Source organism: Parasteatoda tepidariorum, chromosome 2, assembly GCF_982258835.1.
Source record: "Parasteatoda tepidariorum strain Cologne lab strain chromosome 2, Ptep-v5.0, whole genome shotgun sequence".
NCBI lineage: Eukaryota > Metazoa > Arthropoda > Arachnida > Araneae > Theridiidae > Parasteatoda > Parasteatoda tepidariorum.
The window spans coordinates 101,777,709-101,828,551 of NC_141756.1; the positions used below are offsets into that span (position 1 = coordinate 101,777,709).

The following is a 50,843-nucleotide window of genomic DNA, read 5'->3' on the forward strand; positions in this document are numbered from 1 at the left end:
CTCCTGCGTCGAGTATAGGGAGAAATTTGTCTTCGTGGAGGACTTTTTGATGGAGCTGACGCACATTTGCGTTACACGGAGAGGAAGACCATGAGAACCTCCCATATTTAGCCTGACGGCAAGGGGACTCTAACCCATGATCCGTCTACCACTGAAGATATTTCGCGTCAGCACTGTGGTCGGTGCAAGCCGGATGCGGAATTCGTATCGACTGGGATTCGAACCCGGTTCGCCTCATTGGATGGCGAACGCTCTTGCTGCTGAGCCATTGTGGCTCACAAGAGTAAGGATTTATAACTTTCGTAGGATTCATATTAGCTCAAATTTTAATCTTTAACTTTATAAAAATCATGAACGCAAACCAAGGTCCATAAATGAGCCGACCATCTGCAAATAAGTCGATAATTAAACTCAGGGTCGAGTTTAATTTATCTTGGTTGTATAGGGTAACATGCCAATCCCTCATAAAAGCTAAGCCAGAGTAACCCTAACAAATTACTTCTTGTTGCCAATGACTAAAATGTTATTCTTTTCTTTTACTTGAGTTCCTGTTTTCTAGTTCATTTTTTCCCGAATTCCAATTCTGACTATGCATTTGTACAAAACTAGGCACCCGGAAGCGCTATATTGTTATTAGTTGAAAAGTTTGTTTTCGTTTGAAAAGTTATACTATATTAAGTAACAGTTGTGTATGAGAAAACAATTAAACAATTTTGCTTCTCTAGAACATAAAATGGCCTCTGTTTGGCAGCAAATATTAGCAGTGGATGCTAGATATAATGCCTACAGGGCGCCGAGTAATCCTCAGTTTCGTAAGTTTGTAATCAATTCTATATTATAAAGTGTTAAAAAGATATAAAGATAAAATTTTAGTATCAGTTACTGCGCCAAAATAATCGCTCAATCTTTGCTACGATCTATTCCGTTTTGCATTTCGAATCAGAATTGGTTAATGATGTCTTAATTGTTCCATAAAAAACTTACAACACACAAAATGATTTATTTTACACTTCTATTTACGTAAATATAAAAAATACTCGTTTCATCAATAAAATTTGAAACTCTCAAAAGTATGAAATAGCGTAAATATAAATATATTATCATATTAAAGCTAATAGAAAAATAAATATCAACTCAAATCATATTGTTTCTTCCACAATAAAGAATGAACAAGCTCAGAACAAACCGTTACCATAGCAACTTAATTATATGAACTAGATCAAAGTTTAAAATTGAACAGAGGATAATTCTCAACATCCTTCCACCTAAGTTAATTTCTAATTTAAATTACAGTCGAGTAATTTCTAAGTTAGCTTGCATTCGTGAATATAACAATTAAAGTAAGAATATTAGAAATAATAAAATAGATAATTATGAAATATACAGTGTTAATAAGTCCAGTCTCTGAGGTACTTTGATTATAAGACCCGTTTTAGTCTTTCAAATCTGAGGCTCAGTAACGTTCACTTCCACATTTACTCTATATATGATTTGTTAATTTAGGCTTTTGTGCAAAATGGAAAAGTTTCGGAACACCACTCTTTTGAGTGTCCTGAAGATATAAAGATGAACTTAATGATGTCAAAATGTATATCAAGGGACATGAGTTAATTACTGCTTACCAGTCGCAGAGAACTGTAATCATTTCTTCAGATGATAATGAACCTTTTCCTAGTAAATGTCTCAGCAATTTCTTGAGAATACCTATCAATCTTTCCCGCCAACCTCCCCATCAAAAATCAGTTGGGGACTTCCATTGGGCCAGAGTAACCCTAACAAATGATATCCAAACCCTAACATTGTAGAGTAACCCTAACATTGAATAGATATAGATGTGTCTTCAGTGATTTGTTCTGAATTTAGATCTTGTTATGCATTTAAAGTTCCTACCAAATTGGTTTGATTGTCACGGTATATGACTTTACTCTGTCCTCTGCGAGCTATAAATCTTTTAAGAGATAGTAAAACACTCACAGTAGACAGGGTTTCAACCAATTCTAAAAAGGCTGCTCTATAAACTGAATTGATAAATAAATAAATCCAAGATTTCTTGTTACCTCACAGGACCAGTCAAGTCTACTTCACAAATTTCAAACATTGCTGATTCTCAAAATTTGTCTTCTAGGGGCGGTATTGTAAGAGCTTCTAGGTTTTTAGCGGAAAATCTTCTGTGCACTTATTAATAACAGATCTCAATATTTTTCTAGCATTAAAAATCCAAAATATTTCTTGTAAAATATTTATCAAAATTTGAGTATCAGCATGCACATTTTTCTTGTTATAATATTGTATTGATCTCTTGACAACCTCATGATTGGATGGAAAAATAGGTGGCATTTTAATTTCCTCTTTATCTTGACGAAAAGTAAGTTTAGTTTTCCTCTTAAGGATTCCACTTTGATCCATGAATGCTCCTAAACTTTTTAAATTCTCAGCTCTCTCTCATTTTCAAAGCAGTCTCCTTCGAATGTTTCTAGCTTCTGTTTTGAAAATACCAGGGTTGGCAGGTTTTTGACATGTGAAAGTTTTTGACAGTTTAAACCATGGTTTAAACCGTCACGTCAAAAACCTGACTGTCAAAAATGTCGAAAATGTCAAAAACCTATATTCATATGTGAAATTTAATTAATACATAAAATTTATATATTTTTTTATAAAGGATAGTGTTTCTAAATATGTTCTAGAAAAAATAAATTTTAAATTTTGAAGAAACACTTATATTTTGAAAAGTAACCAAAATCTTGTACTTTTGAAAGCTCACATCTTTTATAATATTATGTTTTCATTTTCATGTGTTATTGAAATTCTGCAGTGATATTATTAAGAAATTTATTTAAAACTAAATTTAGTGTATAATATAGATTATACTAAAAATTAGACATTTTTAAAGATAAGCATTAGCAGTTTTGTACATTAGACATCTTTTAAAGAAATATCTTTTAAACAGGTTGGGCACATGCAACATTCACAATCAGGGAATTTTTGTCTATTTTTAGCTCTTCTAAAGTAAACTGGGGGGAGGGGGATTATAGTGAACCGCTTTCAACATACTTTGTTTGGTGGTGGAAAAATGTTCAAAACTAGTTATGTGCTACAGTATGCTGCGAGGAGCAAATGAACTAGACTATTGAATTTTGAATTAAATTTCTACTTCCATCATTTTCATATCATTTTCATTTTGATTATGTAATGTGATGCATGTTCTAATTTAGGGTAATTAAAAAATTTCCATAATAATTTGTTTACATATTTCATGGATCAGTGACTGTAATGTTCTTCTGTTTCGTTTGACTTTTGTGATTGGTTGTTAGTTTTTCAGAAAAATCAGTAATTCTGAATTTTAAATCTTAAATTTTTTTTAATTCATAGTTAACATAAGACAATACAAATTTAAGTGCTTTCTGTTAAATACACAGAGTAGTTAGTGACGATTTACAGTATATTCAGCCTATTCATTTACTATGCTGAAAATTTAGTTTATCCAAATACTTGTGAATTTCATTTTGCTGAATACTATATAGTTTTGTTGAATATCTAAATATTCAGCTGTTGAATAATTACTTCTTACTTTCAAGATATACATTATTTGTATTCTTAATACAAGTGGAGAAAAAAAAATTAAGAGATGAAAATTGTTTTAAAATGATAAGTGTAATAATTATAAATAAATATAATAAACAATATGAATTATATTTATCATTATTCATAAATATAACTACTTTTAAATTCAAATTAACATACTGGATAATAAAGATATTCAGTCTAACATTAAAATTTTTTTTTATACACTTGTATCAAGTTTGTATTTATACAACATAACTTGTAAGTTCCTTATAAATATAAATATTAGTTTTTTGTTCCTTATATGTCAAAAATGCATGGTAATAAACTTTTAATTTTCTTAAATATCAAAAAAAAATTTTTTTTTTCAAAATATAAATATTTAAACAATTTTTGTGCTAAATTTTTCTGCACATGCATTTGAATATAAATTTCTGAGATTTTAAATCTGTTATTTTACCTTAATTTTAATAAAAAAATATTTTAAAACCTGCTGATTACCTATAGTATAATTAAATTTCCATATAATGCATGGCAACTGTTGGTAGTTTTGAAATTTATATATTTTCTTGGCAAACTTCAGTTTTTGATGGTTTAAACCAGTATTATACCCTTGTCATGTCAAAAACCACTTTTTGACGTCAAAAACCCAACCCTGGAAAATACATAAATATGCAGAGATCAATGTAAGTTTCTGACTCATCTATCTCTTTCTCTATTTCTATATTGGAAGTTTTCCCAGAACGCAACAATTGTTTAAATTTATTTTCTCAATTTATCATTAAAATTGCGCCCTCTTAAATAAGCTTTAATTTACTAATTTTATCAGCACAATTGAGTTTAATTTCTTCCTAATCAAAGGAATTACATGTTTGAGTAAATAATGACCTATATTGTTTACTATCTTTCAATACAGCTTCCATAATGAATAAAGAATTTAAAAAAATATACAAAATAGTTTTTACTCTTAAAAAGCCGCAGTGTCCTGTTCGCCCATGCCAGATATTCTGTTTTGCACTTCGAATCAGAATTAGTTAATGAGGACAGTATTCTTAATTATTCCATAAACAACTTAAACACACAAAGGGGTTTATTTTGCATCTCTATTTTCAAAAATGTTAAAAATACCTGCTTTTTCAATAAAACTCGAAATGCTGAAATATATAAAATGGCGCAAATATGAATATATTACAGCTGGAAAAAAAATATAATAAATATCAACTTAGAGCCATTTTGTTTCTTCTCCACAAAAGAAAAAAAAAAAAAACTTACCATAGCAACTTAATTTTTTGAACTAGATCAAAGGATTGCCCAGAGGATAATTCTCAACAATTGCATTTAAGATACTAAAAGCATTCAGTGGCATACTTAGACTTTAGTGCACTCCTGCAATATCTATAAATGCACCCTGCCTGAGGCTTCACACATTTGTTTTTAAGATTATAATATGAAACAATAATGCTATAGAGAAACATTCTGGTATTTGTAATCATTCATTTTATTTTACATATTTTTATTTCAAGTATTCTAATAATTATTAATAAGGAACTGATATTTTTGATGGAAAGGCGGTATTTAGAAAAAATTCTAATTTGGAACTTACCTTGCTGAAAAATCAGTTTTTGGGAAAAAAAAATTATTTTTGATAGGTTATGATGTACTAAATATTTTATAAAAAAAAAATTTTATGATTGAAAAATGTTTTTGGAGAAAGTTCTTCTAAGAAATTTATGTTAATTTTTTCTTCCAATACCATGGTATAAAAAATAAAATAAGCCCTTCATATACTTATTTTAACCCCTTCTGTTCACATCATATTTTGATACTCAAACATTTGCTTTTGTGTTTTGTAAATCTATGCTTTTTAATTTACTTTGTTAAATATTTACATTTAAGCATTTTCTAATCAGTTGTCATCTCTTTATCAGGTACTTTGTACATACGCCGTCGAAGTCAACTTCTGCGTGAAAATGCGAAACAAGAGGTATGAATCATAAACAGTATGGAATAATACTCATTTGTATCTATTAAATTGGCTTATTTAAATATTTATATTTTAATATACCAATACTTATTAATTAATATTTTTATTTTACTATAAATTTTTTGTGTGTAAGCAATCTATGGACTGTATTCTGCAGATGTTTATAGCAAGTTATTTTTTCAAATGTATTTTCATTTTAATACTGAAAACTCAAAATTAGGAAAAAACTATCCCTGCACTGATCTTAGATATAAATTTTTAGGAATGGAATTAATTCCCTGTATTATATTATTTCCATGTAATATTAAAAGGTGACAATTTTTGAGAAATTTTTTATTATATTGTACATTGAAAATTTATCAAAATCCTTTTCATTTATTTATAGTTCAGTCCTGTTGCTAGAAAACAGTATTTACGATTGAGGAATCAGTTGTTATCTCAGAGATATGGTGTATGTCTTGATCAAACGTAAGTAGCTAACTTTTAGTTCTCCAATTATTTAATACATACGTTTGAGTAAAAAGTTCAGTTTTTTTTAAAAAAGTTTTTCTGTTGAAGTGTGATGAATTTAACAAATTTTAATAGATTAGAAACATGTCTAAACTTTATTTTTTAGGGGTGGTTTTAATTAACATATTGTTTTATTTTTATTTGTAACAAATAAAATTTTTTTTGTTTTAAAAACGTCAATAATTTGAATGATTAAAGTGAATAATATCGAAATTGAAGTGATTAGTGTCAATTAAATTTAATGAACTCCTACTCAGTAGAATTAAAAAATAATGGTTGCATTATTGTTGATATAATAAGAGTTATTATTGATAAGAGTGAGTTTTTTCTATAACTTTTGAACTAAAGACCAGGGTGGCTAGAACAGGTAATTGGAAAGGAATTTCATTCTTGGGAAGGAAGAGGTCTTAATAGTTTGTGTTTGTTTTCTTAAATACGGATTTCTTTTTATAAAAAAGATGGAAAAAGAATTTTAATAATATCAAATATATATGTTACTAATTTAAAATAATTAAAGCGCTGTGTGCAAAAGAAAACTATATACAGTAGAGAACCGATTATCCGGAACGATCGGGACCACCACGATTCCGGATAACTGATTTTTCCAGTTTTCTGAATCACTACAAAATGCCGTTTTTGTAATGTTTATAAAACGAAACTAAAAAATTATTTTGAAATAGTTTTAGAAATAATAAAAAATGATTAATAATAATACACTTAAGTTTAAATAAGGAAAGAAATTATGAAATAAAAATTATATACCGGCTTATATATGTTATTAATGTTATTATTAACATTAATAACATATATAAGCTATTTGTGCTTATGTGAGATTCGTCTACAAACGGCTTTTGATCCGTTCTCTAAATCAGTTCTTTCCTCAACTCGATACGCCGTACGCTCTAAATAACAAAATGGGCTCAAAATCTTGCAGGAAAAAAAAATTTTTTTTTAATGGAAGAAAATTAATTTCCGGTTCCAAATTTCATTCCGATTATCTGGTTTTCCGATTTCGATTTCCGGATAAGAGGTTCTGCACTGTATATATTTTTAATTGAACATGTAATAATTTTTTATTTTAATATTATGGGTGATATTCTCGCATTTTGTTGGGGGGGGGGCGTTAACTTACAAATTATTTCCTCCCTTCATTTTGTAAATAATCAGCGCAATAAAAAAAAAATCAAAAATCATGAAATCTGTAGTAGTAACTGCAAAAAAAAAAAATATCAAGGACGAAATCACGGGAATGGGACTCCTCAAATGCGTTTTTCATTTTCATATTCGGTTGTTGTAATAAATAATATTGTTTTTAGAAAAAATGTATTTAAAAACAACGGAGGTATCAATAGCAATAACTGCCAAAAATTCGATAGAATTATTGCCTTAAAAGGTAAATACTCAAATGTACTATTTGAATTTTTAATATCGTTTGTAATATATTGGGATATTTAAAAACCATGCAAAAATCAATGTCAGTAACTGCCGAAAATACAATCGAAACATTGCATTGATTTATGATACTATCGGTGTAAATTGAATGCGCCAAAAAATTATTACCTTACTAAATGCATGATTCAAATATTATGTGTAAATTTCTGTTAAAAAGAAAACTAAATTTTTAACTTTTCAAACAAAAATCTTTCTGCTAGAACTCTGTAATGTTCTGCGACAATATCGCCGTGTCGCTTCGATTCTGCCAAGGGGGTCCACACATGGCTTGTTTCTCAGTCTTCATCAGTATCAATTTTTACCTCCTGAAACTACTGATGCTTTGAAATGTTTTCCTCCAAACTGAAACAAATCCTTGTTCCCCTTCATCAGGAGATACTGTCTTTCATCTTAACATGTAATAACTTCAATATTTTTTTTTCCATGTTGGTAGAGGCATGAATCTACTTTTTTCAAAATGGGTTAAATGGGTATTATTAGCATTTTAAGAATAGCGTTTGTGATGGACCATTTAAACAAGATGGGACATATGCGAAAGCAAAAGACAGATCGAGGTTCAACAGTATTATTAGATTACCTTCACCATCTCAAGGAAAAGTATTTCCTGGAATTATGGAAAGTGTGAAGTAGTTCGAGGGTATGTGTTAGGAGTTACAGCTTGACTTGAATATCAATAATAGTAAAAATATTACCTGGTCACTGATAATAATGTTCCTTTTGTGTTGCATTAGCATATATATTCTTCTTGCATCATTTTATTTCTTTGCTTTTTGAAAAAAAAAAAAAATCTTTGGAACAGGGTTATCACTCCACAGGAAGAATAGGGAAAAACCTGCGAAATACAGAGAATTTGAAAATCTCCGAAAATTACAGGGAAAATGCGGAGAATTTTGATTTTTTCTTTACGAACTGTCAAAATACAGGGAATTTTGTTCCTTATTTTCGTCTTTTAAAATATGGTGACTACTCAAAGCGTAATCTATGGGATATTTAAAGATGATATTTCAGCTATACTAAACTATTTCATTTAGTATAGTATTATTTAAGTATATCCATCTGTTCCTTTTTTCCCCCTCTAAGTTTTTTTTTAAAACTAATAAATATAGTTAGCCCAATATAGCTCACACAAAAGCTCAGTAATTGTTGTGTTCCTCTTAAAATATTGTGTATAATATGTGCAATGAAAACACAGGGAGATTCTTTCCAGATTTGAGTGGCAACCCTGTGGATGTTCAAGGAGTGAAAGTTTGACAGTGCAAAGATATATTGTTACAGATGATAAAACTATATTAATTTTGTATTATTTTATTTATTAATTTTTTTGCTTGTAAAGTTTAAATATATTTTTTAGAAGTGTAAGAAGTCAAAGCATGAGTGCAAGAAGTAACAGTAGGGCTACCTTGGAGGTAAGTTGAACAAGTTTATAGGTTAAACAATAAATTTTTCAAAACTTATTTCTTATATGTATGTGTAACATAACAAGCTTCAACTAATATTTTTATGTTATCCCTTTTCTGTAAATCTTTTCCTTAATGTATTATTCTATTCGAAACGCTCTTTCACATACTTAAATGTTCACATCCTGTCTTTTAATCTATTTTTAATTTAAGTATGCATTAGTTAACATACTTACTTACTTATCCTCTATGTGCCTTTGGACACCTAAGGCCTCTAGCATATCCCTCCAACGCCTCTTGTCTCTAGCAATAGATCTTGGTTCTCCCAGCCAGATATTCCACATTCTTTTAATTCGCCCAAAAACATGCGCTGGGTGGTAAGTCTGGGTCTTCCTCTTGTTCTTTTACCATCAGGGGCCCATGTAAGCGCAACATATGTAATTTTCTCTTTGGGCATTCTAAGGATATGTCTGAACCAGCTCCACCTTCGTTTTATAATTTCATCTTCTATTGTTTTTATTTTAACTTTCTTTAATAGATTTTGATTTGATACTTTGTAAGGCCAGAAAATTTTAAAAATAAATCTTAAACATTTGTTTTGAAAGGTTTCTAATTTTTGTATTTCGATCTTAGTCTGTTTCCAGGTTTCTGTGCCATATAATAGTACTGCTCTAACAATAGCTTTGTAAACAACTATTTTTGTCTTTATTTCAATATTTGACTCTCTCCAAAATTTATGTAATCCCTTAAAACATGTTCTTGCTTTGATTATTCTCTGTCTAATATCTTCACTACTTCCACCTTTTTTATCTACAATAGAACCTAAATAGCTAAATGACTCTATGTCATCTATTTCGTGATTTTCGATTTTAATTTTGTCATTTTTCTTTTGATTTATTCTCATTACTTTAGTTTTCTTATTGTTTATGAATAAACCTACACTATTTGAATATTTCTTGAATTTGTCTGTTTTAAGCTGAAGGTCTGTACATTTGGATGAAATAAGTACGATGTCATCAGCAAAATCAAGGTCTTCTGAAGTAGTTGTGAAATTCCACCTTATTCCTCTTTTTTCATCTTTCAAGCTGTTTCGCATAATCCAGTCTATCACTAGTATAAATAAAAATCCTGATAAAACACACCCCTGTCTCACGCCAGTTTTTACCAAAAAGAATTCAGTTAATTCTCCATTTACTTCTATACATGCTTTGCTGTTATCATACATATCTTTGATTATGTTAATATATTTCTCTGGTATATTATAAAGTGATAAAATTTCCCATAATTTCTCTCTCTTAACTGAAATTAGTTAACATAATTAACATTTTAATGTTTATCCCTGTAACTAAGCATGAGAAAGCTGAATCTCCCACGACCAATTTAACTGACGAATTATAATTGCTATTCCCTAAAGCAAAGCATTTTAGGGATTTATGTCGCAAGATTTTCTCTAACTTTTATTGAGGAGAACTCCGATTTTTGTCAGTTGGATATTCATTCTCTTATTATAATAGGTAAATAAAATTAATTTACTCTTTTTAAAATCCTGTGCCTATTTATTCTGCTCGTAAGACTGCCACCATTAGATATCTGTATAAATTATGTATTAGATATATGTATGTATTAGATATATGTATTTGTGATTGCTGATTATTCATTGCGTTTTTTTTTTAATATGTCTGAAATCACTCTGTTAATTTATTTAAATTTTTAAATTTTATTTTTTATTTTTTAAATTTTATTTCAGACCAGTGACTCTTTTGAGAACCGCATTGCTTTAGGTGACCTTAAAAAAGTCCCAAGGCGTTTAACTAATGAAGAAGTTGTCCCCACACACTTAGCAGAGGCCAGTCGTGCATTAGTTGGTGGAACTTCTATTGATGAAAATTATGCTTTTACTGGAGTACATCATATATTTGATCAACATAAAGATGCAGGTGTCAATTTGTCTCTTCTTATTTATTTAGATAGTTCACTTTCAACAATTTAAAGTAACCATTTCTCTTTATTTAAGTAAACTCAATTTATGAGCATGTTAAGAAAATGTATTTATCTTTTGAAATGTATTTGTACACACATTATCAGTACCATATATGATAAATATCATAAGAACACATTATATTGGGTTATTTTTGAATCAATGAAAAGCTAGAACTTTTTATTTAATTTTGATAACTTCTGTTATATTATATTACAAAATGCAGGAACAACAAATTCTTATAGTTAATGATGGACTATGAAAGAAATGAATTCAGACTACCCTTTTAATGAACAATAAATTCAATAGCTTGAATAAATTCTACGTCATCAGATGGTAAATTCTAGGGATGCAATAAATCTTATATTGTCCAGATACCTGATATTGGACCTGACTTTGAGCCAGATACCTGGTATCCCGTAGCAGTGTCTTTTTCTTCTTCTTACTTTTAGAATTATTTAATAGTATGAGACTGAGCTAATATTTTCTTTTTGTTCATATTTCTCTCGATTTCTTTCAAATAAACTTTTAATTTTGAGTCATTATGTGTTTTAAATCACAAAAAACATTAATAATGCTACTTAATAAATATAATCATAATTAGATTATTAATTGACATAGATAATTAAAATAATTATTAGACCTTTTGGAAATCTAATTTTTGAATATCATGTCTGTGAGATTTGTAAGAAATATGTAAAAATATATTGTAATTCAAATAAATTCGATATTAGTAACATTTGATATTAGTCTCAATAATTTTTTATTGGTATTGCTAAAAACATTTATTAGGAACCATTACTTTATTTAAATATTTGTCTGATAACATTGCTGCCAACCATGCTGATTTTATGCTAAAATAAAATTCGAAAAATATTTAATAAAATTATTTTATATAATATGTATAGTCGTGCATATGTAATTATATACCCACAGTTATTGTTGTAAAATAACCCGGTTTTTATGACCTGGGGGTAATTATCTGGGTAAATACCCAATTTTATTCAGATCTCAATGAATATGTTTTCACAAAATTATGTATATTCATGGCACAACTAAGTTTTGCTTACATTATTAGTAGTTAATTTGCTATTTATTGCACAAAGAAATTCATTTAATTGAACATGCAAATTATTGAAATGGTATTTTTTTTATTTATTTATTTTTTTTGAGAAGGGTTATGGTTTAATCCTCCTTAAATTCACATTTTTAATCATAATTTTCAATATTTGGATTTAAAAGTGACATTGAAACATGTATTGCCAGAAATATAATTTTAAAAATGAAAAAATTTATTCAGGTTTTTACTAATTTATTTTAAAAAGTTTATCATACAAAAGTTTTCTGGCATGTAAATAATAATATATAAATCCTTATTTGATTTATATTTAGTTGTGATTTGATATCTTTATGAATTATAATAATGCCAAATGTGTTTTATATAATTATTTACTAATGGATTAAAATAGCTTAATGTTAGTATGATTTTCAAAAGGGTATAAATTATACGCTAGCTTAAATGTTTCAATATTCTTGTATGTTAAGCTTATGTGAGATCAGGTTCTATGAAAAAATACTGCTCTGGGAGAAAAAAACTGTTCTTTTTTTCCCTATTTAAAATCGCATGTTAAACTCTAAGCAAGGATTTATATATTTTATTATCTTAAATAACATAATAAATAAAATGTATATTTAGTTTTATCATTTTAGTATTCCCTACCTTCCAGAGAAATGAAATTTAATAATTCTTAGAAGAATGAAAAGGCTATTTATTAAATATTTTGGTTAAATACATATCATTTATTGTTTTTCAATTGAAAAAATAATGTTTTTCATAAATTAAAAACGAGAGTGCAAATGATAAAATAACAAACGCATGTAAATTAATATTTAATTATATATAGATTTTTTTCTCTATCTAAATTACTGTATAGATGTTGCTTAAACCTTTGATTTTAATAAAGCAATTATTAATTTCTAGTGACAGCAGTGCGATTTGCTAATAATGATAAAAGTCTCCTCGCCTGTTCTTCATTGGATGGAAAACTCTCCATCTGTCAGCTGACTCCCCCTCCTGCCAGCGTCCTGTACGTTCTCAGTGGACATAAAGCTGGACTGACTGGTAAACAAGAATTTTTTATAGTACACTCAACACCAGTAATTCATAAAGCTTTTCAAAATCAATTTTTAACTTTCAGCACTTTGTTTGAAACCATTATTGGCAATCTTGTATCTGAATCTTTGAAATTCTGGAGTTGGTACTAAGAAACATTTTTATGCAAAGATAATAACGCATTTAAAGTTTAACTCTCTCCTGCATTCGGGCCTCTTATGAAGAATTATATATTTTTGCTTCATAATATTATTCATATTTGCATTTGTGATGTAATTTGCATGTATTCCTTATTTAAAGACTCCAAACAGTTTTTGGAAATCACACCAAGTTTCTGGTCAATCAAGATAGATAAAAGAACAGGGTCTCTTTGGAAGTCAATGGATCAATAAACACCTGCAAAATCCTGGACATCTTTAATTAATTTAATTAACTTAATATTGATTTTATTACTATCAATTATTCCATTGATTTTTTTGCTATTAAAGTTAATATATAAATTAATCTTTTCTGGATTAGCCCCACTACCATAGGGTTTTATAATACAGATTACACAAACTGTGCTTGAGTTGAAGATATTTTTAGTTATAATTTTTATTTTATACAACTGGACGCACTCTTATTTTCTATCCGCATTCTTACTTATATCTACCGAGACTCTTCACTTCTCCATCCCCATCTTTGACTTGGTATCTATCTTCCTCTAATCCTATAAATTTTACTCTTTTAAAAACCTGCCTTCATTTGTTGCTTCCAAGTCATTCTCGGCTTTCAGCTCTGCTTTTCCATTTGATTTGAATAAATGATTTTGTTAAGAAAAAATAGTTTAAAATTTAGGATTTTTAAGCAATCAAATGATTTAAATAATGCCAATCTTGCAGTAAAGTAAACTCAAATATAGTTTTGCTAATTTTGTTTTAATAGCATTTGAGTGGTCCATCTCCAATGACCTCATACTGACGTGTTCTTTGGACGCCACAGTACGACTTTGGGACACTGCCTTGGGTTTATGCATTCGGGTGGTGGAGGATCCTTTTGGGGCGCCTCTCCTCTGTTGTGCATTCCAACCTTACAACAACAACATGGTTGTAGTATCCTTTTTTTAAATATGTTTCATTAATCTGTATTTTCCATTTTGTAACCTTTTTAAGTCAGTATTCAGGGGTCTGTCTAGGTTTTTTTGAGAGGTAACTATTTTGTGAAAATTTAGACACAATTTTTGAAAATTGAAAATTATATTAAACAATCAACACAAAAATATGGTCAAGTAAGAAAATATTTTCAAAAATTGTCACTACAAATAGAATCATTTATGACTGGTAAATTTCTGTATATTTTTCCTCATATATTCAAAAATAATTATGCTATTGTAAAATTTTGGGCTTAAAATTGTATCCCAATTTAAAAATCCATAAAAATCATTGTCGATAGTTAAATTTCAACTTGAACTTAAAACATGCATTTAACTGTACTAGCACTAAATCTTTATTTCATTATGAGAACATTTTCGACTAGGTCATACAGAAAAAAGTTTCTTAAGTAATAAAGGTGAATAAATTTACAATAGTGTTTAAGATAATGTTCGAATGTTTGGAATAATGTTTAAATTTCAACTTCCTTTACAGTTTATAGATGGAGAGTCTCATTGTTTCATTTTAAAAAAACTCATTGATTCTATACTATATGTTTAGTTTGGTCCCTTATTTTACACAGTCATTGATAACTTGATAATAAACAATTTAATTACTTTAAAACATTTGTCTAAAATTTTGAATGAAGTAGATAAAATAATTTTTTTTTTGTTAATTACTATGAAAACCTATTTACTCTGATCAAATAGAATAGGACAGGTGTAACCACCGTGTCGTTTAAGAGAATGAGGGTCATTTTAATATCAAGTAGGAGTGACGAAACGAAAGGGCAAGTTTAAAAATTATAAGCTTTATGAGTGTCTACTATCTGCATTGTAATAAAATAAAATCGTCAAGTTTATTATTCTTTATTGCCTGCTTTGAATTGTTTTTTGTTTACTAGAAATGAATACTACGTTTACTCGATTGTATGCTATACTATCTGTACATCTTTTAAAAGATCACTTAACTTAATTTAGATTGGTAATTCTAAAGGCATGGTACAGGTGTTAAATGTATCTACAGGTATCTATTTAAAAGTGAGATATTCAACAGCTTATATTATGCATTTTAAAAGTGATTTTATTTTATATATATTTCAGGGTTCATTCTAGACTAAAAAAAGGGCAGGGTGCTAAAAATTGAAAAGGGCACTATACTTTTAAAAAAAAGGGCAGCAAGTTTAAAAAAGGACATTGTATTTTATAAAAAGGGCAAATATCTTAACCTTCTTTGCATAGTTAAAATGAATAATTATATATAAGTTTACTTTTATCACTAATCACAATTATAATTATCAAATGTATAACTACAATTTTCCAAGGAAAAAAGACTACAGTTTGAATTGAAAAATTTAAAAAAAAATTCAAACGAGGTTTTTTTCCTTTATCTCAATATTTCTTAGTTCACTAAAAATATATTTAAAATTTTACACATACCTTTGAAAGACCTGGGGAAACAACTGAAATTTTTCAGATATGTTTTTCTTTCTCGAGTTGATGATTAGAATAACTATTTTCAGATAAAATATGAATATTAATCTTGAAAATAAACTTATTATGTATCTGGCTCTCCCTTATAAAAAAATAAAATAAACTGCGTTTTTAAGCTTAACTGTTGAAAACAAAGTTCTGAAGTATATACATAAAAAACAATATTTACAAAAAAAATTGCAAAATAAAATTCATACTTCGAGTCATTTTAAATAAAAAATACTGGAAGTTTTATACTTGAATTCAGTCGCAGCAATAATATCAAACTTACACGTTAATGGCAAATGTAGTAATATTTCTTTTAACATTAGTGTTCTAGTTTTTTTTTATCAATAAACTTAATAATATATTTGTTGAAAATTAAAGTCGTTCAATTATTAGAATTCATTTGAAAATAAAAAAAACTAATACTTTTAAAAAAAGAAAAAATGCCATTTTTATCAAATCATGCAATACAAAAATTCATTTTAAAGATAAATTCTAATAAAAAAAAAACTTCAATGCTCGCAGAATGAAAGTAAGAAAAAAATTTGTGTTGAATTAAGTAATATAAATTCAAATTAAATATTTTAATTGAAGAAAACTTATAAGTTTTCAACAAAACCTAAAATAAAAACAAAACTTATAATTCAAAATAAAATTCAATACTTATTTGGTAATGTACTTTATTATTTCATTTTATTAATTCTTAGATTTTTTTATATAGTAAACGTTATCTTTTTTTTTTTTTTATCGAAAATGATTACTTAAGCAACAAACAGTGAGCAGTTTAAAAATTCACGTTTTCCACCACTTATGAATTTCTCAGGTTGCTATCATATTGCATTTAAATTAAGGATTTAATGAGCATTTGGCACTTTAGTCAAAAATTCAGTTGGTTAAATGAGCAGTCAAATATTCCTCAGAATATTTCTTTAAAAATATATTTTTCTGAGTTTTTTTTTTCTTCTTTTGAATTTGTATAGATATGATAAAAAATATAAAATTGTATTTTGACTATATTATAGTATTGTTTATTATAAGAAATAGTTTTAACATAAATTTCAAAAATTTTAAAATCCATGTTTCTGCACATGGCTTGCAAATTTATCTTCTAGAAGACTTAGGGAAAAAAGAAAGTTGGAAAACTAGATTACTTTATTCTGAACCACAAGTTTTTGAATTACTGCTTTTTTAAAAAAAATTTTTTTTTTTAATCAGACAAATCTATTTCGTTATTTTTTCGATACTTCTAATTCTGAGAATTGAAAACGATTTTTTTTCTTTTTTTTTCATTTTTGCTTTTTTCTATTCTGCTTCAGAGCATTTCTGTTGACTTAGTTCTTTTTTCTTGACTTTTTCTGCTGCTTTTATTATAACGCAGCATTTTAACAGAACGTCTCATACTATTAATTTATTATCACTCTTTCCCTGTACTGTTATATAAATAACTGGAAATATAGAAAACTGATTTTCAGTGTTAAAAGTTTGTTTTAGGAACCAAGAACAATTTGTATTTTCTGTTTTTCTTTTTCATTAACTTTTCTTTTTATAGGCATTTTTATTATGACACAGCATTTTTTTCAATGAACGTTATTAATAAACTTTTCTTTAAAAAAAAAATGAAGAAAAAAATTCCTTTTTGCGTGTTGTAATAACATTGTAGTTACAAAATCACGTGGAAAAGTATGGCAATTCAAAAAAAAAAAAGTAATAATAATTACTTAAATTTATGCTGAACTCAGCAAGAATAAAGTTTGTCGAATGTGAGATTTAAAATTCACATGTCGTAATGAAATTATAGGAATTTTTTATAGTACGTGGGAATGCATAGCAATAACTACCGAAAAAAAAATAGCTTAAAAGAAAAAAGAAAAGCAAAAAAAAGAAGGAAAAAAATTACTTAGATTTAAGATTAAATTGTCACAAATAAATTGCACCAAAAAGTGTTTATTGAAATTAATAAAAAATTCAGGATTTTCGAAAGGAAATAAGTGTTTAACAAAATAATTTATATTTACGATGAATTCGAATTAAAGAAAGCGCGTTAAACATACGTTTACTATTGAATCTATTAAAATTGAACGTGTCAAAACGCGATGACTCAAATGTGCGATTAACATTTTTTATTGTGATCAGTAGCTCTCGCGGGCCGCACTTCAGTAGTAGGCGGGCCGCAGGTTATGCACCCCTATGATAATTAACTGCAAGGAAAGGGTAAATAAGACTAAAGGAATTTACAGAGCAACAATAAAAAAATAATAGAAAATAAACTTTTTTATAGTTACGAAGTTGTTTAAAAAATTTATACAAATAAATCTGTGTGAAATCAAAATTAAATCCAAATTAATGTAAGAACATTTTTGAACACAAAAGCGCTACCGAAAGCTAGAAACGCTACCGTTGTTTTTTAACACAAAAACGCAATAAACAGTTAAAATATCCAATACATGAGCATCAATTAAAATATTAATTAGAGGAAAATAAGATTGCAATAAAGTGTTACAATAAAAATAAATTATGCAAAAAAAAAAGCCATTAAAAAAGGCATATTTTTAATATCAAATCACCCTAAAAAGAAACTAACAAATCAAAGTACAAGCAAAAAAAAAATAAAGGATAAAATCGCATATTTTTGTCTGCTAAAAAATAAAATAAATTATCCTAAAATATGAAACAAAGCTGCAAGACAACGAAAAATAAACGGAGAAATTATTAATAAAAAATAAACAAACTAATAAATAAAAAAACTTCTCAAAAACTAAGTCATTCTAAAAAAATTTAATAAAAATACTACCCAATAATCTGCATTGAAGCGAAGTAAAATCGTACTTCATCAATTCATGAACTTTTGCAAGAAGAGAAGGAAAAAAAACCCGAAAAAAAAATAATAAAAATGCACTTTGTCAAGATTTTCTGTTACAAAAAAAAAAAAATTATTATAAATAAGATGGATAAATAGATAAAAAAAGAAGTATAAATTAAGATGTTAAAGAAACGAAATTAATAATAAATAACTAAAAAAAGAAAATTGCTTTCATGATAAATACTAAATCAGCACAAAAAGTAATACTATATATTAAAAAAAAAAAAAGAAATGTATGTAACTTATCTGAAGTGTAAGAAACTAACGCTCGCACTGTTCAATTTTCTTAACCATTGAATGACCATGGAACAGCCTAAGTGATTCTCTATTATAAATCACTGTCACTGTACTAATTATGCCCTGCCTAAAAGCGACGCCCCCTGAGTGGAGACTTACCACTGATTTTGCCAATTCAGATTTTTTTTATCTGGGTATGGATGCACCTAATAAAGATTGGTGTGGAAAAAAACTTTTTTTTCCTTCTTAAATTTCAATTTCGAAAGGGGAAATGTCGCAAATTACGTTATCAAAAACGTACAAGTACGTTACAAGTAAAATTACGTTTTTCTATGACAATTCCATGACTTATCAAGTCTGGCGCGTACGGACCCTGTGATTAAGAAAAATAAAATAAAACAATTAAAGCAATTACAAATTATTATAAAGTAAATAAATAAGTTATTAAAAAAGATTCATTTGCGACCGCAGCACTTTTTATTGTATTTAAATTAACATTTTAAGTTTTAAGAAGAATCAAAATAAAAATTTGCTCATTATATTAAAATAAATTCAATTTACAATATTTACGACGCACGATCTTACAAACGCAGAGTTAGCAAAGCGATAACATTGATATTAAGAATAAATTAGTAAATAAATAAAAAGCTGAAAAATATTAAATGAAAAAAGTTTGGTATTTAAATTAATCTATCTAATATTACAATGCGTTGTCAAATCATGGTATGTGATATAGATCATAGCCGAAATTGCAATAAGCGCAAAAATAAAGACCAAATTTCTATAATAACGAGAAAAAAATAATTTAAGTAACAGTATAGAAGTGTCATTTAAATATATGGAAAATACAACATAGAGTTAGCGATCGGCTTGGTAATTGTGATAGTGTCGAATCAAACACCTCATTTGAAAAATATCGTCAAACAAACGAGTTACTATTAAAGAAAGAAAACCATTTCTTAATTTATCAATTTATTTAGTTCTATTTAAAATGGGCGGCCAAATTAAAGCTGCATTGTGATCATTCAGAAAAAGAAAAAAAAAATTTGCGAATAACACATGTTGTATCTTCAAATAAATTTCCTTTTTTAATATTTTTGAGGTACAAGCATACAGCTATAAATAAATTTAATACTTTTAAATAAAGGAAAGTTACGTATTTAAATTTACCGATATAATTACATCACTCGTAATGTCTGTTCAGTTATGAGTAAAAAATTTAGAAAAAATTCTAAATGTATGAAAGGGGGGAAAAAACGATTAATTGAATTAAATATGCTTCATCTACAAATAAATTGTGTGCTTGATTCAATTTTTATGAGGAGCAGTCATACCTTTGCACACACTAGTAATAACATAAATAAAAAAATTAATAAAAAGATCGACTGCTAGGATAAATTCTAATGAAAACGAGAAAGCTAGAGGTTTTATAGCGCTAAACAATATTTTAAAAGAGTAAAAAAAAAAGAAGGAATATGTTTATACTCCTGGCAGCGTGCCAACGAAGAATGAGAAAAATATTTAAAAAAAAAAAAAAAAAAACGGAATAAAAATTATCGTTTGCTAATATCTTAAAATAACTTGTAATGTAACATAACTTGAAACTTATTATTGTAAGAATTGTATTGCGTCATTGTAAAAAAAAGTTTATTTTAAAATTAGAATTTTTTTTCTTTTTTTTTTGGATAAAAAAGCTTTTTTATTTCGTAGTTAATTGTAGTCCCTTCACTTTTGAAATCAAAAGTAAAAATTTCTTTCTTCCTTCAAAAGAATAAAGCTGGACAGAGGGGTCCAGAAGCTACATGAGAATGTATCTTTTATCTATATGACCTAGTCTGACCCCTAAAATTGTCTACGACCTTGTGAACAAGATTTCTTCCCTTAAAAAATTCTTTCCAGGAAAACTCTTGCCAGGCCTACTGACCGTCATCATAGCAGTATGGTTTCTTAAAATAAGCAATACGTCCATTTCTAAGAAAAAGAAATTTTTCTAAAAAGAGAAAATAGGAACCCACACAGCTGCAGGAGGGGTTGCATTCCCCGAAGAACTTCTTGGAAGATCTCTTATTTAAACTACTAACTTCAAGAGGAAATAGTAAAGAGGGGGGGGGGGAGCTTTTCGGAATCTCATTTACCCATAGCTTTTGAGCTAGAGGGAAGACAAGTTGATTTCAAGAAAAGTATTACTAAGCGGGGGAGACAGGTCAAAAAAATCCTCTCTTACAGGAAAGTGGTATCTTTTTGGAGGGGACACAACAGGGCGCATTTAATTATATCAGGGCAGGATAAAAGGAGTAAAAGGCAATAGGGCAGATATTTTATATCAAAAGGGCATACGGGGCGGGCCGCCCCGTAAACCCCGCTTAGAATGAACCCTGTATATTTTATGTATTATATGTATGTACTTTCCCCCTTTTTTCCCCTTTCACAAAATCACTATTTCATGGTATATAATTCATTTAAGTGATATATATATATACACACACACAGTCGGATCCTGATGTAACAAATTCATAGGGATAGCGGGAATAATTTGTATTATCGGGGGGGAAAATGAAAAAAAATTGATTAACCTTATGGAATATCCGAATATCTCTAATCGGCAAGTACAAAAAATAAAGCTTACACTTTTTATTCTAAAACTTAAAATACAGCAAATGATTACATGCTGATTAATTTGAAATTTTAAATTATTTCGTGAGAAAGTTTGCTTATTTCCTTGATTTCTCACCTGAAGCATGAAAAAAAGAAAATACTCAGTCATTTACATCACTGTTTTCTAAAAGCATTTTTAGTTACATTTTCCGAAACTAGGTCCTTACATTGTCTTAAAAACTCAACCAAAACACTGGCCCTGTGTTTATTCTCCCCATTTTTCTCATAAGCAACTTTCTTTGATTAATTTTTATCGATTGGTCTAGTAACTATCGTTGAACGGCCAACCCAATTTTTTAGTTTTCGACTACTAATGTTCAACTCCGTAGCCTTGTAATTTTGAACCCAATCCTGAAGACAAGGGAACTCTTGGATTCAGTATTGGGAGAAATTTACCTTTTTGGTGGACTTTTTAATGGAACTAACCAGCAGTTGCGTTACATAGAGAGGAAAAATATGACAGCTTCCCTCGGTTAGCCTGACGGCAAGGGGGTTCTAACCCATGATCCATCTACCACTGAGGATATTTTATGCCAGAACTATGGTCGGTGCAAGCTGGATGTGGAATTCGTATCGACCACCCATCGCTGGGATTCGAACCCGGTTCACCTCATTGGAAGGCAAACGCTCTATTCCCTGAGCCATTTACGGCTCATCTCTTTCACATATATGTATACAACTCAACCTTGGAGATTTTTGTGACTTTGTTTTTACTTGCAGCACCCTTACAGTTATTATTGCTAACACGCTGTATAATGGCTCATAAATAATGCATTAAAATTTGTTTGATTTTCAATTTACTAATTAATTTTATCTAAATCAGTAACAAAAAATTATATTTGATAATGATAGTACAATTGTGTTTGTTTAGGGTGGAAGCAGCAAAAGTTCTGGCAGTGTTTTGTCTATTGTCTTTGATCCTTCTGGAAGACTGTTATGGGCTGGAAATGATAAGGTATAGTTCTAATTTTTCTTGCTCTCTCTCACGTAATTAAAAGAGAACTTATTTTCATGATCAAGAAATGTCAAAAATTAATTCTTATCTCAAATAAAAATAGAACTCTCTTGTTTAACATACATCATTGATAAATATGTATTTTTTTGTCATTATACATTAATCTCATTCTTGAGCCTCATATCACCTTACCCAAGGAGGTTAAGCTGTCATTCTCATGACCAGTCCAACGTGGACACCGCAATATTTCTTTTCTTCAATATATGAGAAGTAACCACTTACCTGCTGTCCTCACATAGAATTATTACATATTTGCTTGTAAGAATATAAATGCTTTCTTTTGCAATTATTGTATTATTCTCTATGGTTGAACAGTGCACTAAAAACGGACCACTCTGAATAACTATTGATCGAATGATCGGATTTTCACATTCTAGGACTCAATCTTAATGATTCGAGAGGGTGACCTCAACTGAATTGGTGCAGGCGCTATTTTAAGTAACAAAATCATAAAAACAAAAACGAACTTTCTCTGAATAAACATACTGTCTTTTTTTCTGACGGATTCAAATTGCTGAACCCCAAAAGTTCAGCAATCTGAGGTAGGGGGTAGTCTCAATCTGAAAAATTTGGTCAGACAGTCAAAAAGAGTCCAAAATTTGAACTCCGTTATGTTATTTATTTTTTTTTTTGAATATTTCACCATTTTGAAAGTTTTGCAAATTGAAAAATGTTTGCCCACAATTATAAAATTTGTTTATCCAAAGTTAATTCCTTGCCAAATATAACTTTTAGTTAAAATTTATTACTTTAAATTAATAATAGTCGAAAAACTTGAATTATAAGGTAAAAATTTTTTTACATAATTTTAAAGCGTGCAATTTTAAATGACAAAATTTGGTTGAATAGTGTCTGAGAAATTAAATTTCAAAAATACGACTTTTCATAATCAGGGTAGTCTGTTTTCTTATTTTGCGTACTGTGCACATTTATTTATTTTGTGAAAAAACTAATATTGTATTAGTCACTACTGGCAAACGTATAATTAAATTAAATTTTTTAGGGTTACATATTATCATTCCTCTTTGACTTACATACAGGAAGATTAACCAAAGGCAGAAAGTATGTTACATTAAATTCCTTTGAGTTTGTTTACTTGTGTATTATTGCATGTTGTTAATTACTAAATTGATGATTGATACGTTCATTTAAGTATAGTATCATGAAGATTAATGCAGGTTTTAAATTAGTTTAAAGTTAGGGATATTTATTCTGATGGAAATTTAGGATTATTAAAATAAATTTATTTCAAGAAGGAGATGTTGAGGAGTCCAAGCAAATTTTTTTATGTGTGTTGAGATTTGTTATGATACCATATCATTAATACTTATGAAATAAATAATGCAAATAAATAATAAATAATGCAAATATAAAAAATAATGCAAATATGAATCAAATGATAGAAAAATAAAGGAAAAAAATATAATGCTAAAATTTTTAGCTTGCAAAAATTGTGAGAATTTGAGGGAAGTGGTAGCTGAGAGAGGTCTATATTCATTTCCAATTGGAAATGGGTAATTAGACATTTTAAAACACTTCGCCAAAAATGAGTAAAATGAATATATAATTTGGTTACTAATAACTATCAGCCTTTCATCCCTTCAGTGGGTCGATAAATGAGTACTAAGCATGCTTGGGAACTAAACACTGGGGGTTCCGCGTTCGGCTGACCACCTGACCGGAACATCTGCGCTTCAGGGCCCAAGGTCTAAAAAACTGAGATGGGCACAGTAGGCCTTGGCCACTGAGTTTAGTTTTTTACTAATAGCTATTAATTATAGCCAGGGTTATACTTCTCTTTTTCTTAATTTTAGAAATATTTAAATATGGCAATAAAGAGTTAATGAGGTCTATTTTTTATAGCTCAATCATTCTAGCACTTCTTTTGTGTAAAATCTAAGTAGAAGAATATATATTTATAGAACTTCATTTCCACTTAATTATTCATATTACTAAGAAATGATATTTATCTAGAGAAAAAGAAAGACAATTCTTTTTCTAAAGGAAATTACATAGCTGCCAATGCTGGATTATCCAGTAGACTACTCTACTTTGCCAGTTTCTTCTGGTCTACTGGTTTAATAAAAAATTTCCTGATTTTGTCCATTTTTGAAAATTCCTTAAAATTTAGTAAGTATATCAATAAAATCCCTATTGAAATCAAACTTTTGGACAGTTAATGATTGCTTGCTTAAATATCTAAATAAGTATTGCTAATACATAATGAAGTGTACCTCATTTTTTAAAATAAGTTTAAAACTTTTCTTTTGTTTAAAATGGTTTATTTTTATTCATAACTCCCTTTTTAAGTATTTAAAAAAATCTTTTAACTATCTTTAATGAATGAAATGCCTATGACCATTCAAAGTTATGAGTAAGCATAATGCATAACATTTCAAGTTTATTTAATCTCAACCATAACTGGAAAATATTGCAGTCTATAAAAATCCTTAAAATTCCCTATGCATAAAATATTTAGTACATTATGAAACAATTAGCCTGAAAGTTATACTTATTTGTAAAATCTACCAGTTTTTTCTTATCCATGTTGGCAGCTATAGAATTTGGGAGGACAACACAAGAAACATAAATTTATTAGGAAGGGAAAAAAACATTTGCACGCATGAAGTATTTGTTCTACTATTACAAATTGTTATCCATTTCTTTTACTGTTCAGGCAATTGCAAAAACTCTTTTCTCCATTTTCATCAGGATTCTTGTGTCGGAGAATAATGCAATCACTTGTCTCTCTGCCCGCTCATGGGCGAACCGTGAAGCTCGGGATCCTCTTCTTCTTGTGAACTGTGCATCTGATGCAGTTTTCCTTTTCAGGTAAAATTTATTTGACGAATTAATACCTTTGTTGTTATAATTCAATAGCTGACTTTCAGAGTGCTTAGGATAGTCCCTTCAATGCATTAATGCTTTTGCATCCCTTTTCAAAGATGAAAATGCATACGAAATTTACAACAGCAGAGGTGATTGTATTCCGGACTTTTTATATCATCTGTTCCGGCCTAGAAACTAGGAGCAGGGCTTGTGATTTTTTGCGGAATCTCAAGACTATTGATTTGTGAACTTCCGCGAATCAAAACTTATAATCCAACAAAATTTTCTCTGAAATCTAAAATTTAGAGTAAGAATTAAGTTCTACAATCTGAAATTTAAATTTTGAAACCTTTGCTAAATCAAGATGACAAAACAAGTGACTCTTCTGCAATTTGAATTATTATATTTTTTTTGGTGTGTCGTATTTTTATCGTTTTTAATATTTGAAACTACACAGGAATCTGCTAATATCGCGATTCATATTCACGCGAATTTAATTCATCGATTTTCGTATTTACCTGATTTAAATCATTAATTGTAAATCGTATTCAGACGATTTAAAAATCTTACATCTCGATTTGTATTTACAGGATTTAAAAATCCAATATCGCAATTTGTATTTACAAATTTTTGAAATCAATATCGCAATTCGAATTCATTAAAATTTAAAATCCAATGTCGCTAGTCGTATTTACAGGATTTAAAAATTATACATCGCGATTCTTATTTACGCGTTTCAAAAATCCGATATTGCGATTTGTATTATCGTCCTCCTAAATCCAATATTGCGATTCGTATTCAGACGATTTTAAAGCCCAACATTGTGATTTGTGATTTCTTCTTCTTGTGATTTGGGATTTCTTCTTGTGTGATTCTGGTGATTTCTTCGTTCTTAAAATCTGATGTTACAATTCTCGTAAGAACTACATTTTTTCTTAAATTAGTTAATATAAAAGTGTGTTTTATTGAAAGGTAATTTAATTATAAATCTTAGTTCAAAAAATTATATTAAATATGAATAGTATATAAATTAATATCTTGTTGTCAAATTTTTGCTCATATAATATCAGGGTTTTTCACTTCCTGTCACAATCACCCCTGCAAGAGTTCCAGTGTAAATTTGAAGCGACTATTCCCCGTTTGAATTATTCAGAAATACAATTGTGACTCATGTTTTACCTGGTTTTTGTTGACATACTCAAAGGCTGTTTTTTTTTTCTCCTGGCATATTATATCTGGTAATTTTGGCAATTTTTTTTAAACAGTAAATAATTAAATGCTTTAAAAGATAATTGTTTTGATCACTGCAATGCTTACGAGTTGGAAACAAATTTTGTAATTGATATTTTTGTATATCACAGTCTTATTTTTGGGGTAAATAAATAACTGGGGCATTTTTATGGCGCTTATTCATTTCCACGTGCATCTCAGGAATGATAATATTTTTGATATTGTATTCCAGTGTTATTTTTTCACTAAATGGAGCTTTCCATGAATTTTGAATTGTTCGCTTAAAGATCCTTTTATTAACAGATCTCTTATGATCCTTGCTTCAATTACAATCCATATTACTGTTTTTTTATTCACCTAGAGATTACCTTGCCTAGTCATTTTATTACAAATGTTAAAAAAGTAATATCAGTCTGCAATAACAAGAATGTACTAGGAATTTCAGGGATTCTGCTAAAAAAAATTTTTTTTATGTTAACCAATTAACATTCATGCCTAATTGAATTTTGGTGTGTGTGTGTGTATATACACACACACACCAAAATTGGTAGTTGTTGACTTTCATCGGTGAATGTTGGCAATCACATAGTCGCTTTGGTAAATGTCTGAAATATATTCTAGGTCTAGCTAAGTGCCACTGCCCGGTATACATTTGCCCGGTATGCTCTACATCAATGTTTTTTAAGATCAATTGCCGCTGCCCAGGATGCATTTAACAGGTACTCTAAACAGTGATGTTTCTTCCTAATCTATCCTCAGTAGATATTAAAATATCGAATAAATATAATAATATCAAATAAATTAAAATCAAATTGGATATAACAAATATTTCAGGCATTCACCAAAACGACTATGTGATTGTTGACATTCACCGGTGAAAGTCGACATTCTCTTGATATCGGGCATTTACGGTTACATATGTATTACATTCGGCAATGTATTACTAACTTTAATCAAAAGTTTAAACTTTTTAAAGAATACTATTAAAATCAAGTTGTTGTTTTTTTAAATTTTATTTAAGTTTTCAAGTGGTATTAAAACATTTAATTCTTCATGAACATATCATGGTTTATCTTATTCTATAACAGTGTTTCCCAAAGTGTGGTTTGTGTACTTCCAGGGGTACGAGAACAGTTTAGCGGGGGTACACATTCCTAAGCGAAACATCTTGCAACAAACAAAAATTTCAAAATTTTTTATTTAGAAGCAAAGCAAGTTATGAAAATTTATGATTACGTATTTTTCTATTGGCTATTTTTTGCAGAGTTAACAGTTAATAATTAGTGGTGTCAACAGTGTGATTTTTAACTTTTGTGCAAATTTTTTACAGTTAAAAGTGCATTCATTTTTTTATTAGTGGTACACAATGTTACGAAAAATTTAGAAAGAGTAGACAAAAGTCATAAGTTTGGGAAACACTGTTCTACAAGAATAAATATAAAAAGCAAATTACAAATGTGAAATATTGAAAAAAGTTTAATGCAATTTCAGCATCCTTAGGAAAGATGGGAGCCTTGAGCTGAAACGTAAGTTTCCTATCAGACACAGCTCTCAACTAGCTATGATAAGGAGCTCTTTCTGTCCCATCATGTCATTCAGACAAGGCACTTGCATAGGTATGTGTGCAGGATTATATTCGAAATTGTTCATAATCTCGTTATATATCTGTCTTTTTTTTCCCTTCTTTCACAGTATCTGGAAGTGAAGATACCTCTGTTTACTTTTTTGATCTGGAAAGGGAGAGGAAAGCCTGTGTAAATAAATTACAAGGACATTCTGCTACTGTCATCGATGTGTGCTTTAATTATGACGAGAGTCTGCTTGCCTCCAGTGATGCCAGTGGAATGGTCATTATTTGGAAGAGATCATTCCAGACCTAGTTTATTATTAAGTCTATTAATATTATGTTTTATAAAAAATAGAAGTGTATATATTTTTTGTAAATTTTTGTATGTTGAAAAATTTTTCTTTATTATCATTTTCAGATCCAATCATATAAAATGTGATATATATATATATATATATATATACATACAGTACAGAACCCGTTATCCGGAAATCAGAAAACCGGAAAACCAAGAAACCAGAACGAAATTCGATAAATTTTCCCGCCATTTTTTTAAAATTTTTTTTTCTCATAAGAATTTAGGATTTTTCTTTCTTTTTTGAAAGATGTTCACCTTACCATAATTTTGGAAATAATCATTAGTGTATTACTTCATCGTTTTTTCTTTTTTTAAGATTATTTCCAAAAAAAATTTTTTTTAGTTGGGTTTAACAATAAAAAGTAGCGATTCAGACTTTTGTAGCGATTCAGAAAACCGGAAAAATCAGTTATCCGGAATAGCGATGGTCCCGATCGTTCCGGATAATCGATTCCCTATTGTATATATATATATATATATATATATTGATTAAAATTGAGTCCTGATTCTCTAATTAATTTTTGTAAAATGATGCTTTAACTAAGGTATTTACCTTCAGTTTTGTCATCCTTTATTGCAATAACTTGCCTTATTTTCTGCTATCTTATTCTTAAACAAAGACTCAATTAAATAAGAATTTATTTTGCATGTTAAAGGCCTTTTTGTTCAAAGGATTCTCATTTTATTCCCTTCTATATTCTCAAGAGGTGGTATCTACAGTATTTAATCAACAGATATTTCAGACGAAATGGTTGCATATTAAAATGCTATTCTCCTTACTTTCAAAAATATCACCCTCCTTTTCTTGCTCCTATTTCTATATATGTATCCCAGCAAACACAACATTTAAGTCGTGATAACGGGCCCATGTATGTTCACTATCTTATCGTATTATTCGGGCTTTAGAACGGACGTATAACTTAATTATTTAATAGTTAATAAACTTGAGAAAAAAAAAACAATTTGCTGAGATTTTTTTCACTTAAATAAAAGTTATCGAAATTAAAGAATAATTCTTAAAATTTTTAAATTTTTATGAACATGCATAATGGTAACATACCTTCAAGTAATAGTTAAGAATTTAAAAAACTAAATCACAAAAACTTTTGCTTTCATTAAACTTTCATATGGAGTAAATCTGAACTTTGATTAAATTCTGATTTACTTCGAGGCATTAAGACATTAAGATTAATTAATTATGGAAGTTTTCTAGGTCCCAATCTTAGCGCGTTAAATATTTTTAAAACTTTAACTAGAATATTAAACCTATTTCTTTCTTTTTTTTTTTTTAATGAAGTGAAACATGTGTATAATCGGCAATGTTTAGTTTTGAGAGAGTTTTTGCACTTATTATTAGTTGTATTGTATCGTGTATTTCTCTTTAAATGTAAGCAATCTGTTTCGCAGAAACTGAAATGTATATTTTGTAAATATTAATGTTTTAATCTGAAACAATGTAATTTTTATTGATACAAATAAAAGAAAATGTTTTGAAATGTGCTTGTATTGATTGATAAAATTCCTATCACTAGAACACTTTAGAAAACAAATGAAAATAATTTTATTGTAAGCAACTTACAAATGGATTAAATATGAAACTCTTGTATGACCGTTTTCAGCATCCCGTATAAATGTTTAGACTTCTTCTTGGGTGGAAACTTAAATTTACTTCAAATGTAACTTGAACTAATACAAATTTAGTTTAAATGGTATTTTCAGAAATTACTACATATACATTAGCCTTTGTAAAAGAATACCCTAGCTATATTTTCACCATGGCCGGCCCCAGTTAGGCTCAATATGGGTCCTATATTGGGATGTCTAGATTTTTTATTATAGGACCGATATCGGCCTATATAGGGCCTATATTGGCTGAATAATGAATGTAAATTATCGGATGAATATCGGAAAATAACAGCCCTTTGAACCCTCATGGAGCTAAGATTCGTGAATATTGATCCAATGAGGACCTAAGGTATTTTGATGCTAGGATAATTTTGAGTGTTTTTACAAAACAAACTTTAAATGTGCTGTGTTTCTGAATATATAATCTTTTGAACGAGATAAAATGGAGGTTCCAGAACTCTAGAGTACTTCCTGACCTCCTTTAATTTAAATTTCTAACTTCTTTCGGTTTTACCTTGAGTACAATTTTAATATGGCTCAGCTAAAGCCATATCTTGGCTTTGTAGACTATACATCCAGTCCATATTAATGAACAAGTTTAAGCTGAGGATGTACAGGAAACTTAGCATTTGGGATTTGAAATCAGATTTAGAATGTCGGTAAGTTCACAAAATTATCTGTTCGTAATGTGTGCTCGTAAACATGCTCTTAATCCTGAATTTTCAACAAACAAGTTTTTAAACTGAAGTCTGATTTTTTTTTCTTCTGATCCTATCATTACTGAAGTTTGTGTAATGTCAATGGCAAAGCCGAACAGAACCCTTCGGAGTCTGCTGAGAAGCTTTTGCATGCTTAATATCTGTAAAATTCTTAGAAATGAGCAATTGCAGGTACCCTTAACCCTAGATAACTGTACATAAATCAGTGTTGATCTATCATTCGATCCAATACGAATTTAAAAATACTTTTTTCTTTATTTAAAAATATCGAAATTTAAAGTAGAATATTTCATTAAAAAAAATAAAAATATGTAAAAACATTTTAGTGTGCTCACCACAGTCTGCGTTTCTATCATAGACAGAATAAAAAATATTTAGCATTATAAAATGCAGATTAGGGCATTACCTCCAATTTCTACATGTGAGCAGTGGTGACTCAGGGGATAGAGCGCCCGCCTTCTAATGAGGTGAACCGGGTTCGAACCCCAGCGATGGCTTGTCGATACGAATTCCGCACCCGACTTGCACAGACCACAATGCTAACGTAAAATATTCTCAGGGGTAGACGGATCATGAGTTAGAGTCCTCTTGCCGCCGGGCTAACCATGGGAGTACTTCGTGGTTTTCTTCTCCATGTAACGCAAATGCGGATTAGTTCCATCAAATTGCTCTCCCAAGAAGGCAAATTTTTCTCCAAATATGTGATCCAGGAGCTCCCTTGTTTGCTGGATTGGGTTCAAAACTACAAGGCTACCGAGTTGAACATTAGTAGTCGTAAACCCATAAAATTGGATCGGCTGTTCAACGGCGGTTATAAAATAAAATTTCTACAAGTTTAAACTGAATATTCGACGACGATTGTAAAAATCTCTAAAAATAACGAGTGTATTAACAGCGCTACCACATCTCACAACTCATTTTACTAGTTATGGTGCTGCTGTGAGTGAGGTAGTGAGACTGTAGCGAGAATTTCTGTAATTCATAGAACTGGCAGAAGTCTGTAACATGAGTAAGGGCTCGCTTTTGTAGGTCAGAACCCGAAGAATTCTTACATGAGCTCGAGATAATCAGGATAGAACCCGAGTCTGAGATATACGTCGGATAAAGGCCTTTGTCTAAACAAGGAAATTATTTCTTTAAGACTTTCAATCGTAATTAAATTTTTACACTTAATAACTGAACACAACGTTTGCTTAAAAGTAGTCAAAAGGTTGATGAACATTTTATCTGCAGTCAGAGCCTGCCCAAGCCCGAAACCTATTCAGTAAACGAGTCTGAGCCCGGCTCGGTCAGTATTCTGCTAGACGAATGTTTAGTTTATCTTGGATTAAATCTTTCATGACTCTTATCATTTCCCAACCGATGGATTTTGCTTTGTTCTTTATAATTTCTTACAAGTTTTAGATTTTAATTTAAAATTTGCTTTAAATATTAAACTCAATTTAAATTTCAGCTAACTAAGAAACAGTTTATAGCATAAAAATCTTTTTTTTATTTTTTTTTTACTAAAATCCACAGTATGCAAAGTAATGCATTTTTGAGTGATATAAGAAACTAAGAACTAATTTTAAATTCAATTAATATTTTAATTCAGTGGTTTCTTCCTCCTCTTCGTATTCGGTTTTGCCCTTACGTTTAAGCTATATATTCGTGGAAGCAACGTGTAAGTCGTGGTGTGGTTGTTAGCGCCACGGGTAAAGAAGTTTGTAGACCCGATGGTCAGGAGTTCGGTGCTGATCACGCATTAATTTTTAATTTTATTTAATTTTTTTTATTTAACTTTTTTACATTTCATTTTTCGATATTTCAACGTGAATAAAGTGTTCGATAGATTAAAATAATTCTTCTTCTTTAATAAATAAGGAATATTAGCAAAAGAACGGATAAATTTCGACTCCGGAGCTACGCACACGACTCACACTGTAAGTCCCTTTAATATTAATTTTTAATTTTTAAACTCTGCCAGAAATTAGAGTTTTATATACCAAACAATCGTACCAAAGTGAATTTCTATACATTAAATAGGGTGCACATAATGGGCCAAAATAGATTTTGTTAATTAACCGGAAGGAAGTTCTTTAAGCTATATATTCGTGGAAGCAACGTGTGAGTCTTGGTATGGTAGTTAGCGCCATGATCAAGAAGTTTGTAGACTCGGTGGTTAGGGGTTCGGTCCTGGTCACGGAATAATTTTTAATTTTTTTTATCTACTTTAATTTATTTTTTAAAATTTATTTTTCGATATTTCAATGTCAATAAAGTGTTATATATATAAAAATAATTATTTTTCTTCGGGAAAAGGAGAATAATAGCTGAAAAACGAATAAATTTCGACTAAGGGGCTACGCGCACGACTCACTCTATAACTGCCTTTCTTATTAACTTATAATTTTCAAACTCAGCCAGAAATTAGAGTTTTATATACCAAACAACCGTACTAAAGGAAATTTTTATACACTAATTAGGGGGCACATAATGGGCCAAAATTGATTTCGTTAATTAACCGGAAGGAAGCTCTTTAAGCTATATATTCGTGGAAGCAACGTGTGAGTCTTGGTGTGGTTGTTAGCGCCATGATAAAGAAGTTTGCAGACTCGGTTATTAGGGGTTCGATCCTGGTCACGGAATAATTTTCAATTTTTTTTAATCTACTTTAATTTATTTTTTAAAATTTATTTTTCGATATTTCAATGTCAATAAAGTGTTATGTATATAAAAATAATTATTTTTCATCGGGAAAAAGGGAATAATAGCTGAAAAACGAATAAATTTCGACTAAGGAGCTACGCGCACGACTCACTCTATAACTGCCTTTCTTATTAACTTATAATTTTCAAACTCTGCCAGAAATTAGAGTTTTATATACCAAACAACCGTACTAAAGGAAAATTTTATACACTAATTAGGGGGCACATAATGGGCCAAAATAGATTTCGTTAATTAACCGGAAGGAAGCTCCTTAAGCTATATATTCGTGGAAGCAACGTGTGAGTCTTGGTATGGTTGTTAGCGCCATGATGAAGAAGTTTGTAGACTCGGTTATTAGGGGTTCGATCCTGGTCACGGAATAATTTTCAATTTTTTTTAATTTACTTTAATTTATTTTTTAAAATTTATTTTTCGATATTTCAATGTTAATAAAGTGTTATGTATATAAAAAAAATTATTTTTCTTCGGGAAAAAGGGGATAATAGCTGAAAAACGAATAAATTTCGACTAAGGAGCGACGCGCACGACTCACTCTATAACTGCCTTTCTTATTAACTTATAATTTTCAAACTCTGCCAGAAATTAGAGTTTTATATACCAAACAACCGTACTAAAGGAAATTTTTATACACTAATTAGGGGGCACATAATGGGCCAAAATAGATTTCGTTAATTAACCGGAAGGAAGTTCCTTAAGCTATATATTCGTGGAAGCAACGTGTGAGTCTTGGTATGGTTGTTAGCGCCATGATAAAGAAGTTTGTAGACTCGGTTATTAGGGGTTCGATCCTGGTCACGGAATAATTTTCAATTTTTTTTAATTTACTTTAATTTATTTTTTAAAATTTATTTTTCGATATTTCAATGTCAATAAAGTGTTATGTATATAAAAAAAATTAGTTTTCTTCGGGAAAAAGGGAATAATAGCTGAAAAACGAATAAATTTCGACAAAGGGGCTACGCGCACGACTCACTCTATAACTGCCTTTCTTATTAACTTATAATTTTCAAACTCTGCCAGAAATTAGAGTTTTACATACCAAACAACCGTACTAAAGGAAATTTTTATACACTAATTAGGGGGCACATAATGGGCTAAAATAGATTTCGTTAATTAACCGGAAGGAAGTTCCTTAAGCTATATATTTGTGGAAGCAACGTGTGAGACTTGGTATGGTTGTCAGCGCCATGATAAAGAAGTTTGTAGACTCGGTTATTAGGGGTTCGATCCTGGTCACGGAATAATTTTAAATTTTTTTTATCTACTTTAATTTATTTTTTAAAATTTATTTTTCGATATTTCAATGTCAATAAAGTGTTATATATATAAAAATAATTATTTTTCTTCGGGAAAAAGAGAATAATAGCTGAAAAACGAATAAATTTCGACTAAGGGGCTACGCGCACGACTCACTCTATAACTGCCTTTCTTATTAACTTATAATTTTCAAACTCTGCCAGAAATTAGAGTTTTATATACCAAACAACCGTACTAAAGGAAATTTTTATACACTAATTAGGGGGCACATAATGGGCCAAAATTGATTTTGTTAATTAACCGGAAGGAAGCTCTTTAAGCTATATATTCGTGGAAGCAACGTGTGAGTCTTGGTATGGTTGTTAGCGCCATGATAAAGAAGTTTGTAGACTCGGTTATTAGGGGTTCGATCCTGGTCACGGAATAATTTTCAATTTTTTTTAATTTACTTTAATTTATTTTTTAAAATTTATTTTTCGATATTTCAATGTCAATAAAGTGTTATATATATAAAAATAATTATTTTTCTTCGGGAAAAAGAGAATAATAGCTGAAAAACGAATAAATTTCGACTAAGGGGCTACGCGCACGACTCACTCTATAACTGCCTTTCTTATTAACTTATAATTTTCAAACTCTGCCAGAAATTAGAGTTTTATATACCAAACAACCGTACTAAAGGAAATTTTTATACACTAATTAGGGGGCACATAATGGGCCAAAATTGATTTTGTTAATTAACCGAAAGGAAGCTCTTTAAGCTATATATTCGTGGAAGCAACGTGTGAGTCTTGGTGTGGTTGTTAGCGCCATGATAAAGAAGTTTGCAGACTCGGTTATTAGGGGTTCGATCCTGGTCACGGAATAATTTTCAATTTTTTTTAATCTACTTTAATTTATTTTTTAAAATTTATTTTTCGATATTTCAATGTCAATACAGTGTTATGTATATAAAAATAATTATTTTTCATCGGGAAAAAGGGAATAATAGCTGAAAAACGAATAAATTTCGACTAAGGAGCGACGCGCACGACTCACTCTATAACTGCCTTTCTTATTAACTTATAATTTTCAAACTCTGCCAGAAATTACAGTTTTATATACCAAACAACCGTACTAAAGGAAATTTTTATACACTAATTAGGGGGCACATAATGGGCCAAAATAGATTCTGTTAATTAACCGGAAGGAAGCTCTTTAAGCTATATATTCGTGGAAGCAACGTGTGAGTCTTGGTATGGTAGTTAGCGCCATGATAAAGAAGTTTGTAAACTCGGTGGTTAGGGGTTCGGTCCTGGTCACGGAATAATTTTAAATTTTTTTTATCTACTTTAATTTACTTTTTTTAATTTATTTTTCGATATTTCAACGTCAATAAAGTGTTACATATATGAAAATAAATTTTTTTCTTCGGGAAAAAGGGAATAATAGCTGAAAAACGAATAAATTTCGACTAAGGAGCAACGCGCACGACTCACTCTATAACTGCCTTTTTTATTAACTTATAATTTTCAAACTCTGCCAGAAATTAGAGTTTTATATACCAAACAATCGTACCAAAGTGAATTTCTATACATTAAATAGGGTGCACATAATGGGCCAAAATAGATTTTGTTAATTAACCGGAAGGAAGTTCTTTAAGCTATATATTCGTGGAAGCAACGTGTGAGTCTTGGTATGGTAGTTAGCGCCATGATCAAGAAGTTTGTAGACTCGGTGGTTAGGGGTTCGGTCCTGGTCACGGAATAATTTTTAATTTTTTTTATCTACTTTAATTTATTTTTTAAAATTTATTTTTCGATATTTCAATGTCAATAAAGTGTTATATATATAAAAATAATTATTTTTCTTCGGGAAAAGGAGAATAATAGCTGAAAAACGAATAAATTTCGACTAAGGGGCTACGCGCACGACTCACTCTATAACTGCCTTTCTTATTAACTTATAATTTTCAAACTCAGCCAGAAATTAGAGTTTTATATACCAAACAACCGTACTAAAGGAAATTTTTATACACTAATTAGGGGGCACATAATGGGCCAAAATTGATTTCGTTAATTAACCGGAAGGAAGCTCTTGAAGCTATATATTCGTGGAAGCAACGTGTGAGTCTTGGTGTGGTTGTTAGCGCCATGATAAAGAAGTTTGCAGACTCGGTTATTAGGGGTTCGATCCTGGTCACGGAATAATTTTCAATTTTTTTTAATCTACTTTAATTTATTTTTTAAAATTTATTTTTCGATATTTCAATGTCAATAAAGTGTTATGTATATAAAAATAATTATTTTTCATCGGGAAAAAGGGAATAATAGCTGAAAAACGAATAAATTTCGACTAAGGAGCTACGCGCACGACTCACTCTATAACTGCCTTTCTTATTAACTTATAATTTTCAAACTCTGCCAGAAATTAGAGTTTTATATACCAAACAACCGTACTAAAGGAAAATTTTATACACTAATTAGGGGGCACATAATGGGCCAAAATAGATTTCGTTAATTAACCGGAAGGAAGCTCCTTAAGCTATATATTCGTGGAAGCAACGTGTGAGTCTTGGTATGGTTGTTAGCGCCATGATAAAGAAGTTTGTAGACTCGGTTATTAGGGGTTCGATCCTGGTCACGGAATAATTTTCAATTTTTTTTAATTTACTTTAATTTATTTTTTAAAATTTATTTTTCGATATTTCAATGTTAATAAAGTGTTATGTATATAAAAAAAATTATTTTTCATCGGGAAAAAGGGAATAATAGCTGAAAAACGAATAAATTTCGACTAAGGAGCGACGCGCACGACTCACTCTATAACTGCCTTTCTTATTAACTTATAATTTTCAAACTCTGCCAGAAATTAGAGTTTTATATACCAAACAACCGTACTAAAGGAAATTTTTATACACTAATTAGGGGGCACATAATGGGCCAAAATAGATTTCGTTAATTAACCGGAAGGAAGTTCCTTAAGCTATATATTCGTGGAAGCAACGTGTGAGTCTTGGTATGGTTGTTAGCGCCATGATAAAGAAGTTTGTAGAATCGGTTATTAGGGGTTCGATCCTGGTCACGGAATAATTTTCAATTTTTTTTAATTTACTTTAATTTATTTTTTAAAATTTATTTTTCGATATTTCAATGTCAATAAAGTGTTATGTATATAAAAAAAATTAGTTTTCTTCGGGAAAAAGGGAATAATAGCTGAAAAACGAATAAATTTCGACTAAGGGGCTACGCGCACGACTCACTCTATAACTGCCTTTCTTATTAACTTATAATTTTCAAACTCTGCCAGAAATTAGAGTTTTATATACCAAACAACCGTACTAAAGGAAATTTTTATACACTAATTAGGGGGCACATAATGGGCTAAAATAGATTTCGTTAATTAACCGGAAGGAAGTTCCTTAAGCTATATATTTGTGGAAGCAACGTGTGAGTCTTGGTATGGTTGTCAGCGCCATGATAAAGAAGTTTGTAGACTCGGTGGTTAGGGGTTCGGTGCTGGTCACGGAAAAATTTTAAATTTTTTTTTCTTCTTTAATTTATTTTTTAAAATTTATTTTTCGATATTTCAGCGTCAATAAAGTGTTATATATATAAAAATAATTATTTTTCTTCAGGAAAAAGGGAATAATAGCTGAAAAACGAATAAATTTCGACTAAGGAGCTACGCGCACGACTCACTCTATAACTGCCTTTCTTATTAACTTATAATTTTAAACTCTGCCAGAAATTAGAGTTTTATATACCAAACAACCGTACTAAAGGAAATTTTTATACACTAATTAGGGGGCACATAATGGGCCAAAATAGATTCTGTTAATTAACCGGAAGGAAGCTCTTTAAGCTATATATTCGTGGAAGCAACGTGTGAGTCTTGGTATGGTAGTTAGCGCCATGATCAAGAAGTTTGTAAACTCGGTGGTTAGGGGTTCGGTGCTGGTCACGGAAAAATTTTCAATTTTTTTTTCTTCTTTAATTTATTTTTTAAAATTTATTTTTCGATATTTCAGCGTCAATAAAGTGTTATATATATAAAAATAATTATTTTTCTTCAGGAAAAAGGGAATAATAGCTGAAAAACGAATAAATTTCGACTAAGGAGCTACGCGCACGACTCACTCTATAACTGCCTTTCTTATTAACTTATAATTTTCAAACTCTGCCAGAAATTAGAGTTTTATATACCAAACAACCGTACTAAAGGAAATTTTTATACACTAATTAGGGGGCACATAATGGGCCAAAATAGATTCTGTTAATTAACCGGAAGGAAGCTCTTTAAGCTATATATTCGTGGAAGCAACGTGTGAGTCTTGGTATGGTAGTTAGCGCCATGATCAAGAAGTTTGTAAACTCGGTGGTTAGGAGTTCGGTGCTGGTCACGGAAAAATTTTCAATTTTTTTTTTCTTCTTTAATTTATTTCTTAAAATTTATTTTTCGATATTTCAGCGTCAATAAAGTGTTATATATATAAAAATAATTATTTTTCTTCAGGAAAAAGGGAATAATAGCTGAAAAACGAATAAATTTCGACTAAGGAGCTACGCGCACGACTCACTCTATAACTGCCTTTCTTATTAACTTATAATTTTCAAACTCTGCCAGAAATTAGAGTTTTATATACCAAACAACCGTACTAAAGGAAATTTTTATACACTAATTAGGGGGCACATAATGGGCCAAAATTGATTTTGTTAATTAACCGGAAGGAAGCTCTTTAAGCTATATATTCGTGGAAGCAACGTGTGAGTCTTGGTGTGGTTGTTAGCGCCATGATAAAGAAGTTTGTAGACTCGGTGGTCAGGGGGTACGGTCCTGGTCACGGAATAACTTTCAAATTTTTTTTTCTTCTTTAATTTATTTTTAAAATTTATTTTTCGATATTTCAACGTCAATATAGTGTTATATATATAAAAATAATTAGTTTTCTTCGGGAAAAAGGGAATAATAGCTGAAAAACGAATAAATTTCGACTAAGGAGCTACGCGCACGACTCACTCTATAACTGCTTTTTTTATTAACTTATAATTTTCAAACTCTGCCAGAAATTAGAGTTTTATATACCAAACAACCGTACTAAAGGAAATTTTTATACACTAATTAGGGGGCACATAATGGGCCAAAATAGATTTTGTTAATTAACCGGAAGGAACCTCTTTAAGCTATATATTCGTGGAAACAACGTGTGAGTCTTGGTATGGTTGTCAGTGCCATGATAAAGAAGTTGTAGACTCGGTTATTAGGGGTTCGATCCTGGTCACGGAATAAATTTCAATTTTTTAAATTTACTTTAATTTATTTTTAAAATTTATTTTTCGATATTTCAATGTCAATAAAGTGTTATGTATATAAAAAAAATTATTTTTCTTCGGGAAAAAGGGAATAATAGCTGAAAAACGAATAAATTTCGACTAAGGAGCGACGCGCACGACTCACTCTTTAACTGCCTTTCTTATTAACTTATAATTTTCAAACTCTGCCAGAAATTAGAGTTTTATATACTAAACAACCGTACTAAAGGAAAATTTTATACACTAATTAGGGGCACATAATGGGCCAAAATAGATTTTGTTAATTAACCGGAAGGAAGCTCTTTAAGCTATATATTTGTGGAAGCAACGTGTGAGTCTTGGTATGGTTGTCAGTGCCATGATAAAGAAGTTTGTAGACTCGGTGGTTAGGGGTTCGGTCCTGGTCACGGAATAATTTTAAATTTTTTTATCTACTTTATTTATTTCTTTAAATTTATTTTTCGATATTTCAACGTCAATAAAGTGTTACATATATGAAAATAAATTTTTTTCTTCGGGAAAAAGGGAATAATAGCTGAAAAACGAATAAATTTCGACTAAGGAGCTACTCACACGACTCACTCTATAACTGCCTTTCTTATTAACTTATAATTTTCAAACTCTGCAAGAAATTAAAGTTTTATATACCAAACAACGGTACTAAAGGAAATTTTTATACACTAATTTGGGGGCACATAATGGGCCAAAATAGATTTTGTTAATTAACCGGAAGGAAGTTCTTTAAGCTATATATTCGTGGAAGCAACGTGTGAGTCTTGGTATGGTTGTTAGCGCCATGATAAAGAAGTTTGTAGACTAGGTGGTTAGGGGTTCGGTCCTGGTCACGGAATAATTTTCAATTTTTTTTTATCTACTTTAATTTATTTTTTAAAATTAGTTTTTCGATATTTCAACGTCAATAAAGTGTTATATATATAAAAATAGTTATTTTTCTTCGGGAAAAAGGGAATAATAGCTGAAAAACGAATAAATTTCGACTAAGGAGCGACGCACACGACTCACTCTATAACTGCTTTTCTTATTAACTTATAATTTTCAAACACTGCCAGAAATTAGAGTTTTATATACCAAACAACCGTACTAAAGGAAATTTTTATACACTAATTAGGGGGCACATAAATGGGCCAAATTAGATTTTGTTAATTAACCGGAAGGAAGCTCTTTAAGCTATATATTCGTGGAAGCAACGTGTGAGTCTTGGAATGGTTGTAAGCGCCATGATAAAGGAGTTTGTAAACTCGGTGGTTAGGGGTTCGGTCCTAGTCACGGAATAATTTTCAATTTTTTTTAATCTACTTTAATTTATTTTTTAAATTTATTTTTCGATATTTCAACGTAAATAAAGTGTTATATATATAAAATAATTATTTTTCTTCCGGAAAAAGGGAATAATAGCTGAAAAACGAATAAATTTCGACTAAAGAGCTACGCGCACGACTCACTCTATAACTGCCTTTCTTATTAACTTATTATTTTCAAACTCTGCCAGAAATTAGAGTTTTATATACCAAAACAACCGTACTAAAGGAAATTTTTATACACTAATTAGGGGGCACATAATGGGCCAAAATTGATTTTCTTAATTAACCGGAAGGAAGCTCTTTAAGCTATATATTCGTGGAAGCAACGTGTGAGTCTTGGTGTGGTTGTTAGCGCCATGATAAAGAAGTTTGTAGACTCGGTGGTTAGGGGTTCGGTCCTGGTCACGGAATAACTTTCAAATTTTTTTTTCTTCCTTAATTTATTTTTTAAAATTTATTTTCGATATTTCAACGTCAATATAGTGTTATATATATAAAAATAATTAGTTTTCTTCGGGAAAAAGGGAATAATAGCTGAAAAACGAATAAATTTCGACTAAGGAGCTACGTGCACGACTCACTCTATAACTGCCTTTTTTATTAACTTATAATTTTCAAACTCTGCCAGAAATTAGAGTTTTATATACCAAACAACCGTACAAAAGGAAATTTTTATACACTAATTAGGGGGCACATAATGGGCCAAAATAGATTTTGTTAATTAACCGGAAGGAAGCTCTTTAAGCTATATATTCGTGGAAGCAACGTGTGAGTCTTGGTATGCGTTGTTAGCGCCATGATAAAGAAGTTTGTAGACTCGTTTATTAGGGGTTCGATCCTGGTCACGGAATAATTTTCAATTTTTTTTAATTTACTTTAATTTATTTTTTAAAATTTATTTTTCGATATTTCAATGTCAATAAAGTGTTATGTATATAAAAAAAATTATTTTTCTTCGGGAAAAGGGAATAATAGCTGAAAAACGAATAAATTTCGACTAAGGAGCGACGCGCACGACTCACTCTATAACTGCCTTTCTTATTAACTTATAATTTTCAAACTCTGCCAGAAATTAGAGTTTTATATACCAAACAACCGTACTAAAGGAAATTTTTATACACTAATTAGGGGGCACATAATGGCTAAAATAGATTTCGTTAATTAACAGGAAGGAAGTTCCTTAAGCTATATATTTGTGGAAGCAACGTGTGAGTCTTGGTATGGTTGTCAGCGCCATGATAAAGAAGTTTGTAGACTCGGTGGTTAGGGGTTCGGTCCTGGTCACGGAATAATTTTAAATTTTTTTTATCTACTTTAATTTATTTTTTTTAATTTATTTTTCGATATTTCAACGTCAATAAAGTGTTATATATATAAAAATAATTATTTTTCTTCAGGAAAAAGGGAATAATAGCTGAAAAACGAATAAATTTCGACTAAGGAGCTACGCGCACGACTCACTCTATAACTGCCTTTCTTATTAACTTATAATTTTCAAACTCTGCCAGAAATTAGAGTTTTTATATACCAAACAACCGTACTAAAGGAAATTTTTATACACTAATTAGGGGGCACATAATGGGCCAAAATTGATTTTGTTAATTAACCGGAAGGAAGCTCTTTAAGCTATATATTCGTGGAAGCAACGTGTGAGTCTTGGTGTGGTTGTTAGCGCCATGATAAAGAAGTTTGTAGACTCGGTGGTCAGGGGTACGGTCCTGGTCACGGAATAACTTCAAATTTTTTTTTCTTCTTTAATTTATTTTTTAAAATTTATTTTTCGATATTTCAACGTCAATATAGTGTTATATATATAAAAATAATTAGTTTTCTTCGGGAAAAAGGGAATAATAGCTGAAAAACGAATAAATTTCGACTAAGGAGCTACGCGCACGACTCACTCTATAACTGCTTTTTTTATTAACTTATAATTTTCAAACTCTGCCAGAAATTAGAGTTTTATATACCAAACAACCGTACTAAAGGAAATTTTTATACACTAATTAGGGGGCACATAATGGGCCAAAATAGATTTTGTTAATTAACCGGAAGGAACCTCTTTAAGCTATATATTCGTGGAAGCAACGTGTGAGTCTTGGTATGGTTGTCAGTGCCATGATAAAGAAGTTTGTAGACTCGGTTATTAGGGGTTCGATCCTGGTCACGGAATAAATTTCAATTTTTTTAAATTTACTTTAATTTATTTTTTAAAATTTATTTTTCGATATTTCAATGTCAATAAAGTGTTATGTATATAAAAAAAATTATTTTTCTTCGGGAAAAAGGGAATAATAGCTGAAAAACGAATAAATTTCGACTAAGGAGCGACGCGCACGACTCACTCTTTAACTGCCTTTCTTATTAACTTATAATTTTCAAACTCTGCCAGAAATTAGAGTTTTATATACTAAACAACCGTACTAAAGGAAAATTTTATACACTAATTAGGGGCACATAATGGGCCAAAATAGATTTTGTTAATTAACCGGAAGGAAGCTCTTTAAGCTATATATTTGTGGAAGCAACGTGTGAGTCTTGGTATGGTTGTCAGTGCCATGATAAAGAAGTTTGTAGACTCGGTGGTTAGGGGTTCGGTCCTGGTCACGGAATAATTTTAAATTTTTTTTATCTACTTTATTTATTTCTTTAATTTATTTTTCGATATTTCAAACGTCAATAAAGTGTTACATATATGAAAATAAATTTTTTTCTTCGGGAAAAAGGGAATAATAGCTGAAAACGAATAAATTTCGACTAAGGAGCTACTCACACGACTCACTCCTATAACTGCCTTTCTTATTAACTTATAATTTTCAAACTCTGCAAGAAATTAAAGTTTTATATACCAAACAACGGTACTAAAGGAAATTTTTATACACTAATTTGGGGGCACATAATGGGCCAAAATAGATTTTGTTAATTAACCGGAAGGAAGTTCTTTAAGCTATATATTCGTGGAAGCAACGTGTGAGTCTTGGTATGGTTGTTAGCGCCATGATAAAGAAGTTTGTAGACTAGGTGGTTAGGGTTTCGGTCCTGGTCACGGAATAATTTTCAATTTTTTTTTATCTACTTTAATTTATTTTTTAAAATTTATTTTTCGATATTTCAACGTCAATAAAGTGTTATATATATAAAAATAGTATTTTTCTTCGGGAAAAAGGGAATAATAGCTGAAAAACGAATAAATTTCGACTAAGGAGCGACGCACACGACTCACTCTATAACTGCTTTTCTTATTAACTTATAATTTTCAAACACTGCCAGAAATTAGAGTTTTATATACCAAACAACCGTACTAAAGGAAATTTTTATACACTAATTAGGGGGCACATAATGGGCCAAATTAGATTTTGTTAATTAACCGGAAGGAAGCTCTTTAAGCTATATATTCGTGGAAGCAACGTGTGAGTCTTGGAATGGTTGTAAGCGCCATGATAAAGGAGTTTGTAAACTCGGTGGTTAGGGGTTCGGTCCTAGTCACGGAATAATTTTCAATTTTTTTTAATCTACTTTAATTTATTTTTTAAATTTATTTTTCGATATTTCAACGTAAATAAAGTGTTATATATATAAAAATAATTATTTTTCTTCCGGAAAAAGGGAATAATAGCTGAAAAACGAATAAATTTCGACTAAAGAGCTACGCGCACGACTCACTCTATAACTGCCTTTCTTATTAACTTATTATTTTCAAACTCTGCCAGAAATTAGAGTTTTATATACCAAACAACCGTACTAAAGGAAATTTTTATACACTAATTAGGGGGCACATAATGGGCCAAAATTGATTTTCTTAATTAACCGGAAGGAAGCTCTTTAAGCTATATATTCGTGGAAGCAACGTGTGAGTCTTGGTGTGGTTGTTAGCGCCATGATAAAGAAGTTTGTAGACTCGGTGGTTAGGGGTTCGGTCCTGGTCACGGAATAACTTTCAAATTTTTTTTTCTTCCTTAATTATTTTTTAAAATTTATTTTTCGATATTTCAACGTCAATATAGTGTTATATATATAAAAATAATTAGTTTTCTTCGGGAAAAAGGGAATAATAGCTGAAAAACGAATAAATTTCGACTAAGGAGCTACGTGCACGACTCACTCTATATAACTGCCTTTTTTATTAACTTATAATTTTCAAACTCTGCCAGAAATTAGAGTTTTATATACCAAACAACCGTACAAAAGGAAATTTTTATACACTAATTAGGGGGCACATAATGGGCCAAAATAGATTTTGTTAATTAACCGGAAGGAAGCTCTTTAAGCTATATATTCGTGGAAGCAACGTGTGAGTCTTGGTATGGTTGTTAGCGCCATGATAAAGAAGTTTGTAGACTCGGTTATTAGGGGTTCGATCCTGGTCACGGAATAATTTTCAATTTTTTTTAATTTACTTTAATTTATTTTTTAAAATTTATTTTTCGATATTTCAATGTCAATAAAGTGTTATGTATATAAAAAAAATTATTTTTCTTCGGGAAAAGGGAATAATAGCTGAAAAACGAATAAATTTCGACTAAGGAGCGACGCGCACGACTCACTCTATAACTGCCTTTCTTATTAACTTATAATTTTCAAACTCTGCCAGAAATTAGAGTTTTATATACCAAAACAACCGTACTAAAGGAAATTTTTATACACTAATTAGGGGGCACATAATGGGCTAAAATAGATTTCGTTAATTAACCGGAAGGAAGTTCCTTAAGCTATATATTCGTGGAAGCAACGTGTGAGTCTTGGAATGGTTGTAAGCGCCATGATAAAAGAAGTTTGTAAACTCGGTGGTTAGGGGTTCGGTCCTAGTCACGGAATAATTTTCAATTTTTTTTTATCTACTTTAATTTATTTTTTAAAATTTATTTTTCGATATTTCAACGTCAATAAAGTGTTTATATATATAAAAATAATTATTTTTCTTCGGGAAAAAGGAATAATAGCTGAAAAACGAATAAATTTCGACTAAGGAGCGACGCACACGACTTACTCTATAACTGCTTTTCTTATTAACTTATAATTTTCAAACTCTGCCAGAAATTAGAGTTTTATATACCAAACAACCGTACTAAAGGAAATTTTTATACACTAATTAGGGGGCACATAATGGGCCAAAATAGATTTTGTTAATTAACCGGAAGAAGCTCTTTAAGCTATATATTCGTGGAAGCAAAGTGTGAGTCTTGGTATGGTTGTTAGCGCCATGATAAAGAAGTTTGTAGACTAGGTGGTTAGGGGTTCGGTCCTGGTCACGGAATAATTTTCAATTTTTTTTTATCTACTTTAATTTATTTTTAAAATTTATTTTTCGATATTTCAACGTCAATATAGTGTTATATATATAAAAATAATTAGTTTTCTTCGGGAAAAAGGGAATAATAGCTGAAAAACGAATAAATTTCGACTAAGGAGCTACGTGCACGACTCACTCTATAACTGCCTTTTTTATAACCTATAATTTTCAAACTCTGCCAGAAATTAGAGTTTTATATACCAAACAACCGTACTAAAGGAAATTTTTATACACTAATTAGGGGGCACATAATGGGCTAAAATAGATTTCGTTAATTAACCGGAAGGAAGTTCCTTAAGCTATATATTCGTGGAAGCAACGTGTGAGTCTTGGAATGGTTGTAAGCGCCATGATAAAGAAGTTTGTAAACTCGGTGGTTAGGGGTTCGGTCCTAGTCACGGAATAATTTTCAATTTTTTTTATCTACTTTAATTTATTTTTTAAAATTTATTTTTCGATATTTCAACGTCAATAAAGTGTTATATATATAAAAATAATTATTTTTCTTCGGGAAAAAGGGAATAATAGCTGAAAAAACGAATAAATTTCGACTAAAGAGCGACGCGCACGACTCACCTCTATAACTGCTTTTCTAATTAACTTATAATTTTCAAACTCTGCCAGAAATTAGAGTTTTATATACCAAACAACCGTACTAAAGGAAATTTTTATATACTAATTAGGGGGCACGTAAATGGGCCAAAATAGATTTTGTTAATTAACCGGAAGGAAGTTCTTTAAGCTATATATTCGTGGAAGCAACGTGTGAGTCTTGGTGTGGTTGTTAGCGCCATGATAAAGAAGTTTGTAGATTCGGTGGTTAGGGGTTCGGTCCTGGTCACGGAATATTTTTCAATTTTTTTTTTTATCTACTTTAATTTTTTTTTTAAATTAATTTTTCGATATTTCAACGTCAATAAAGTGTTACATATATGAAAATAATTTTTTTTCTTCGGGAAAATGAATAATAGCTGAAAAACGAATAAATTTCGACTAAGGAGCGACGCGCAAGACTCACTCTATAAACTGCTTTTCTTATTAACTTATAATTTTCAAACTCTGCCAGAAATTAGAGTTTTATATACCAAACAAACGCACTAAAGGAAATTTTAATACACTAATTAGGGGGCACATAATGGGCCAAAATAGATTTTGTTAATTAACCGGAAGGAAGTTCTTTAAGCTATATATTCGTGGAAGCAACGTGTGAGTCTTGGTGTGGGTTGTTGGCGCCATGATAAAGAAGTTTGTAGATTCGGTGGTTAGGGGTTCGGTCCTGGTCACGGAATAATTTTCAATTTTTTTTATCTACTTTAATTTATTTTTTAAAATTTATTTTTCGATATTTCAACGTCAATAAAGTGTTATATATATAAAAATAACTATTTTTCTTCTGGAAAAAGGGAATAATAGCTGAAAAAACGAATAAATTTCGACTATGGAGCGACGCGCAAGACTCACACTGTAAGTCCCTTTAATATTAATTTTTAATTTCAAACTCTGCCCGAAATTAGAGTTTTATATACCAAACAATCGTACCGAAGTGAATTTCTATACATTAAATAGGGTGCACATAATGGGCCAAAATAGATTTTGTTAATTAACCGGAAGAAAGTTCTTTAAGCTATATATTCATGGAAGCAACGTGTGAGTCTTGGTAGTGGTTGTTAGCGCCATGATAAAGAAGTTTGTAGATTCGGTGGTTAGGGGTTCGGTCCTGGTCACGGAATAATTTTCAATTTTTTTTTATCTACTTTAATTTATTTTTAAAATTTATTTTTCGATATTTCAACGTCAATAAAGTGTTATATATATAAAAATAATTATTTTTCTTCGGGAAAAAGGGAATAATAGCTGAAAACGGAAAAATTTCGACTAAGGAGCGACGCGCACGACTCACTCTATAACTGCCTTTCTTATTAACTTATAATTTTCAAACTCTGCCAGAAATTACAGTTTTATATACCAAACAACCGTACTAAAGGAAATTTTTATACACTAATTAGGGGGCACATAATGGGCCAAAATAGATTCTGTTAATTAACCGGAAGGAAGCTCTTTAAGCTATATATTCGTGGAAGCAACGTGTGAGTCTTGGTATGGTAGTTAGCGCCATGATAAAGAAGTTTGTAAACTCGGTCGTTAGGGGTTCGGTGCTGGTCACGGAATAATTTTCAATTTTTTTTAATTTACTTTAATTTATTTTTCAAAATTTATTTTCCGATATTTCACCGTCATTAAAGTGTTATATATATAAAAATAATTATTTTTCTTCGGGAAAAAGGGAATAATAGCTGAAAAACGAAAAAATTTCGACTAAGGAAATACGCGCACGACTCACTCTATAACTGCCTTTCTTATTAACTTATAATTTTCAAACTCTGCCAGAAATTAGAGTTTTATATACCAAACAACCGTACTAAAGGAAATTTTTATACACTAATTAGGGGGGCACATAATGGGCCAAAATAGATTCTGTTATTAACCGGAAGGAAGTTCTTTAAGCTATATATTCGTGGAAGCAACGTGTGAGTCTTGGTGTGGTTGTTAGCGACATGATAAAGAAGTTTGTAGACTTGGTGGTTAGGGATTCGGTCCTGGTCACGGATTAATTTTCAATTTTTTCTTTATCTACTTTAATTTATTTTTAAAATTTATTTTTCGATATTTCAACGTCAATAAAGTGTTTATATATATAAAAATAATTATTTTTCTTCGGGAAAAAGGGAATAATAACTGAAAAACGGAAAAATTTCGACTAAGGAGCGACGCGCACGACTCACTCTATAACTGCCTTTCTTATTAACTTATAATTTTCAAACTCTGCCAGAAATTACAGTTTTATATACCAAACAACCGTAGTAAAGGAAATTTTTATACACTAATTAGGGGGCACATAATGGGCCAAAATAGATTTTGTTAATTAACCGGAATTAAGCTCTTTAAGCTATATATTCGTTGAAGCAACGTGTGAGTCTTGGTATGGTTGTTAGAGCCATGATAAAGAAGTTTGTAAACTCGGTGGTTAGGGGTTCGGTGCTGGTCACGGAATAATTTTCAATTTTTTTTTCTTCTTTAATTTATTTTTCAAAATTTATTTTTCGATATTTCAACGTCAATAAAGTGTTATATATATAAAAATAATTATTTTTCTTCGGGAAAAAGGGAATAATAGCTGAAAAACGAATAAATTTCGACTAAGGAGCAACGCGCACGACTCACTCTATAACTGCCTTTCTTATTAACTTATAATTTCAAACTCTGCCAGAAATTAGAGTTTTATATACCAAACAACCGTACTAAAGGAAATTTTTATACACTAATTAGGGGGCACATAATGGGCCAAAATAGATTTTGTTAATTAACCGAAAGGAAGTTCTTTAAGCTATATATTCGTGGAAGCAACGTGTGAATCTTGGTATGGTAGTTAGCGCCATGATCAAGAAGTTTGTAGACTCGGTGGTTAGGGGTTCGGTCCTGGTCACGGAATAATTTTCAATTTTTTTTATCTACTTTAATTTATTTTTTAAAATTTATTTTTCGATATTTCAATGTCAATAAAGTGTTATATATATATAAATAATTATTTTTCTTCGGGAAAAAGAGAATAATAGCTGAGAAACGAATAAATTTCGACTAAGGAGCTACGCGCACGACTCACTCTATAACTGCCTTTCTTATTAACTTATAATTTTCAAACTCTGCCAGAAATTAGAGTTTTATATACCAAACAACCGTACTAAAGGAAATTTTTATACACTAATAAGGGGGCACATAATGGGCCAAAATAGATTTTGTTAATTAACCGGAAGGAAGTTCTTTAAGCTATATATTCGTGAAAGCAACGTGTGAGTCTTGGTGTTGTTGTTAGCGCCATGATAAAGAAGTTTGTAGACTCGGTGGTTAGGGGTTCGGTCCTGGTCACGGAATAACTTTCAATTTTTTCTTCTTCTTTAATTTATTTTTTAAAATTTATTTTTCGATATTTCAACGTCAATCAAGTGTTATATATATAAAAATAATTATTTTTCTTCTGGAAAAAGGGAATAATAGCTGAAAAACGAATAAATTTCGACTAAGCTACGCGCACGACTCACTCTATTACTGCCTTTCTTATTAACTTATAATTTTCAAACTCTGCCCGAAATTAGAGTTTTATATACCAAACAACCGTACTAAAGGAAATTTTTATACACTAATTAGGGGGCACATAATGGGCCAAAATTGATTTTGTTAATTAACCGGAAGGAAGCTCTTTAAGCTATATATTCGTGGAAG

At 30.0% G+C, this 50,843-nt stretch overlaps 1 protein-coding gene across 1 annotated transcript; it reads left to right on the forward strand.

The window, feature by feature from the left end:
* Window positions 1-632: 632 nt before the first annotated feature.
* LOC107447293 (WD repeat-containing protein 13) lies at window positions 633-29,850 on the forward strand. Its single transcript, XM_071177927.2, has 13 exons — window positions 633-812; window positions 5,490-5,545; window positions 5,931-6,013; window positions 8,859-8,913; window positions 10,652-10,841; window positions 12,864-13,004; window positions 13,920-14,086; window positions 15,106-15,165; window positions 22,227-22,310; window positions 23,374-23,432; window positions 25,083-25,202; window positions 27,921-28,045; window positions 28,122-29,850. Exons 1-13 carry the CDS (start codon window positions 692-694, stop codon window positions 28,307-28,309), a joined length of 1,449 nt encoding a protein of 482 aa, XP_071034028.1. The 5' UTR covers window positions 633-691; the 3' UTR covers window positions 28,310-29,850.
* Window positions 29,851-50,843: the final 20,993 nt, after the last annotated feature.

What these genes read in the sequence shown, in the direction of transcription:
- LOC107447293 (XM_071177927.2), top strand. Translation starts at nt 692, where the DNA reads ATGAGAAAACAATTAAACAATTTTGCTTCTCTAGAACATAAAATGGCC. An exon ending in ACAGTAGGGCTACCTTGGAG is followed by an intron (nt 8,914 to 10,651) that starts GTAAGTTGAACA and finishes ATTTTATTTCAG; the next exon opens with ACCAGTGACTCTTTTGAGAA. An exon ending in CTACAGGTATCTATTTAAAA is followed by an intron (nt 15,166 to 22,226) that starts GTGAGATATTCA and finishes GTGTTTGTTTAG; the next exon opens with GGTGGAAGCAGCAAAAGTTC.